Here is a 72,089-nt window from a genome sequence, read left to right as displayed (position 1 = left end):
CTTGTCTTCCCGGCCTGATCACATCCTACTTTCATTGCAATTTATGCAAAAAAAGAAAACAGAATTAGGAGTAACAGAACACCCACATTTTTCCCAACATGACGGGTGAAACACCGATTCTGTCGGGTGTGCATAAATAAGCTGACAAGATGTCCCATTTGCAAAAATTTTCTTTAGACGACGTTGTCTCATAAACCAAAAACAACTCAAGTACAAACGATCTTTTTTCTCTCTTTTATCTTTTCCTCGGGAAGGGGTTATCTCAGCTTTCTCCAGCCTGCCCCCTGGCTTTTGAACCTAAATAATTCAGAACACTAACACGATAACTGAAAATTCCAAAAATGACCCGGAAAATTTCTTTCTTTCAACTCAGCAAGGTTGTCTCCCCAGCTGCACGGGTCGTTGCAGCCGTGTTAGTGTGACGCACGCTCCAAGACTCACACCTCCGGGCAGCGGAGAAAGACGTACTCGTGCCAGGGCTGCCCGCCTGGCATAATTATAAAATTTTTTTTATTATTGCCCCCCCTCCTTTATTGCAGTTAACTTTGCATTTAGCAAAACAAAAACTTTTATACCAAACTTTAATAACAAATGCATTTAGCATTATAATTTTTAAGTAAAGCAGTTAGCAACAAAACCTTACAAAAGCATTTTTACAATAGAATACATTTTATATTAGCAATACAATTGCAAACTTGAAAAGAAGCCATAATGTGTGATATTGATGACACAGGCTAACCAAAATCAAAATATTTTAGATCACCCACAAGGAAACACTCACAATGACTACCAGACCCACACTCGAAAGCGTAGTAATCCCCAATCAACATCAACAAGTAACAACACAACAAGAACAAACACAAACCCATTTTTCCCAGCCTCCTATTTTCTCAAAGCCTCCATTTACTACAACCATTGCACCTCCATCAACTTCGAGTCAATATGATCCGCAAAACAATTGGATAGTCGATCGAAAGAGACCAGCACCAGGAAATCAACAAAGCAGTCACGCAGAGAAGATAAGAAAAATGGCAAATATAGATGACCTCATTAGTGAAAAAGAGCGAAAGGACATCCCCTATTGCTTGAAAATTCAGAAAATTAGGGAAAACGTTGGAAATCCCATGAACCCCAGATTTGTGACGAACTTGAAGTATACTTTGAAAAAGCAAGCCAATAAGTTCAGAATTTCTGACAAAGTTAAGGTTCAGAACATTTCAACCGGCGAAGAACTTCTTGCGAAAACTGAAAACCTGCCTATTTTGAAAGAGTTCTCATTACCAGAAACAACAAACGTCTGGAGAATAAAAGACAGAGATACCCAAAAGAACACTTACCTCGCCAGAAACAATCAGCTGGACTCGTATGTCAACTTCCCCTATGCCCACTTAACCGCCTTCCCGACGCCTGCGGACGCCATCGAAGAAGTCACCCAAGCTTCACTAATTTCGGAGAATTCCAAGTTCCGACAGGAGTTATTTGTTAAAGAAACCGAATTGCAGGAGCTACAAATTAGACTTGAAAGATTACAAATGCAGAACAGTGAAAAGGAGAAAGTAACAAGCGATGAATATTGGCGGAGGCAGTACGTCGTCTCCCAGCAAGTAAAAAAAACGGAGGAAAGTAATGTTAAAGAAATTAACAAAGTGTATGCAAGAAAGCATTTAGAAATCACTACAGCCAATTAGAATTTAGGAGTGGAGAACAAAAAACTGGTAGAAAAAGTACAGCAACTCAACTCTGAATTGACGAAACTCAAGAAGAAGAACCGAAAACAAAATGGATAATCAAGGAACTATCAAATACAGAAAAGCATGAAGATGGAGATGAAGTAGTGGAAGTTGTTGATATCATGGACGACGGAAACAGTCCAGTACCAAGCCCAGTCATTTTGCCCCCAGAATTTTTTGAATAATACAGCACAACAATATCGCCCTTTGCGATTAATTTTATAGCATACCATTGTCGCCTTTGCGATTAATTTCATAACTGTCTGAACTTGTAGTAACTCATTTATATGTGTCAAGCGCAATAAAATCATATACAATGCAATATATTTCTTTTTTTAATCATTTTCTTTTCTATCTTAAAAATCGGGGTGAGCTGTAGTATTACGAGAGCCGTTACAAATGAACGGATAATTAATCCCGCATTAGAGCGAACGTATTTAGGCGCTAATTAACCATTCTTTCGCCGCGCGCTAAACGAACTAACGCTTGTTAAGACTACCAGTACACAAGTATTTAAACAACTCAGTTCGACTTATTTAAATAACACAACCTTAGGCCTGGATCTCCTCGCTTATATCCAGGATAGAAAATGTACGTTGTTGAACGTAGGCGGCCTGTAAAACCACAGTTTCTTTTGATTTAAATTACTTCTGCTTTTGACGGTAGCAATGCAGATCTTTCCCCCCAAGTTCAATAAAGATGAAGCAGATTGCTTCAGGGGGAAAAGACAATAGAGTCTCATAAAAAGCCCCCAAGAAAACTATAATTGTTGCGGTTTTAGAAGAGGGGAAAAGCAGAAAACAGGCGCCTACGAAATCAATAATTGATGCTCTCAGCTTTTTAGATTTTTATTATTCTTTGGAGTTTCAATAATTTCTCCGTGAGATAAAAAAGAGTTAATTCTCTTGCCTTCTCGGCCAATAGGAAAATTAGGAAGCACCTCACTATGAACGTGAGTTTGTGATTCGCTCCCTATCGGCCCAAACGGAGCTGAGAGGAATTAATTGTTTCTCTCAGCGAAGTGGGACGGAATAAAAATAGAGAGACAGAAATCACTCCCAGAAGCAAGCAGCAGACAACTACTTTCATTTTTCTCAAAATTTAACTTCACTTTAACAATAAAATAGTCGAACAAAATTGTTTAATAACTTAAACAAATAATTCCAGATATAATTTTATAACTTTCTTTTTCGACAAATAACATAACTGAAGAAACACCCAAGTGAACGATCGCCCAGCAGCTCACCTCCAATTCACCACTACACAACTGCTAATTAGTAAGCTGTAATTTTATATTTACTCTTTTATAAATTAAATACTTTCAGCCCCCCAACTATTTTAAATTGAGACTTATAGCACAGACAGGTCTTAGGCATATATCTTTGCCTTCGATTTGTTATATCTTTTGTCAAATTTGACTGGCATACATAAAGAGATCCCGTATTGTGTGATCTGTAAGAGCCCAGCAAAATTTGATACAATATAGTTCATCCTTTTCATATAACATCTTCTAAAAAGCTACTGCAAATAGTTACTCCTGAAATTAACTTTTAAAAAAAAAATTGACGAAACGTCAAACAAGAAACCAGAAGTGTCTTTTATTCCTTCTCATTTTGATGAAAACAAAATAAAAATGCAGAACAAGACTGGTTACGAAATTAAAATGCCTTAGATCAATTTTGTAGCCCTAATCAGAAAAACCGAGCGTTTTGTCACAAGCTTGATATACTTCAGTATTGCTTGTGTTAACGAACTAATCAAGCTGATGGTTTACCTACGCCATCTTTTTCATTTAGCTCACAGAGTAGAAATTTAAAACGATTCTCAATCTAACGGGACTAGGAGGAGGAATTATTCAGAATCTGAATTGAATAAACGCGCTTTTTTACTTTTGATTTGATATCACAAGCCTAAGACTCGAACTAGCAGTGTTATGATTCGAAATAGTGGGCTTATAACTCGAACTAGCGCAACTTAATCACACGTATAGTGACTATGGTTTGATGTTTCGACGTAGCGCAGTCATTAACCAAAGCAGTGCGCAAAAGGTAGGGTTCAGATTTGTATTTAACATCTGTGAGAGCACATCTTCCCATAAAGCAATTGTCGAAAGAAGTTTAGACCCTTCATCTCGGTGAGCAAGTGAGAAAATTTGTGTTAATAATTGGTTCAGATTGATCGACATGTTCAAAGAAATAGTAAAACACTGAAATGATTTGAAAATTGAGCAAAGACTCTGTATACAACTGTTACAGTCAATTAACTAAAAATTTAAGTAGAGCTTTATTAGCAGCCAAAACAGGTTGACTTCTTATTTCCTCGAATGATGCGTAAAGTAATACATTTTAAGCACGAACAAAAAGCGTGTCCAATTATTTTGCAAAACAAATGTTTGAAAAATTAATTTAAAGTGCTTTGCAAATTTTTACAAGTAGAGAAGAGAGTTTATTTGGTCGGCAAATGGTTTCCAGCTAAAACGTAAAGTAAAGCCCTGCTAGAAGAAAGTCGGAGACTTTTTCATATTTTTTTTTGCATGTGAGAACAGTATTAGCTATATGAAATTAGCTAACGTATCCTGCCAAAATGCTAAAAACTGTTTTTAGACAAAAATTTGAAGATTGGTCAGTACGGGACTCAACTAAGTTGAATTGGAGCTCACTTTCTGAACTCAATTTGACTCGTTTTTTTGAAAAAAAATGAAAAGTTAAAGTGTGACAAACTACAAACATGGTAATTTTTAAAAAGTGAAGATTCAAAATATCGAAAATCTTTATTTTAGATTTACGGACCTTTTATTCAAGTTCCAGGACTAGCGGGATAGAAGCAAACTTTTACAAGTCAACCCAATTTTCTCCGTCTTCTGAGTCTTTAAAAAGAGGTTGTTTAGAGGTCGATTTTCCATGAAGTTCTCAAAAGTCGTTGGCTGTTTGACAAAATTCTTCATTCTCACAAAAAAGGAGGTCAGTTATTGAAACAGGAGAAATTAACAAAAAAATTAATCACTGCAAAAGAATGAGTTTTCTCCCACGCTTTGCAACAAAAGGTAGGGTTCAGATTGATATTTAACATCTGTGAGAGCACATCTTCCGGGAAAGCATTGTCGGATCATGTTTAGACCCCTTCATCCCGGGGAGCAAGTGAGAAAATTTGCGTTCATAAATGATTCTGATTGATTGACATGTTTAAAGATAAAATAAAAAATTCAATTGATTTGAAAATTGAGCAAAGACTCCGATAACAACTCTTAATGTCAATTGACAAAAAATCCAAGTAGAGCTATATTAGCAGCCAATTTTGATGTAGAATTCTTATTTCCTAGAACGAAGCGTAAAGCAATACATTTTGAGCACAAACAAAAAGCGTTCAATTATTTTTAGAAAAATGTCGGGAAACAGGAAAAATATCGGGTTTTTTTGTCATGAACATTTTTCCGATGTGAGAAGAACATTTTTAAGGCACAGGGTACGCAAAAGTTACAAAAAATTTAAAAAAAAAATGAAATTAGCTACTCTATCCTGCCAAAATCCTAAAAAGTAGTTTCGTAGACAATAATTTGAAGGTTGTTCAGTACGGGACGAAACTATTTTGAATTGAAACTCACTTTGTGAACTCAACTTGACTCATTTTTGAAAAAAATTAAAAGTTAAATTGTGAAAAACTACGAACATGGTAATTTTTAAACAATGAAGATTTACAATCTCAAAAATCTTTAATATAGATTTACGGATTTTTTAATCAAGTTCCCGGACCAGTGGGATAGAAGCAAACTATTGCATGTCAGCCTAATTCCCCCGTCTTCTCGTCTTCTGAGTTTATCACCAAAGTTTGTTTAGAGATCTATTTTCAATGAAGTTCTCAAAAGTAATCGGCTGTTTGACAATATTCTTCATTCTCAATAAAAAAAGGTTAGTAATTGAAATCGGAGAAATTAAAAAAAGCGATCCCTCCCAATGAATGAAGTTTCTTCAACGATTTGTAGCAAAATACTGCCTACGGAAACTACACCTTGTCAAAGCAATTTAATACCAAATTAAAATGTTGTCAAATTCCACCTATTTCAAAATTGTTAGAACTTATGAATTTTTAAAACCACTAAGTGTGTCTGCTTAGTAATGGCGTCTGCATAGTTCAATATCCAAAAACTGGTTGTCACCATTTTTAGGGGTACCAACCTACGAATTAGTTTTTTCCCGAAAATTTTGCCTTTTTTGATTATTTTTCTAGTTCTATATACATTTTGGCAGATATCAGAGGGAAGAGTTTTTAGCTGATCATTGTAGACAATGTGTTCCAAAATAATTCGAAAAATTCATTTTCTCTTTTTCACAAACTATTGCATTTCGATTATAATTTTGAATACATCGAGGAATAGATCGAGAAGAATGTCGGTGGTTTTTTTGTCATTAATGTGTTATAAAAAATTCGAAATTCTCATTTCCTCTTTTTCACAAATTATTCATTAAAGACGTTTTTAATCATAATTTTAAATACATCGAGGATTCAGTACACTTATTTTCAGCTTCCATATTTCAAGCTGTTCTTCGCTTTTTCCTTTACGACTGCCATAAAAAAGTTTGCTACTTCAAAAAATGGTTCAAATCGAAGTGCGATTGAAAGTTTTTTCAGCGCTCAAAGTGCGCCCGAGTCCACCTCTGAAATGACTAAGCTGCGTTTTATGATCTGACCCAAGTGCGATTTATCTGATCAGACTCGAGACCGTTTTTTGGTCGCCCAAGCAATGCATTTTTGAACGTGGAATGCTGGGGTGTGCGCGTTACTGAGTCTGAATAGAGGTGACTTCAGTCTGAGAGCTCAATCTGACTGACATTAAATGCTCAACATTTCATTTTACAGTTGTAGCTCAAAAAATTACCACTATACCTCAAAACTTTGTATACAATTAATGGGTTTCCAATCATTGTCACTTCGGTTCCTAAACGCTGAAACCAAGTACTTAACTTGCAGATATAACTTTCTGCAAATTTAATATTCTCACAAAAAAGAAAAACCAAAAAAGAGACCGCTAATAGTGTGTGTGAGAGCACGCTTCCGATACAAAATTTGCCAGATTCTTCGATTGCTCATTTTGCCTCCCTCATTTTGCCCGGCGCTTCTAAAATATACCAAATAGTTTTCTTAACTAACAATGAGGAGCGTTGAACGCAAATGAATCCATTGTTTTGAAAAGAGCTCCCTGTCTTGTCCAGATGGCTCGGTGCAGGCAAACTTCTGGCGATTACCATTGAAATAAACGGAAATTCATTAGATTATCAACCTGAAAAGAGTCCCGGTGACTATGCAGCCTTGTTGAGGGCTTTTGTGCAGCGCAATATGAAAGTCAATGGCATTGAGTTCAAATGCTGTCGGTAAGAAACTTAATTATATTAATCTTTCGTCATACCTTATGCCTCAAAATTTGTTGCTTAATCAACAACTGCGAGAAGGTTTTCATAGCCCCTAAAGCCTTCGTAATATAGTTTTGTTGTCTTTAAAATTGATGTCTAAATAAACTTCCAACCGCGTGGGAAAAAGAAAGCTTCTTATATAACTATTATTTTAGAAAAGTATATTGATAATCATGGTGTTCCAACAACGACTCCTTCAGATCAAGAAAGAAACCTGTTACTGTCAATTAACTAAAAATCCAAGTAGAGATTTATTAACAGCCAAAACAGGTTGACTTCTTATTTCCTCGAAAGATGCGTAAAGTAATACATTTTAAGCACGAACAAAAAGCGTGTCCAATTATTTTGCAAAACAAAAGTTTGAAAAATTAATTTAAAGTGCTTTGCAAATTTTTACAAGTAGAGAAGAGAGTTTATTTGGTCGGCAAATGGTTTCCAGCTAAAACGTAAAGTAAAGCCCTGCTAGAAGAAAGTCGGAGACTTTTTCATATTTTTTTTTGCATGTGAGAACAGTATTAGCTATATGAAATTAGCTAACGTATCCTGCCAAAATGCTAAAAACTGTTTTTAGACAAAAATTTGAAGATTGGTCAGTACGGGACTCAACTAAGTTGAATTGGAGCTCACTTTCTGAACTCAGTTTGACTCGTTTTTTGAAAAAAAGAAGAGTTGAAGTGTGACAAACTACAAACATGGTAATTTTTAAAAAGTGAAGATTCAAAATATCAAAAATCTTTAATTTAGATTTACGGACCTTTTATTCAAGTTCCAGGACTAGCGGGATAGAAGCAAACTTTTACAAGTCAGCCCAATTTTCTCCGTCTTCTGAGTCTTTAAAAAGAGGTTGTTTAGAGGTCGATTTTCCATGAACTTCTCAAAAGCCGTTGGTTGTTTGACAAAACTCTTCATTCTGACAAAAAAGGAGGTCAGTTATTGAAACAGGAGAAATTAACAAAAAAATTAATCACTGCAAAAGAATGAGTTTTCTCCCACGCTTTGCAACAAAAAGTAGGGTTCAGATTGATATTTAACATCTGTGAGAGCTCATCTTCCGGGAAAGCAATTGTCGAATCATGTTTAGACCCCTTCATCCCGGGGAGAAAGTGAGAAAATTTGCGTTCATAAATGATTCAGATTGATTGACATGTTTAAAGATAAAATAAAAAATTCAATTGATTTGAAAATTGAGCAAAGACTCCGATAACAACTCTTAATGTCAATTGACAAAAAATCCAAGTAGAGCTATATTAGCAGCCAATTTTGATGTAGAATTCTTATTTCCTAGAACGAAGCGTAAAGCAATACATTTTGAGCACAAATAAAAAGCGTTCAATTATTTTTAGAAAAATGTCGGGATACAAGAAAAATATCGGGTTTTTTTGTCATGAACATTTTTCTGATGTGAGAAGAATATTTTTAAGGCACAAGGTACGCAAAGTTTACAAAAAATAAAAAAAATATGAAATTAGCTACTCTATCCTGCCAAAATCCTAAAAAGTAGTTTCGTAGACAATAATTTGAAGGTTGTTCAGTACGGGACGAAACTATTTCGAATTGAAACTCACTTTGTGAACTCAACGTGACTCATTTTTGAAAAAAATTAAAAGTTAAATTGTGAAAAACTACGAACATGGTAATTTTTAAACAATGAAGATTTACAATATCAAAAATCTTTAATATAGATTTACGGATTTTTTAATCAAGTTCCCGGACCAGTGGGATAGAAGCAAACTATTGCATGTCAGCATAATTTCCCCCGTCTTCTCGTCTTCTGAATTTATCACCAAAGTTTGTTTAGAGATCTATTTTCAATGAAGTTCTCAAAAGTCATCGGCTGTTTGACAAAATTCTTCATTCTCAATAAAAATAGGTTAGTAATTGAAATCGGAGAAATTAAAAAAAGCGATCCCTTCCAATGAATGAAATTTCTCCCACGATTTGTAGCAAAATACTGCCTACGGAAACTACACCTTGTCAAAGCAATTTAATACCAGATTAAAATGTTGTCAAGTTCAACCTATTTCAGAATTGTTAGAATTTATGAATTTTTAAAACCACTAAGTGTGTCTGCTTAGTAATGGCGTCTGCATAGTTCAATATCCAAAAACTGGTTGTCACCATTTTTAGAGGTACCAACCTACGAATTAGTTTTTTCCCGAAAATTTTGCCTTTTTTGATTCTTTTTCTAGTTCTATATACATTTTGGCAGATATCAGAGGGAAGAGTTTTTAGCTGATCATTGTAGACAATGTGTTCCAAAATAATTCGAAAAATTCAATTTCTCTTTTTCACAAACTATTGCATTTCGATCATAATTTTGAATACATCGAGGAATAGATCGAGAAGAATGTCGGTGGTTTTTTTGTCATTAATGTGTTATAAAAAATTCGAAATTCTCATTTCCTCTTTTTCACAAATTATTCATTAAATACGTTTTTGATTATAATTTTAAATACATCGAGGATTCAGTGCACTTATTTTCAGCTTCCATATTTCAAGCTGTTCTTCGCTTTTTCCTTAACTACTGCCATAAAAAAGTTTGCTACTTCAAAAAAATGGTTAAAATGGAAGTGCGACTGAAAGTTTTTTCCGCGCACAAAGTGCGCCAAAGTCCACCTCTGGAATGACTTAGCTGCGTTTTATGATCTGACTTATTTATGTTTTATGATCTGACTGCAATTTATCTGATCAGACTCGAGACCGTTTTTTGGTCACCCAAGCAATGTATTTTTGAACGTGGAATGCAGGGGTGTGCGCGTTACTGAGACTGAATAGAGGTGACTTCAGTCTGAGAGCTCAATCTGGCTGACATTAAATGCTCAACATTTTATTTTACAGTTGCAGCTCAAAAAACTACCACTATACCTCAAAACCTCAAATCTTTGTAAACACTGAAACCAAGTACTTAACTGGCAGATATAACTTTCTGCAAATTCATTATTCTCACAAAAAAGAAAAACCATAAAAGAGACCGCTAATAATGTGTGGGAGAGCACGTTTCCGATACTAAACTTGCCAGATTCTTCGATTTGCCCAATTTGCCTCCTTCACTTTGCCCGACGCTTCTAAAAAATTACCAAATAGTTTTCTTAACTAACAATGCGAGCGTTGAACGCAAATGAATCCATTGTTTTAACGAGAGCTCCCTGTCTTGTCCAGATGGCTCCGTGCAGGCAAACTTTTGGCGATTACCATTGAAATAAACGGAAATTCATTAGATTATCAACATGAAAAGAGTCCCGGTGACTATGCAGCATTGTTGAGGGCTTTTGTGCAGCGCAATAAAAAAGTCAATGGTATTGAGTTCAAATGCTGTGGGTAAGAAACTTAATTATATTAATCTTTCGTCATACTTTATGCCTCAAAGTTTGTTGCCTAATCAACAACTGCGAGAAGGTTTTCATAGCCCCTAAAACCTTCGGAATATAGTTTTGTTGTCTTTAAAATTGATGTCTAAATAAACTTCCAACCGCGGGGGAAAGAAAGCTTCTTATATAACTATTATTTTAGACAAGTATATTGATAATCATGGTGTTCCAACAGCGACTCCTTCAGATCAAGAAAGAAACCTAATCGGTCTGCACGTAATATATATCTGTTATAAGTATACCATTAGTCTAATCGAAGAGCCAGTCAATGATTATAGAGTAATAGAACTTGTTGAAAGCATGATTAAAACCATTAAAAGATACATTAAGCTTACTGAGTTGTTTCAAATTTTTAAAAAATGTTCGAAATTGAAGAGAAAAATTTGATTTAGATGAAAATACGGTACACGTCGCAAAAATGCTGACTGAGTCCAGCTCGAATGGACACCTGAACCAGAACAAAATAGAGCTAGATGAATCATGTGAGCAAATGACAGACAGAACGATGACAAGCGGTTTTTCATTTTGTCATATCGTACTACTGTACCATACACCTCGTATTTTTAATTCAGTTGAATTATAATTCTTGGCCCTCAATTATGTGTAATTTGTACGTTGGTGATTCGCTTAGCAAATCACTTCTTCAATTGCATTTAATTTAACGCCACATTAAATGAAATTTCGTTGATATGAACCGTCTGATAAAAATTCATTCTCTTTGTTTTGTTTCTTGAAATCATTTCGTAATTTGCCCTTCTTATCTTGAGTTTTACATCAAAAAAATTGCCAGCCAAGCGCTCAGATCAGTTAGCTAACTATTTCGCTCTTTTTTATTTTAACATTTTATTTTACAGTTGCAGCTCAAAAAATTACCACTATACCTCAAAACCTCAAATCTTTGTATACACTGAAACCAAGTACTTAACTGGCAGATATAACTTTCTGCAAACTTATTATTCTCACAAAAAAGAAAAACCATAAAAGAGACCGCTAATAATGTGTGGGAGAGCACGCTTCCGATACTAAACTTGCCAGATTCTTCGATTTGCCCAATTTGCCTCCTTCACTTTGCCCGACGCTTCTAAAAAATTACCAAATAGTTTTCTTAACTAACAATGCGAGCGTTGAACGCAAATGAATCCATTGTTTTAACGAGAGCTCCCTGTCTTGCCCAGATGGCTCCGTGCAGGCAAACTTCTGGCGATTACCATTGAAATAAACGGAAATTCATTAGATTATCAACATGAAAAGAGTCCCGGTGACTATGCAGCCTTGTTGAGGGCTTTTGTGCAGCGCAATAAAAAAGTCAATGGTATTGAGTTCAAATGCTGTGGGTAAGAAACTTAATTATATTAATCTTTCGTCATACTTTATGCCTCAAAATTTGTTGCTTAATCAACAACTGCGAGAAGGTTTTCATAGCCCCTAAAACCTTCGGAATATAGTTTTGTTGTCTTTAAAATTGATGTCTAAATAAACTTCCAACCGCGGGGGAAAGAAAACTTCTTATATAACTATTATTTTAGACAAGTATATTGATAATCATGGTGTTCCAACAGCGACTCCTTCAGATCAAGAAAGAAACCTAATCGGTCTGCACGTAATATATATCTGTTATAAGTATACCATTAGTCTAATCGAAGAGCCAGTCAATGATTATAGAGTAATAGAACTTGTTGAAAGCATGATTAAAACCATTAAAAGATACATTAGGCTTACTGAGTTGTTTCAAATTTTTAAAAAATGTTCGAAATTGAAGAGAAAAATATGATTTAGATGAAAATACGGTACACGTCGCAAAAATGCTGACTGAGTCCAGCTCGAATGGACACCTGAACCAGAACAAAATAGAGCTAGAGGAATCATGTGAGCAAATGACAGACAGAACGATGACAAGCGGTTTTTCATTTTGTCATATCGTACTACGGTACCATACACCTCGTATTTTTAATTCAATTGAATTATAATTCTTGGCCCTCAACTATGTGTAATTTGTACGTTGGTGATTCGCTTAGCAAATCACTTCTTCAATTGCATTTAATTTATCGCCACATTAAATGAAATTTCGTTGATATGAACCGTCTGATAAAAATTCATTCTCTTTGTTTTGTTTCTTGAAATCATTTCGTAATTTGCCCTTCTTATCTTGAGTTTTACATCAAAAAAATTGCCAGCCAAGCGCTCAGATCAGTTAGCTAACTATTTCGCTCTGCGCAAAATTACATAGTGTGATTCGCTCCGCGGACGCAGGTAAAAGAATACATCTCTATTCCGATGACTCAAAATCAGTAAGCGTGTAACAATAAAACGACAAGGCGCAGTCAGCAGTGACCGTCTTTAGGGTTTGCTTGGTGCCAAAACCTTTTGGGTCAAGTCAACTCCTGGTCCTTCATTAGGATGAGAGAACTGGAAAGTCCATTTCAAACTGGCGCTTTAAGGCGACAAAAAGATTACTCTTGACGTTCTCTTACAAGCAGCCCCTGAAGCTGGTACCCTTCCTCCTGCAACTCATTGAAGAAGACAAGGATCTTCTGTCCGATCGGAACGCAACAGACGAGCTGTAAACACTCAAATTGGAACATGAAGAAAAAAGATCGATGATCAAAGTGTTCTGAGTTGTGAAAACCATGAACTCAATGCGACAAACGAACTGCTGCACTAATCAAGTAGTTGTCTCTGAAACACTATCTTAGCTTTTTTTCGAGATCGAAATCCTTATCGCAATTTTCAAAATTTTTGTCGAATTTTAGCGATGATATCTCAACCGGTCAGTTTCGTACTCAATTTTTGTCTGATCATAGTCGCACAGTTTCGAGTAGTCGCACTTTCGGATCATAGTCGCGAATTTTCGAATGGTCACGCAGAGTCGAAACATGAACGCACTTTTTCGAATTACTTCGCACTAACGAGAACTAATTCGCACAAATTCTAATCATGGGCAAATTTTTGTCTGGATCGTCTGACCATGGCCAATTGTCGTCTGGTTCACCCGGTTCATACTTCCACCACCTCAACCCGGGTACGCTGTTTGTCATTTGGAACCGAAAGACAAAAAGTCTTTAACAATAGGAAAGGATAACCTTGCATATGTTAAACCAGGGAATATCACTTTTGATCGCAATGTTTGTCTTACAAAAAGCTGTCAATCTCGTGGTGAGTCGTTTGAGAAGTTCTATGGTCAGCCAGAAGATCCCCCAAAAAATGAAGACAAGCGCATTCGGTATGAAATCATTGCTAATATTTTGGAAATTGAGACGCAAAAAAAACAAGGCGGCTCAGCAATGTGCGATGGCACATAAGGTTCCGACCCCGCCCATCTACATTTTTGGCATAATTGTCTACCAAATGAGGAACAGATAGAAAACCCAAAAATTATTTTTTGGGAATACCAAAAAAGCCCAAGTATTTTTCAAAAAAATGAGTATGAACGATAAGATAGCCTCCAAAGCAAATGATTCAGTGGAGTAAAAATTGAAGCAATAAATTGCTGTGATATGCCAATATTAAGAAAGCGAGTCAAGACGAACAGCAAAATCAAACAATATCAACAACAAACATTAATTACATCAAAAATTTTTTGTCCGTTTTAAAAAACAAAATTTAAAAACAAAATTAACGTAACGTCAGATGAACCTAAAACTAAACAAAATACCTTATAAATTACAAGAAAAGATGTGGAGCAGTCCATAAAAAGGTTTGATAACAATTAGACAAAAAAGAACAGAAAAAGTAAAGTTAAAAAATTCGTTTATTTTTTTTAAAACAATTAACTTCAAAGTAATTAAAACCATTAGAAATCAAGTAAAATATCCCAAAAAGTTTACTATTACCAATGCTTCTATAGAAGGGCATTAGGACCTGTCATTATTCATTTCTTTAAGCGGCTAACAAGAACAACAAAAATTCAATTGAAACTTGCCAGAAAACGCAGTCAAAACCGTCAAGCAATATTTCGGCCCTCAAAATACACTCGTTTGCGCCTTCTTAAAACACTGATAATGTAATAATTGGCCATTTATGAGTGAGACTAGGTAAAAATTGGACAAAAAAGAGAAAATGGCAAAAGTATGTAATAATTTTGATTTTTTTTTTCGAAACAAAATTATATCCAAAGTCATGAAAAACATTAATTGCAAAATGAGATATTTAAATAGAGTGGTTTATTCATCAAAAGGAATTCTTTGAGATCTGCAATTATCCAGAATATTTCTTGGGTCTACACAAAGAACGTCAAACAAGAAAAAAATCAAATTAATTTACTTTTTTTGTGAAAAACCGATGTCGAAGTCATTAAGGTGATAACGCATTCTAAAAAAATAGATTTTGGGATATCAATCCTGTTTGAATTCCTTTGACACCCAAAATGTCATATTTGACCTTTAATTTACGAGATTAGGTACCAAAAAGAAAAATAAAAGGACAAATTCACGAAGTTCAAAAGTTTTTTATTTTTAGTTTTGGAAAACGATTGTTTTCAAAGTCATGAAAGCCATCAGCTATCAAATGATATCAATATATCGGCTTGTCTATTCTTCCATAAAAAGTCAGTGAAACCTATCACTATACAGGAAGTTTCATACAACTGAAATGGCAAAATAAAAATGACAGTTAAAGACAAAATTAAAAAATTCAATTAATTTTTTGAAGAAAGAAGTGTCGAGGCCGTTAAGACGAAAATCTATATCTTTAAGGATTTTAATATGTTAAATTATGTTTCATTTTGAACGCTAATAATGTGATATGAGAACTGTCAGTAATATGATAATGTGACTAGAAAACGTGAAAAACTGGCAAATTTCTAAGAACAAAAAAATCTGAAATCCAATAGTATCGAAGCCAGAAAACAATAACTTCAGGCTTAAAAACGCAATCGAGACTAAATTTCCAATCAGTAGAATGAAAAAGCATTCTTTCTTTGTTGACACTAAGCTGCAAGTTGACCAAATTAAGAAAAAAAAAGGAGGAAAGTTCATTAAGTCATTTTTTATTTAAAAATCAATTATTTTTGAAAGTCGAAACGATCATAAACTTTCAAGTAAAAAACTAAATGCATTAGCTTGGAGATGCTTAGGAAGCCAATCGGACCTATCGCTCCTGAGCTTTCATTAGATATGTTCTGTTCTTTATTATTAAAAAAAGGTCTTTTTTAAAAAAAAAGATCAACTGACTGCAATCCGAATTCTTTTTGGATTGTAACAGTCCAAGAATGGCCCAAGACTAGCCCTGCTAATGCTTATTGTCAGTTAGGAACTATTGATTTTTCGAATATTGTAGATATAGATAATTTGTTAGTTGAAAACTCAAAAAAAATCTGCATTTTTGAAATTAACGAGTAAAGCTAGCAAAAAATGGCAAAGTTTTAATTACAGAGCACTCTCAGCGGAATTTGAAGTAGGAATAGCCCCCTTCGGAGTCTACAAAGATTGCATTAGCGTTGTTTGGGGTAGTAGTGCCGGCAAATTTTATCAAAGTGGACTAAGGTAGCTTATTTCGTGTGTTTGTGATGAAAAAGGCTCAATTTTGAAATATTTATCCAGAGTTTTTGACAAAAAAATTAAATCAGAATAATCAACAATGCTTTTTTGTCCTTAAAAATAAAATCAACGACACTATTCTTAAAAATTTCAAAAAATTTTAGCAAAATTGACGAAAAATGAGGCAAAAATTTCGGAAAATGTGAATAAAACAACGTGAATTCACTCTACTTTTTTCAGGAGTTTAAACCTCGTTAACTCCCTGTAGAAAACAAAAATTAAAAAAAATTGAATTCCATATTCTACGCTGAACGAGCTTTCTAATGATACCAGTCTCAACTCTCTACGATGAATATATCGATCGGCGAAAATTGACTGAACAAAAAAAACCCATTTGAGTATATAGTTCCTCCCCCCCCCCCAAGAGGGGTCGGAACAACAAATTCAATCCACATCGCCCATTGAGGAGTGTAATTGAAACAGAGATGGGTTTTCGAAACTAACAGCAGATGGTTACTTCTATCAAAACTACCTAGTATTGAACTGTTAGCGCAATTAAATTTGTTCTACAACCCATCGTCATGTTCGCCGCACAAAAGGTAAAACATGTCATAATATTGAGGATCGTTGAGCCATTTTTCAAGACTGTGTAGAAAAGCTAAACTTTAAAAAACCACTCAACGCGGTCAAGAAAACGAGATAATTTATCTAGAGGCTTACCCCTCAAATGATGATGATACCATAATTTCTAAATAATGATGACGCTCCATTTGGTTTATTCTAGCTCATAGGACATCTATGTTGCAACATTTTAAGATTTTTCAATTACTGAAATTGAATGACTCAATTTCATCGTCTGTACAGGCCACACTAATCTTTTCTTGATGGACGACTCCAGTAGTATGTCTTCAAATGTGAATTAGTCATTAGCTTCCGCAATAGCGAATGACTTTTTCAAGTTGTGTCGATGAAATCACTCCACGAAAACGTTCTAAAAACATTCTCTAACCAATCAACTGAATTAGTGGGGAAAACGCGAACACCACTTCAATTTCTTAAAAAGAACAATGACTTAACAATCTTTACAGTTATTGCTAATAGCAATCGCTCACTTCTTGGACGAGGTTTGTTTGATGCCATGAGACTTTCCTCCGTACAAGAAGCCGTTCCAATGAAAGATAAAGGTAAATAAAGGTAAATAAATCATATAACAGTTTGCCCTATCAAGGAACCAATTGCAAAGTATTTCCAAAATTTATTAGCGGCACTGATTTACCCAAAACACACGTGGTAAAGTCAAAGGTTCATAATAGTTTTACTTTGAAGCATTTTACAAAGCATTTTGAAAATTACAAGAAAAAGTGAAATCTAAAACAAAGAAATTTAATTCAAGAAGGACACATTGAAAAACTTCAAAGCGTTCTAATTAAAAGTTTTTCTAATCTGTCTTAATTACTATGAGATGTTGTCGAACAGTCAAGTCAGCATTAGGTTCCAAAGTCATGAACGCAAACCGTACTCTATATGTAGAGAACACGTTTTTAGCACTGTAAATTCAGTAGGATAATGTTAAGTTCAGTCTCTTTTATCGGAGAGTTACTGTTGTACACGTGTTATTTGGACGAAGTCAAGTTCCCACTTTTTTGGCGGGAAGAGTTTCAACTTTTCTATTATTGGCTTTTGTCATCTTGAATTGATGCATCATCAACAGGCTCTGGAGAGAGGAAACCCCTAAATTAAACCGAAAAAGGGGCGAATGATGTAACCAAGAGACCAGAGGGTAGCTCGCGTTGCCTAGATATACGTTCCGAGGAAAAAAGTGAGCAAAAAACGGCTAATCAGCCAAAACACGTGCGAGACCGGCAACCGGGCGGAAGTACGTACCGTAAGCCGTTTTTACCTTGACAACGCGTACAGATCCATCTTTTCCAGGCGACGTTTCCACAATTTGTCCCAGAGGCCATATCCCACGCGGAGTGAGGTCTTTGAGGATCCACACCAGGTCATTGACTTTCAACGAATCACCCTGTTCGGACCATTTGCTTCGCTTCGTTAAAATGGGAAGGTACTCTTTAACTAGGCGTATCCAGACGTGGTTCATAAGCTGCTGCACGTTTTTCCACGACTTGAGGGATGCTGGCATGGTTGATGAAAAGTCTCCTGGTGGCAGTGATTTGTAAGGTCTCTGCACCAGAAAGTGATTTGGGGTGATGGGTTCTTCATTGTCTGGTACGTCAGCCACATGTGTAAGTGGTCGAGAGTTCAGCATGCTTTTGGTCTCAACCATGATGGTTTGAAAGACATCTGATGTAAACCTCTTGCTCCCTAGAATGATCAAAATGATCCGTTTAGCATTTTGGATCAACCGTTCCCACGCACCACCAAAATGTGGTCCGTATGGTGGCTTAAATTTACAAACTGTGTTCTTTATAAAAAGTTCAGAGGCAATGCGTTGATTGGTGAGACTACGGACGCATCGCTTCAATTCTTCGTTTGCCCCGACAAATGTTTTGCCGTTGTCACTTAGAATAAGTTTTGGTTGACACCTTCGTGATGCAAAACGTCGGAGGGCGTTGAGAAAAGTGTCGGTGTTTAAATCAGGGCTTGACTCAAAATGTGCGGCACGTGTAACCATGCATGTGAAAATGAGGCCGCAGTACTTGGTGAGCTTGTCTTTGGTGTCTTCAATATAGAAAGGTCCGAAAAAATCAATTCCTGTATTAGCGAAAGGGAATTGCGAGAGAGTATCAGGAAACCTGCTCACTGGTAATGGAGTCATTAACGGCTGAATATTTTGGGCATCAAAACGGCGGCACAAAAAACATTGAAATCGGATGCTTAACAATGTTTTCCTGAGGCCGATAACAACGTATCGCTGTTGAACAAAAGCTTTGACGGCTTCGGTACCTTGGTGTATACAAACTCGATGCGCATGCTCAAGATACAGGCGTGTTATTGAGTCTTTGGCATGATGAATTATTGGTAATTTAGCTAATTGTAACTCTTCAGGAGCAAATTGTAGTCGGCCTTGTGATCTAAGTATTCCGTTTTTCTCTAAATACGGATTTAGGGGTCGAACCTCGCATTTAGAGTCTAGTTGACTTCTTCTTCTTATCGAGTGAATAGCGGAATGGAAAAAATTTCCTGTGAAATTCGAATTAAGTGACTGTGTGCTTGGTTGATGTCGTATGCAGTGTACTGCTCTTTGTAATTTCGTTCTTTTTTGATTCTGAAGAGAAGGTTGTAAATAGTTGCGAGTGTTAACAGCAGTTTTGTCCAAGATCAAAAACGGGTTGGGTCAATGACAGGTTCATTCGGTTTTGATGTACTGGTTGTGCGAACAGAAACTATTTTGAGTGCGGAGTTCCAGTCGGAGTAATGTTTCTTTAGGAAATCGGGAGCCTGTAACCCTTTAGAACATAATTCTTCTGGTTCTAGGCCACGTGTTCCATGGTCTGCAGGATTGGATTTTGATTTGTTGGTATATAATGCCATTGACTAGATTTTGAAGATTCGTGTATTTCTCGGATTCTGTTGGCGACAAACAGTTTCTGTTTCTTCTTAGAAACAATTCAATCAAGAAAAACTCGACTGTCTGTCCAAAAATGTGTATCGTGTATCTTGAGTGTTGTCTCTTTTTGAACTGTTTTGAATAGTCAGATGCCAATTATTGCGGCCTCGAGCTCAAGTTTTGGAACGCTCAACGATTTTAAAGGAGTTACTTTGCATTTACTGATTATGAAGCTGGTTTCTGTTTGTTTGGTGTTATTGTCATAACTCCGTAGATAAATTATTGCTGCAATAGCACAAGTAGACGCATCAACAAAGACGTGCTATTGATGTTCAATTTCCTGTACACTTGCAAAAAAGTTGAGAGCTCGGGAGTGTTCAATGGGGGGTGATCCGAAATAGCTGTTTAGTATTTTTTGCAGTGGTTTATGTAATTTCTCAGGTGGCGGTGTGTCACATTTCAAACCCAATTGCCAAATTTGTTGCATTACAACCTTGAAGCGCATAGCCACCGGTGACCAAAAACTATGTACTCTATATGTAGAGAACACGTTTCTAGTAATGTAAATTCAGTAAGATCATGTTAAGTTCAGTCTCTTTTATCGGAGAGTTACTGTTTTACACGTGTTATTTGGACGAAGTCAAGTTCCCACTTTTTTTGGCGGGAAGAGTTTCAACTTTTCTATTATTGGCTTTTGCCATCTTGAATTGATGCATCATCAACACAACCCCTTTATTAAAAACAATATATGCCCAATACAGGACTCATTATAGACGCAATCTCATAAAGTCTAAATCAATCTGCATCGCCCAGCACAGTGTGTTTCACCACTCCAGACCTTACTTATACCTATGGTCAATTAACTTACTAACCGATACAGCAAAGCACTGTTCTTTCAGCATTACTTGTGACGACACGACAGGAACCTATTGATTTAAGACTGTCTTTTATGCAAGGACTGATATGCCTGCAGTTTGCCAAAAAGCCATGATTATATTTCCATACGCATCCCAAATATGTTCTGTTTTTTTGACATCTTGATTGTCAGCAGAAGCTCAGTAGACAAAAAGTTAAAGTTTTTTAAGATTTCCTAAAGAAATTAGACGAATATAATTTAAGAATAATTGTTCTCAAAAAATTAAAAATTGATGGGCTCGGATTTACTTAACACAAGCTGAGATTTTGCTCCTTGACTCCAAAAACAGGTTTGATCTTGACAGTTCCATTGCCAAGTTTACAAAAACAACGTTCATTTCTTGAGTCTGTCCACCACTCAAGTAAATTTTTCCAAGTCTGACTCAATTGTGTCATCTATTAAGTACTTCGTTGAATAAAATGTGAAATTGGTAATGACGGAAAGTCATGAAAACAATTTCAACGCAATAAAATTAAACAGTGTACAGGCAACAGGAAATTACAATTTTAAACCGTTACTTGCTATGCAAGTTAATTATAATGACTTTCGTTGTGGTTCATGCGCAACTTTGGAACAGCAAACTCTTAACGGTTGAATAAAGATTGCATTTGCGTTTAGTTTTATGATATAGCGTTAATGTACTCAAATTACTGAGTGTCGTTTTGCCATTTGAATAATTTGTTCATGGAAAATCATTTACAGTAATATAGTAGTTATAGATAAACGACAGTGGCTTTCAATTTAAAATTTTTTATCTATTTCATAACTGGTGACTGAGATTTATTGTTTAAGGATGAGTTGTCAATTTTTTATTAGGACTACAAATTTTTATTAAGAATTAAGTGGAAAACTTAGAGGTAATCTACATGACCAGCAGATCAATTGGACAATACCAGCCAAAACACAAACAAAATCATCTCAGAAACGTGAGAAACCAAAACAATCACACGAACTAAACAAAAATATACTCAATGCTAAAACTCTTGAAGCTTTTAGCCCGAAAGCAAAATCTGATCCCTCTAGATATACCAATTTCATGAATTCGTTCAAAAACAATTTCGGTCTTTGAAATTGTTCCAGTATTATATCTGCAAGTCCTGAAAAAAATTCATTGACCCTCGAAGATCCATTAACTCAGAAAATGATAGAAAAATTCAAAATATATTCTAATCAATTAAAAATTTTTAATGAAATGTAGCTGAAAATGTGATATTAATATCTTCAGAAACGTTTTGGGGTCTCTAGAGGACATCCATTAACCCAATCCAAGCCTTGAAAATTTTCATTGGCTCATAAATATTGATAATCCAGGTAAAAGAAGAGTTTTTAGATGAAAAATTTTAATTTTATCAAAAAATAGAAATTCGTTCTATTAAAATGTTGCAAACCATTCCATTGCCCCTAGCAACTACGTAATAACATACTATCAAACCCTGCTGGAGGTTACCTGGCTGGAAAAAATTTTTATAGGAAAATAGAACTTCGTTCTATTAAATTGAAAACCAATCCATTGACCCTAGCATGTAATGACATACTATCAAACCCTGGTGGAGGTTACCTGGCTGGAAAAAATTTTATAAAATAGAACTTCGTTCTATTAAATTGAAAACCAATCCATTGACCCTAGCATATAATGGCACACTATCAAACCCTGGTGGAGGTTACCTGGCTACCGAAGCAAGAAAAACAGAATAAAAGGTTTCAAAAAAATTGAAACAATCTGCAAGTTTCATTAAAAAATTTCTCAAATTCGAAAGTGTTAAATTATTGGAAACAATTCAACTGACACTAACAACCATGTAGAAACTTCTTATCAGACCGTGGACAAGGTTTTCTTGCCTTTAAGACTGGACGAAAATCAAAAATTGACAAAAATTTTAGGAAAACAGATTTTATCAAAAATATGCTAAAATTGGAGAAATTAAAATGTCAAAAACCATTTCATTGTTACTAGAAACAATGCAGTTCTCTACTATCAAACCTCAACAAAGATTCTCTGACCCCTGAGGCAAGAAAACAAAAAAAAATTGCAAAAATTAGTATCCTTTTGCGTGTTTGTGTTTGTAGTACCAAAACATATCGCTCAATTAATGTTCATAACAATTAATTTTGTCTCGCAAAAGACCATCAACTTTTAAAAACTTCAACCTCAGACTAAGCAAACAAAAAAATCAAAAAATCACAAAAAATATCAGAAAGTGCAGCATTTTGAGCTCAAAAACTCCTAAAAATGACTTCAATTAACCTTCAATTAAAGCGATCCCAAAAGTGAACAAAGGTGAGCAAAAAAAAAAATTCACGCCGCAAAACCACTCGCTTCTTCGCTGCACTTCCTGTAAAAGCGTGACCAAAATCACTACTCCAATTTGACTTCAAAAATCATGAAAATGTGTGAACAGATCTTTACAAAAAGACAGCGCCCCAATACAATTCAAACTCTTTCAATTGTAAAATCATGAAAATATGCGAAAGATCTTTAAAAAAACACAGCACCCCCTATACAATTCAAATTCTTTGAATTGTAAAAAAAACCAAGAGAAGGCCAATAATAGCCTCAGCTTTGGGTTCGCAGGTAATAAAAAAAGAAGTGCTATCAGAGTCAGAAAAACAATCAACTATTTAGCTAAATTTTTAAACAGGTTTTTGAATGCTTCATTAGATGATTTTATAGAACTCCTGAGCGCAGGCAAGCGGAAACGAGGAAAATCATGCCCAAAAACAGCAAAATTCCAGTTCCTATTAGAAAAAATAAAGCTCGACAATATTTAGGATTAAAATGAAATCAAAGAGCCAATGAAAATCTAATGAGAGTTTTTACTGCCGGGACTAAATGACAATAAACTCAAAACAATAAATACATGCAAAAATCAATTTTCCTGAGAAAAAGAGTTTGGAGTCGATAAAAACATTGACTTTACATAAAATCATTTGGATTGCTTCAATTTACTAATGACCTGTCCATAACACGATCAACGGATAGCATTACTAAAAAATCAGGATGAGGCAAAAATACTTAGTTTTACTAAACTTTGTACTTTCAAAAACGTTATTTGAACACCATAACAGCTGACCTGTATTTAAAACCCATAAATTGTTAGATAAACAATTATTGGGCTCAACACAAAAATGTTACAATTTTCCCAATAAAAATTTTTCACAATAGTAAGAACCAAAGAAAGTATACAATGGCAATAGATACAGATACTCACTTGGATATCAAAGAGGCCTGACATTTTGGAGACTTAGTGATCAGATAACAAAGAAACATGAAATACGAGCAAACTCAAAATCACCGAATTTTTAAAATAAAAACAGCGCTAATAGCCAAAAAACAGCGAAGATATATAATCAATTGCATTTTTTGGCTGTAAAAACCCCTAACAAAACTTCAATTTTAAGCCAACATTAGTCAGCAAACCATGTTGTAAAGGGCACGGAATCCAACTTCAAAATTCCTTAATTTAGCTCAATATTCCCACCGCTCCCCATCCAACCGTATTGGCCCATTTCGAAAGAGAAATTATTCGTGGAGGGATACCAAATGCATCTGAACCACATCACATGAAACCCAACTAAGAAGCAGACCATTTCAAAATCTAATAAAAATGTGGCCCCCTCTGAAAACTTTAACACGTGAATCTAGAGGGATGTTAGAAAGCGCAAAAGAACATTAGAGAATACAGAAAACTAAAGTGGACAGCTCACAAAGTGATCGTCAGCAATTCAGCACTCTGAAACTAAATATGACAATAGTTAAATTGTTTGCCACTGACTGAATGAATCGAGAATGAATGAACTTGAGAAATGCGAATACTGGAGAAGTTGGAATATACCGCTAAAATCTGTCAAAAGCAGTCGAATGTTTCTCGAAGTTCCGTTATTGTATTCAGATGTTGTCCAAATCAATAAATGTAACGAAATAGACCCCGGAAACCGGCGAATATTTTTTGAGACTCAGAAACAGAAATAGCAAGAGAAGATCTAAATTTGCATGTTCAAGCCCAGTAGTACGTGTCTGACAAACGAGTCTGAGGAAAATGCCAAAACAAATATATTGCTTGCTTAACCAATTATTTCTCTCACTTCCTGCATTTTTACAGAATGCGGCAAAATTTTCGCATGCATTTTCGTATGCAGACCATAAACAATTTGTTCACCAATGGTACAAAATATTTTTTCTCGGAAGACAGGTATGTTGCCGTTGGTTGTACCTACTAGCGTGCCACTACCCTTCAAGCGTACGAGTTGCTTTGCAGACGCTGTGTTGCTGCTCAGGCTCCGCAGCATGCTGCTCATTACACTTGTAGATGATATCCTTTACTCGACTCCATCAAAATGTGTATAGGACCTGTTTTCATGGTAAAGCAACGTATTTTCCAGGCAGTTTCCTTTCTGTCCTACATGCAAATCCCAATTTGATCTCACTTGCTGCAACCCTAGGGAAGTGAAGAGGACTCATTCATATTTTTCGTCTTCTGTTATTTATAAGGTAAAAAAGGTAACCTTATTAATTAGCGCTTCAGCGTGGCAGTGATATCTAAGAGTTTCGCAAGTTGCTGCTTACTGATATTTGAAAAACATAGCCGGCAGATTGCCGTAATAGCTGCGAAAGAATACTAGAGATGGAAACAAAGATCTAAATTGAAAAGAAAATCGACGCCGCTCCAAACACTAGGTAAAAAAATATTCAGCGATAAATTAATAAAGCTTGTTAAAATGCATCCCGCAGAAGCCTCTTATTATGGATCTTTACTGCACATACGAGTTCCTTAAACTTAAAGTTTTAAAAGTGAAAAAGTCATTTTATTGAGTGAGGCAAGTCACTTGTGATCAAAATCTAATCGCGCAAAAACTTGCTAGAGTGAGAAATGACGTCACGCGCGCAAACGCCGTTAGTGAGAGGGAGAAGTCATTCAGAAACTTTTCAACTGTTTCAACTTTGCTTTGTGCACAAATGTAAAACGAAAAAGAGCGTCAGACGAAACAATAAACAGAACAGTACAAGTTCTGCCGTAAAGAATTTTCATTGACAAAAAATTAGACCTAGAACGGACTGAGTGAATTTGGAAAACCATCACTTAAAATGACAGAAAAAATTCTAAAAAATCAGAAAATCAATGTCAAAATTCCGCATGTGAATAAAAAACCAATAGCGAAACAAAAAAAGTAGTTCTAGAATAAACAATGAATCGATTGAGAAAACCATTTAAAAAATCAACTCAAAAATCGAAAAAACAGTTGAAATCAAAGTTGAAATTGCCGCATGTGAATAAAAAACCAATAGCGAAACAAAAAAGTAGTTCTAGAATAAACAATGAATCGATTGAGAAAACCATTTAAAAAATCAACTCAAAAATCGAAAAAACAGTTGAAATCAAAGTTGAAATTGCCGCATGTGAATAAAAAACACTAGCAAGAAAGCAAATTTGTTCAAATACCGTTTTCTCACTAACTTAAAATTTTAGCGAAAAATTTCACGCCGCAAAACCACTGGCTTTTTCGCTCCACTTCCTGTTTCGGCGTGACCAAAAGCACAACAAATTGACTTCAAAAATCATGAAAATGTGTTAACAGATCTTCAGATAGCGCCCCAATACAATTCAATTCTTTGAATTGTAAAGGAAACCAAGAGCACCACAATGTAGCTCTACTCAGCTTACAGCTTCGCAGCTATAATAAAGCTCTATGGTAGTCGAAAGCTTCTGTACGATGTCACTGACAACGTATTTGCTACTAGACAGTTCACCTTCTGGCCTACCTGCAAATCCCAATTTCATCTCACGTGCTGTAAACCGAGGGAAATGAAGATTCGCTATGGTATTGCGCTTTCGACATTTAAAACGTGTCTCCGAAAATTACAATGTCACATATTGCGCACTTCTACGTACCTCGAAAAAAAAAGATTTGAAGCTCAGTTGCTGCAATAAGTCGGTAGTTGGGCTATCTCAGCCATAATTGAATCTTCAACAATGCTTTCCTTCAAATAGTACAGTGAAAAAAAATTATTGATAAAAAGTTAACTTTTTCTAAAAACCTCGTTAACAGGTAGCACCACCTCAACTAAAACTTCTTTCATTTAATGACAAAATCTGTCTAATTTGACCGTTGAAAGAAATTTCACGAATTGAAAAGTCCAGCAGAACAAACATGACCAGTTTTCACTAAGATCATAGAATAGCACATAATAAAAGATCCATTTGAACTTCATTTAACCACCGTCGGTAATAACAGTACATAGTGTCAATATATTATCCAAAATAATAATCATTGCAAAGCAACTTGAGAAAAGCTGATTAGATTCCACTCAGCAGTAATAGAAAGTTACTCATGGGAAGCAATTACTAAATTTGTGTAGCATTATTGGGGAATTAACTAGACGGCGGCATATTAATTACTATAGACGAGCGGATTAACTGCGCTGCAACGAAACTAACGTTAATGATAAAAGCAATATCCGTAATTAAACTCAAATCTTTCCTCTTAGCCGAAATCCTTCAATTGAAGAACAGTAACGCTAAGGTTGGGGGAAAGATTCGAGTGGAAAAACATTTTCAACTATTTAATATGGACAAAATTAAGTTTTACGTTTCAAGTTTTTAAATTCACTTCAGGTTGGTGTTCTTGTAAGCACACAAAGGGACGTATAATCAAAGGACAACCGCTGCATTGGTATTGGCAGTTGTATTATAAAATGAGGATTCGGTGATTGGCGTGATCGGTCAGGGCGTACTTGCCCGATGACAGCAGGGCAATGTCTCTGAAGCCTCCAGGCATGTCTGTTGCCTCAAAATACCACGGGAGTGCAATCTCCGCAACGTACACGCCGTTCATAGTGATGATTTGGATCCTGTTATTTCCAGAGTCAACAACGTTGATGTTTCCCGCACCGTCAATTGCAATTCCACACGGTCCGTCAAACATCAAATCATGGTGACCTTTCATTCCTCCAACTGAGGTCAACACCTGAAACATAACCAGTTTAAAAAATCACAATTAGCCAGAGAAGTTGCTAAGACCCTCCCGTAGAACTCTTATACCTCCTCCCCAGCTTGTATTCACAAGTCTCAGACAGAAGCAAAAGGGAGCTCTTCCATATAGAACTCCCAGTTTTAGTAATCTAACATAGTCGGCAGATTGCCGGAACACAGCCGCGAAAGACGCTTGTGGCCTTCCACGAATTGAAACAACTAAAAAATAAGATAGACAGATTGCCCACCAGTCCTTTAATAGACCACTAGAGCTTTTTCAAAATTAATATTCGAAGCAAAAACTCAAGACTAATACTCAAGAAATAGGGCATATACGTTTGGCACTACTTAGATGCTACTTAGCACTTAGCTGCGCTACTTAGATCTTTAACTAGTAAATGTTCATAAAAATTAAAGTTCCATTAAGTGATTTCAGAAGTCATTTTTTTGAGTTAGTTAAGTCACGTAATTGACCTACAAGCACAACAAATAACGTCACGTACACAAATTTTAAACTGCGAAGCAGTAGAAGTCAAAGAAACCGAAAAAATTCAATTGCAAGAAGCCAGGTCGCAAGAACCATCGATGAAGACGACCAATAAAAAAACTCCAAAGAACTGAATGAAAAACTTAGAAGTACTCTATACCTGACCAGCAGATCAATTGAAGAAACTAAACAAAAATATACTCATTGCTAAAACTCGAGCTTTTACCCCGAAGGCAAAATTTGATCACTTTAAATCTACCTATTTCAAAAATATGTTCAAAACCAATTTGTGTCTTGAAATCGGTCCAGTATTATATCTGCAAGACCTGAAAAAAAAATTCTGGCCCTTGAAGATTAACTCAGAAAATGACAGAAATTCAAAAAATCAAGAAAATTGCAGATTTTATTTCAAAATGCAAAAATTCGAGACATTAAAATGTTGAAAACCATTCCATTGTTTAGAAAAAAACAGTTCCCTATTATGAAACCTTATAGTAGATTCCCATATTAAAGTAGTACCTCGCCAGTCTGAGCAGAAATGATGAATACTCTGTGTGAGTGTGTGTCGCTGACAATAAGCTTTTCTTCGTCACTGCTCAGGGCCAAAAAGCTCGGTCTGTTGAAGACTGTCCTGCCTCCGAAAGATTGCAACAGCTCACCAAATGAGTTGTACTTGTACACTGAGCAGTTCTAAAACCATTCTGAGTTAATAAAACCACTAAAACAAGCAAATAATTGGTAATCAATTTAAACCTAGCATAGATTAAACACTAAATGTTTTACTAGTAAAACAACGTTAGAATTATCTAACACTGGTGTCTTCTATTCATTTCACTAAAGTTTACATTCTCAATTTCGATTTAAAAAATGAGCGTTAAGACATTTGTTGAGTGACGCAAGCCATTCTAGCTTAAATTAAAAGAAGGCTGCAGTTTAAATGACGCAACGTACACAAAATCAAGTCAGGGATCTTTTCCGTTTATGCCCCCCCCCCCGTTACAGAGCACGTGCCATTACATAGTAAATCATTTTATGTAAAAACGACATGTTCGTCTAGGGGTGCAAATAATTTGTGCCCACTAAGCTGGGGGCACAAACTGAAAAGATCCAAAGTCAGATTAGAATTGCTGATTTCTTGACGCACGATCGAAAGGTAGTAAATCAACAATACTATACTTAATTCAGCTTCTAAACTGAAAGCCATTAAGCTTAACTAATGTCAGCTAGCAATTGCTCTAATGGACTTTGATAGCCTAATGCACAATGGCTGAATGACCGGGCTTTATCGGTTTCAACCGTTTTTGATTTCTCTCTTTTGACACTGACCGTATTCACTATAATGCGTAATTCAATTCGTGAAAGTGAGGTAAGTCACGAGTTAAACGAGAAACGTGATCGAACGTAAAACCGAATTTGAGCATAACCAACTAACGTAGGGCGATATACTCTCAAACAACCGGCGAGCAGTTGGCTTCGGTACCTAGCTGGGTCTCAGATGGTAACATTATAGCCGGAATGGGGGCGGGGGTAAGCGTGGTAGGGGGTTCAAGCGTTTGGGGTTGGTAGGGCTGAACAAGAGGGGGTCTAAACCGCCAGGTAAGGAGGGCGCGACAGCGGGTGTGTTAGGGGGTGAGTGACGAAAAATCGCACACAAAAGGTCACAGGACTACTAATTGCCACAACTTCGTTTGAGAGCAATTAAAAAGGAAGAGCCTCCGTAACAGGCGTTGAGCTAATAATCGATTAATTCAACTGAAACTTACTGCTAGCGAGAAATGTGACGAACGCGAGAAATTATTAAGTATGCATAATTAAGATTTACCACATGCAAAATGTCAACAAAAATTATTGAGACGAATAAAAGACAAAGACAAAGGCAATGTAGCTATGCCAGTCATACAGCTTCGCAGCTATTTAAAAAATTTAAAATACAGATGTGCTGAAATTTTGCTTTCTGCAAAAGTACGATTATGACGCCAGAAGTCAGAATTAGCACAACTGCAATCCAAAAGAAAACATAGCTGGCAGATTGCCAGAAAATAGCCGCAATAGATTCGTAGATCGGCAGTCTAAAAAAACAGTAAAAAAGACAGACCAAAAAAAACCGTCTTTTCATTGAAGGCTGATCTGTTATATTTTGATTAAAAATCTGTGTAAGTTATTGCTGCCTCTATTAGCTGATCTCAATTAACCTTCATTTAGAGTGACACACACCCATTTGACCTTATCTCTTCGAATTAAAGTAAAGAAAAGTCAATTTCAAAGTGCGGAAGTCATTTTTGAGAGTGAGGTAAGTCAAGTATGACCAATAATTTAATCACGCGCATGAACAAAAAAACTCGCTCCACTAAGAGCGAAAAATGACGTCACACATGCAATTCAGTTGAAATTGCATGAACGAATGAACAAAAAGTGGCTGTGACGTCATATGGTCGTAACAAAATTCATGACGAAATAAAAAAAAACCAAGAGAAGGCCAATAATAGCCCCAGCTATCGCTGTGCGGCTATTAAACATAAACCGACAAATGTCGGAAGAATTGCTCTTGAACGACAGGCGAGGCAATTTAATTCAGGGGCTGTAGCCTAGATCAAATTATGGGTGCAAAAAATTTTTCACCCGCCGGGATTCGAACCACTGCCCTCCCGATCCACAGCCCAACTACTAACCACTGCGCTACAGATCACATACCTTATTCTGCAACCGAATTTATATTAGCTTTACTTCAGAGCAATAGAGATCACTCAAAAATGAAGAACGAAAGCGTCAAAAAGTCACTTGAGAAGTCAAAGAATGTTCTAGAAGAAAAGCGCAAAACTGTCAAGCGAAAAATTTGCATAAAAAAAGACACGTTTACAATAATTGCTATGAACTGCGTTCAAGAGCAATCAATAAACCCTCAAATGTACAAGGCCTCTATGAATTATGACTGACCACTGAAAAAAACCAGCAAACAGTGATATGGACCCAAATGTAGACTAACACTCGATTAACTGAAAAGATCTTCCAAAACAGGAATACAGTCATCGAATTATTCGATTAACACTGCAACGACTGTAAATGAATAGGGTTGCTTAAGGTACTTGCCTCGACATCAGATACGAAGATGTTGTCTTGGCTGTCGAGACAGACCGCCCTTGGCTTCACATTACCACCCAACTCCACCGTCTGCTCCAGCTCACCTATCAAAGTTTTACATCAAACTATCATAATTGCAACTCAGAACTTCGACCTTCATCAACGTTGGCAATAATTTATTTATTGGCTAATAAATGATACTTCTCTTTGTAACAAAAGCGTAAGTAAGCCTTCCAAAATAAGCACGAAACCGATTCACCCATTACTCATCTTGGTTTTGTGAATCTTAATAATTCCATTCACCTTGAAGATACGGAGGTAAATTAGTCTTCAGAACTTCATTTCAACCCATTGACTTCTCGCTCTTTTCCTTTAACTATTTTTTACCTTCCAACATTTTGTGTATAAGTTTTGGCCCAAGAGAAATATACCAACCTCCAACAGAGTAGAAGTATAGCCGAGCAGTGTCCTCTTCCGTAATGCACAGTCTGTTCCTGTCATCCACACAGATCCCACTGATGTATCTGAACGAGGGTTCCAACACGTTATCCGCTGCAACACCTCCCTCCTCCACTGTAGTCTCTTCTCGTTCAGTCGTGTGTGCTGAAGAGGCTACTGTGGTGGTCGCGGGCGTAGGGACAACTGGAGGCTGTGGGTGGGATCCATTGGTACTTGATGTTAAAGTTCCTTCAATGCATACCAAAAATTGACAGGAATGCAACAGCAAACATAGCCGGCAGATTGACTGCTTAGGCACAAAATTGAATTCCGTACAGATAAACAGATACGGCGCCTCCTTAAAAATTTATGCTATGAATTTCATCGATGAACTCATATGGCTTGTTCAAATCATTGTAGAGCGAGGTAATAAATCAAAATCTAGCGAAGATAAGCGGCGCAAATTAATTCAGGAGCAGGGGGGGGGGTGCATTCTAGCTCATTTTGTTCGGTGCAAAAACGCAAAAAACATCCAACAATGGAGAGGTTCGAACCGGCGATCTCCCGGATAAGTCAACCACCACCCTTATTCACTGAGCGAAAAATCCTTTCCGGAATTCTTTCCGGAAAACCAGTTGTTCTCCTGGCCTCGAAACTCGAGGGCGTAAGCAGTTCATCCCATTTTTGACGAAAAGTGAAATCAAGTGAGCAAAAGATTCTAGCTTAAAATATTTCCGCTGACCCCGGAGACGATCCAAGGTTCGTACTACCGTCAACTTCTCTACTTTACTTTACTCCAAGACAGTAAAATATATTCGTTAATTCGAAAAAAGGCATGCTAAGTGCAATTTTGCCATGAGAACAGATGGGCTCTCAATTCTATTCCAGCCTGCTTTCATCCAGTGTTTGGGGTTCAAGCGGAGAAATAGGTTTCCTAATTGTCCATATATCCATAAATCCACCAATTTTAATCGAGGAATGATTGGACCAAAATTTAGCAGCAAATGAGAAAGTGACGAGGAGACGCTTACCATGTGGTTGGGGTCTTGATTCTGGTTGGGCAGCTGCCGCGTGAATTCCAGGGGATGTGTTCTGGTTATGTTGCTGTCCTCCTCCTTGCTGTGCCAGAGCCGTCAGGGTGGCACCGGTTGCAGCCGAGAACGTTCTGAGGGGGACACCATCAGCTTCAAAGAAGTGGATTCTCTGGTTACCATCGTCAACTACGATGATTTGGTCGTCCTTGGTGGTGGCTACTCCCCACGGGTACAAGAGGTCTCCATACCCTTCTGAAGATCTGTTGTTCAATCTGTAACATAAGATACAATCCTCAGCAACAATTAACAAATGATTGATTAAGTTTTGTTTCACGTGACAGAATAATGATTCAACTAGGCTTTAAAATTTGCACTGCTAATCGTAACTATGCGTCCAATCAGCATGATAAAATTTGTTTTAAATGTCAGTTATTTTGTCGCCACCCACTTCCAACTTAGTTTTCATGTCTTTCATTTATTCAACTACGTTTTTTTAGGTTAATAAAATTTTTCGTGATTTTTTGTCAGTTATAATGCACCTCAAATAATAGCGTCCAGTGTATGATGGCGCGACATTGTAACACTTTCCAGCTCTTGTTCCCTTGAAGTGCTGATTTGAATCGGCAGACATGCCTGAAGATGGCACTGCAACAATCGATGGCAGATTGGGAAGCGCATCCGACCCATTAGTGACCAACACTTTCCCCAATCCCAAGAAGTTCTTCTCGAAGGTCGTCGATGTAACGTGACGAAACTCCATCTTTCTCGCAACAACTCGTGACGCCGGATCTCCTGTTAAACCTAGAAAAACAATTCCTTCAATACTCTGGGAAAAGGAAAATACCACAGCACCCCTATTTTTCTATTACGCATTGTTATCTATCAATGTTTCAACCCTTTACATGGTCTAAGTTACGTCATGTTAAGGGCTTCTTTAACATTGATACGTCACGTCAATACGCTAACATTGTTTGTTTAGTTAAGACCTGGAAATCGCGACAAATTTTTTTTCAACGGAGTTTAACGACTCTGGATACTGACATCTCGCTCTACAGCAATTTTCCATTTTATCAATATGCGAAGCAGCCTATTGATAATAATTTTACTTGCAAATCGAAAAATTGAGGGGTTCGTTGTTTTTTTATTAGTCGTTTCAGCATACATACGATGGCCAATTCCACCGATTTTTAACTACAATTCGCTCACATGTTACAACTCTACAAAAGGTTAATAATCGTCAAACTAAAACAGTAGCGGTGCTGCGGCTGAAATACGAGACTTACTACTCGAGTTGAGAAAATCAGACATTGATAAACGGACAAATTCATTCTGGACGTCGAAAGCTTCAATTTATACATTGCACAGTGTGCTGCCACAATCACGAATTGCAACTTTAGTGCCAAATTTCAATCAATGTTTACTTGCATGCATTCAAATTCAACGTTATCAATCTGTTGGGAACTATTCACAGTTGGACAAATATGAGATGGCCATCAGCGCGTGCATTCTGTCTTCACAATAGGCGGAAATCGAACCATGTACTCTCCAACAATGCGAGGATTTTCAATTCACTAAAATAACTTATTTTAAATCGATCTAACATAACCGACTAACTTTGTGGGAATTGCTCTCAAAAGACTGGCGAGCGGTTGGCTTCGTCCGTACCTAGCTGCGGCTTAGGGAGGCCAACTTGTTTAATTCATGTGGGTTTAAGCATGGGAGGTCGGAGTCGGGTGAGCGCAGGAGCGGCGAGCGTGCGGGGCGGGGTTACCACCGGGGGGGGGGGGGTGTAAGAGGGGAAGCAGGAGAGGGGTGTCAACCTCCCTTCACAACAAAATTTTATGTCAAACAGTTTTGGTGAATCGAATACTTAGAAATTAGTGAGCCGTACATTGGGCGAATTGTAAACTTGAGAAAACTCCCATAAAAGATCACAGGACTAATTGATAATCTTCATTTTAGAGCAACTGAACTTCAACAGTAGCACAGTTGAACAGAACTACAACCAATTCCACTACCTACAATCTCGATAAACTTTTGGCATTGAAACATTTTTTCGTGCTCTCACAAAAGCTATTTTTGGAAGCTATTACTTGAGATCTACAATTTCGATAAAACCTATCATGTTAACTATAAAAAACATACCCGGCAGATTGCCGGAAAATAGCCGCCGTTGAATCCAATAAGCATCATTGGGATTGAAATAACAGATATTGAAAAAAAAAAAAGATTTTTGTACAAAAACATTTTTTTAAGTCCGATTTATTTTGATGGCATTTCGTAGTTGAACATACTTCTGTTTCTTAGAGAGAGGCTAGAGGGGCTACTATTAATAACAATAAGCATTAGAGATAGTAAATAAGACTTATAGGAACGACGTTCAAATAGCGGGTATCTAAAATTGGGCTTTATGGGTTTATCCCGTTTCTATTTCTGACTTCAATTTTTTATACTGACTCTGTTCATTTTGAATTGCTTTGCTGAGCAACTGATGTTCAAAATCACTTTTAGCAAAATGAGAGAAGAGAGAAACTAGCCTAGAGAAGTCAAAAAGATTTCACGCAAAATGTTGAAAAGGCGGCAAAATGAGGTAAAGCGAAACATTTTTTTATTCGACGAAGTAAAAAAAAATTCACGCCGCAAAACCACTCGCTTTTTCGCTCCATTTCCTGTTTCGGCGTGACCAAAATCACTGCTCCAATTTGACTTCAAAAATCATGAAAATGTGTGAACAGATCTTAAAAAAAAGAGCGCCCCAATACAATTCAAATTCTTTGAATTGTAAAAAAAATAGGAGCGCTATAATAGCCGGCTGAGAAGATGAGGGCGGCTATTAAAAACAATTAACTACAAACTGATTTGATTCTTTTTATTAAAATCTGCTATCAAACCTTTATTTTCACTTAGTAACAATAAACCTACAACTAACAATTGATCAAAAAAATTTTCTGAAAGCCAGAAAAGTAATTAGGCGAACGCTTTAGGCAAATTGAGAAAACAAACTTCAAATGCTAAAATTAAAAGGGGCATGAGATCCCGAATGGACACTCAATTCGATCGAACAAAAATACTCCGGACACATTAGGAGTTAAAAACCGCTGAAAAGCGTCCAAAACGGCGAAATCACAGATTACATATAAAACTTTAATATATGATTGAGATGGTCAACCCATCTGCAAGGCCCAAAAAATTTCTAAAGCTGGAGTCATTAAAATGTTGATAACCATCCCATTAACTCTAGAAACCATGCAACAGCTTATGCTTATTATCAAACCTTGGAGATCCCTAGGACCCTGGTGCCGATAATAAAAATTTAAAATAGCAAATATTTTAACTGCTTAAGTTCGTGATATTAACATCTTGAAAACCATTCCTTTATATCTAGACTAGAAACTAAGCAGTAACCTATTATCAAACCCTAGAGGGGGTTGTGTGGCTCTCGAGGCTGGAGAAACCTAAAAAAAAATTCAAAATATTTCAAAAACGAAAAATAGCAGTTTTATTTAAAAAAGGCTAAAATCTGTGATAATAAGTTAAAAACTAATCCACGGCCAAAAGAAATTTTCCAGTACATTACTATCAAACCCTAACGGCGGTTCTCTGACCCTTGAGGCTGAAAAAACCAAATAATGACGATAAATGTCAAAGAATTGAAAAAAATTGCCAATTTTTGTCAAAAAATGCTCAAATTCGTGATGCTAAAATCTTGAAAAACATTCCATTACATCTAAAACTATACAGTAACCTATTATAAAACCCTATAGGGACTTTATTGACTCTTGAGGCTGGAGCAACTTAAAAAACGACAAAAAATTTTTCGGTATCTTATCAAATCCTTTAGGAAGTTTTTTGGCCCCTGCGTTGTGAAAGACGTGAATAATGAAAAATGTCAAAAAATGGTGGACAGCGCGGTAGGTTCAACCACACAACTCTCCATATGCTAAAGAAAAAAATCTAAAAATTGAATCAAAAACTAACTAAAATTAGTTAACCAAAAAGTGATTCCTTTGAAAAGCCCGCATGAATAAAAAATTCGCTAGCTGAGCAAAATTTTTCCACATCTACTTTTCTCGCTCTCTCAAAACGAGATGAACAAACGCTGCTCTCACTGGTCTTCATTTTTTTCAGCCGTTTGACCTAAACAAATTGCAGCGTTTCAAATACTCCACCAAAATTCATAGACACTCCACTCCAAAGGGAAAAGTTGCTTCCAAACTTTCAACAATGCTCTACACACGAATCAGAAGCTAGGGAAAATCAAGGGACTGGCAGGCGGTACAAGCCTACTAAAATTCCGAGCTACCCTTTGGTTTAGTTTTTTCGGAGCCTATTTAATGCCATCCGGCTTAGCCAGTTTTTCGTTTGGCCAAAAATTATATAAACGAGCGAAAGGACCAGGAAAACTAGCATTTAAGACAAAAGACTACAATGATCGCTTCAAAATTCCCACCAGAGCAATTGATAATCATATCTTTTAAAGTACTATAAAAAATGTTCTTCGGTTTACAAGAATATACATGCACGGCAGTATGCGGGGAAATAGCTGCTATTGATTCCCATATCCGCGATCGGTATTACCCCGATTGGTAACAGAAAAGCTGAAAAACCCGTTGCTGTAAGATTTTTTTTTAAAATGCGAACTATTTTGATTTCATTTTATTGCTGGAAATACTTCATGTTACTTAATGAGAGGATACATATGGTAACTGTAACTAAAACTTCAAGTAGCGGTCACTTAAAATTGGGCTTTATGGATTATCCCGTTTCTATTGTTGATTGCGTTTTTACGACTCCATTCACTTCAGATTGCTTCGCTGATCAACTGCCGTTTAACAGCAACTTCAGCAGAATGAGCGAAGAATGAAACTAGCCTGAAGTCAAGATTTCACGTCGAAGAAGCGGCAAAAGAAAGCGAAATAAATTCGACGAAGTGAAAATAGCAGGACCAGGATTCAGAGAACTGGACAGATGAAAACACAATCAGCCTCCTCTGATAAGAGCAGCCTCTGATAAGGAAGAACTCATAATACAAAGGTAAACAATACAAACATAGCCGGTAGATTGCAGGCAAATAGCCGCGATAGACGCTTGTGGCCTACCATGAATTGAAACAACTAAATAAGCTTGACAGATCGACCACCAGCTTTTAATAGACCACTAGATTTTTTGGGTTAGATTCGGATGTCATTTTTATGAGACACATTTGCTCTACAAGGAAAAAGCCATGGAGCTTTTTCAAAATTAATATTCAATACTGAAATTCAAGACTTACTCGGGAATTAGGGCATATAAGTTTGGCACTACTTAGATGCGCATTATTGACCTTTCATTAGTAAATGTTCATTAGAAATGTTCATTAGTAAATTCCAAAAGTGCGTTTTAGTCATTTTTTTAAAGTTTTTTTGAGTGAAGTCACGCAATGACTTTAAAGCAGAAATGACGTCACGAACACAAATTTTAACTGCAAAGCAGTACACAAAATTTTAACTGCAAAGCAGTAGAAGTCACTGAAGTCATTGAAAAAGTCAAGGGTAAGACGAAACAAAAATCTGTTACACCAGTTTAAAAAATAAGGAGCGCAATAATAGCCGCCTGCAATTGATGACGCGGCTATTAAAAAAAACTAAAATTTATTTTACCAATTGAGGGAAATAGGGTAATCGAAGTTATGTCAAACAGAGTCAACAGGGAAAGACTGTCACAGTTTTAGCTAAGACAAACCCTTACTTTGTAAAAACCAGAGAGGAAGTAAAAGAAACATTTGCAGAAAACCTGTTACGATCGATTTCATTCCAACAAGTGGCAATAAGTCATTGAAAAATGCCAAGGAAATCGAAACTCTTAGATAAAAAGCATATATCTTAAATATATCTCATATAACTTAAATAAAAACTATGAATTAACCTCAACCGCAAGTGAGACCACTAATCACACATTTTTATGGAAACGCGTCTAGGTCTTGAAAACCAGTACTTTCCTTGTGGGGTTTAAACAACTGCAACTAAGCTTTATTAAAGCACACGTTTCACCTTTCGAAAGTATTCGTTAAGAGAATGAAGTCAGATGGCACCTAAAATTCGCTTCACAAAAACTAAAAATCTGTTAAAAATTTCTCTCAATTGAGTTTAAAGCAGTTTGAAACAATGTCACGCCTTATAACTACTCGTTTTCGCCCCCTTACTCCTCTAGCGTTATGAAAATCACTACTCTAATCTGAGTTCTCATTTTAAAAAATCGATCTTAAAAACAATACAATTCTTCGAATTGTAAAAAACAGCCGGTCAACTCTTGAAATAGAATCCAAAGCATTAAATGAATAACTTGGAACAAATGTATGACTAGATCGATTGAACAATATCAACCAAAAAGATTCCACACTAAAAATATTTTACCCTGAAATTTTACTAAACCTTATCCATTTAAAGGGTTTTAATGCCCCCTAAATATAGAAATAGAATATTTAAAAAGGTAAAATGCAAAATTTATTGTTTATAAATTTCGCAATATTAATATGTTCAAACCCACTTTTTGTCTATCGAATCTGTCGAGTAAACCATCAAGACCAAAAAAGTTTCATTGGCCCTTAAAGATCGATTAACTAACGAAAAAACATTCACCAATTGCAAATTTGACTGAAATGTTGCTATCGTGAAATTAACATCTGCAGAACCAATTCATTGTCTCCGGAAACTACCCAGTACTCCAATTTCAAGCCTTAAAAACATTCACTGGCCCATACAGCTCGATAACTCGGATAATGATTTACAGAACTCGAAATTTGAAATTTTATACAAAAAATTGCTTGAAAACTATTCGATTGCCCTATGCAGTATCCTATTATCAAAGCCAAGGAGGTTCACTGACCCCTAAGGCTTCAGAAACAAAAAAAAGGACAAAAACTTAATTTGCAATTGTCATAAAATTTGGTAAAGTCTTGATATCGATGTTAAAAACTATTCCATTTCCTCTATTAACTATGCAAAAACTTAATATCAAACACTAGAGGTTCCCAGGCCCTTGAGGTTAAAAAAGGCTAAAAATGGATTTTCAAACCTGAAAATTTCAAAAATAGCATCATTTTGCGTGTTTGTAGTACCAAAATAAATAGCTCATAAAAAGGTCACAAAAAATTCCTTGCAGAAGACCTGTATCAACTTTGACGAACTGCTCAAAAGGCAGGGCAGCTATTAAATACCAATATCACTACTGCTTTAAATGCACTCAGGTTTTAGAAAATAAAATGAAGTAGCTAAAATTCATTAATATCTTCAAAAACATTTGTCTCTAGAATCTGTCCAGTAACTGGATATTAATATCTAAAATCCAATTTTTGTCTCTAGAATCTGTACCGTAACCGTTCTCCGAGCCCAAAAAAGTTTTCCAGTCTAAAAAAGACTTAGGAAAAATTTAGAAAAAAAGACTTAGGAAAAATTTAGAAAAAAAGACTTAGGAAAAATTTAGAAACTACAAACTTTTATCAGTGCAATTAATTTGGTTGTCTTTCGAAAATAAACAGTAACCCATTTTTAACCCTAACAATTTCAATTGGCCCCTAAAAGACGAAATATGCTATAAAGACGCCGAATTCCGTGATATCAAAATCCCCAAAAAACGAGTAACCCGTCCTTAACCCTCGAAAGTTCATTGAACCCTGAATATCAACATAATAATTTTCACAAAGATACGATAACTTTGGTTGTTTGAGCTTGCATTACAAACACATACCACAAGACTGGCAAAAAGGAATTACGGCTTGCTGAAAATAAAGAAACCTTACCAGACAGCTCCGTAATTGACTCGAATATTGACCCAGCCAACTACTCACTAAACAAAATGTTCCTCTATCATTTATGGTTGTTTTAAACGACAGTAAAAAAACAAACTGGAGAAAGACCAAACACTTAAGAAATCTTAAATCTTTCGCGACCCAAAACAATTGGCAACACAAACTTGCCTTTTCTTTTTGTTAACATGTTAAATAATCTCATTAAGGATAGGTATTATCTGCTTTCTATAGAAGCTAATTTGTTCAATGTTTTGATTTGAAAAGGTTCAATTAATAAACGACCACCTATTGAAAGAACTACACAACGGTAGACACGGAGAAAACTAGAAAATCGTACAAAATTCCGTACAAAATGCAAAAGCCTGCTTTCCAACAATTAGTCTGCGGCAAATTATTACTGCTCGAAATTGCTAATAACCCCGCAAATTGCTACTGCTCGATCAGAGATCAACCCAATGACGTCAGAGACATCATAACCAACAATAAGATCTCGATTATCTAGTTAAAAGAACTACTGCAAAAAATAACAAGAGCAGGCAAAGATTCTTACTCCATTCTTTTTAGCAACCAACAAGATTTTTTATAACTCAATCCAATAGATCACCAAATGCACTGAAACAAATAACCTCAACCATACAGGACCCCAATATTTCCTTTAACAATCAAAGATTGCAAAATTGCTTGAAAAGCGTAAGGAAATATGTCAAAAGTAGCTCGATTATCATCTAAAGGGCATAAGATGGACAAAATGCATCCTAACAAACTATTACAAGCCAAAATACTTATGAACACATTTTATGGTGCAAAAACAGAATTTCGCGGCGTTCGAAAAAAGCTCCTAAGAGCCGTTGAGAGGCTGACGGCTACTTGACAACCAAAAATTACAAACATTGTCAAAAAATGTTTGAAGACCACACATATACAATCCCTTCAAACGTGGTTCGATAGCCAAAAATATTTATCTTATTTTTCGACAGATAAATTGTACGATAAAGTATTTTGATTCAAAATATGTGTAATACGCAATCCTACATAAGTCTGGAAGAAATTACTGGTTGAAAACTGCGAGGAAAGTTAATTTTACATGAAACTACAAAACATTTAAAAATTTCCATTGCTCTCACTATGTTAAATGCATGTTCACTATCGGAAGCATTTTTAAGCGTTAGATTCCTTTTCTATTGCCCATAAGAAATTTCATTTTTTAACTTCCCTTATGGTTTTATTTTTATACACAAGCATATTTAAATTGGTTCAACTGATGTCTTGTTCATCCCGTTCTGTTTGTCAAATATCATTCGGAGAACGCGGAGAGTCGATCAAAAAGCATTTATTATCTCGCCCAATCGCGCGACCGAAGCCGGATTGTAGCTTCAAATATTCAAAGCACCAAATGTTCGATACAAGGTTCAATACAGTAGTTTTTTTGTATAAAAAGGCTCTAGTTATGGAAAGGTCATTCAATTATCTCCACTTCTAGAAGATATAATCCAAAAGATGGAAGTTATAAGCTAAGTTTTCTATTTTTGCTGTTGATCAACTAATCGCGTTTGGACAGTTTTGTCTATTTATTAACTATGTAAGTAATCACATCAACACAAACAACACAAGACAAGACAAGACATTAACACTGGGCAAATCAAAGCAGAATAGAAAAGCTACAAACTTTTGGCTGAAGCCGCTGAAACAGTCAACGAGAAATGACGCTAATAGGTTTCCAAATTACTCCGTGATTTCATTCATGGCTCAAATATTCTGGCTCACATTTTGAAATTAACCTTTCTTTGATTCATTTTGTAGATAACACTTACAGGATTACATAACTATGTTAATTTCAGTTTTGTACATTCGAACACATTAGTTATTCATCTTCTCTTCTCATAACCAAAAACATAAAATGTGAACACTTTCCATCAATGAACACGACCATAATATCAACAATCAACTTACTCTTAATCTCGCCTATCTGAGCAATTCTCTTTCGGCACTCTCTGTTCAAGTCCATAATCTTGTTCACATCTAGGTACTGTGCACCTACTCCCCCTATATGTGATCCATCTGCATCTCCGGCGCCGGTGCCCGCCTCAGCCGAGGACTTCGACGCTCCCTCTAGCTGTTGCAGGATCTCTGCTATCTTCATCTCCATCTCCTCTTCAGTTGCTCCGAATGCCTCCTGCTCTCGATCGAACAGAGACTGCAGGTCATGCATCCATTTCTCTGTACAAAAAATCATGAAGTTATGTAAATTTCTGATAGTTAAATATTCGTGTCATTTGTATAGGGATGTCCTTTCTTTCACTTATGTCTTATTTACAGACACAGGCCACAGTCTGCCGGAAAATTGACTCCATTGCCTTAATTCTACGTAAGATATAGGACCAGGTACAGATACAATTGGAACAGATCTTGAAAGGAACAGATCAACTACGTACTTAAATTGCTCTAATCAGCTCAAAAAAGATCTGACTTTAGAACATTAATCTTGAATCTTCCGAGGAGATTAGTGCTTTGGCACGAAAGCGCTCGCACCCGAGTGTAGGGCAAGACACGACGGCCGCTAAGATCTACGTTCAAACGTTTATCAAAGGGTGGAAAATTAGGCCTTTGTCAACAGTGAGATTGGATTTTGGTAATACGAGAGGTCGTTTGGTAGTACGAGAAAGTAGGGCAAGAAAATTAGATTTCAGAGGGCAAGTAACTCAGAATGCGTAGTGAAACACGTTTCTATTGCTTACGTTCTAGTGCGAGTTTCAAATCTTAAAATGAAATAACCAATCACCATTTCATTTCTGGCTCAACTTATCCGCAAAACTGACAAAAAATTTATGGTAACACTGACCCAAAGTTACAGCATAAAGGGAAAACAATAGCCAGGCATCAAAACCTCCAGGCAGCTCAACGTAGTCTATTAGTTTTTAATCAGTCTTAGGAACGCAAGTGCAAAATAACGTACGCAATCGAAATGATTCAAGCTCAATATCCCTGAAACCAAGTTCATACTTTGGAGCACTTAAATCGAACTCCGCGAACTCGAATTAAACAATGTTCAACTCTCGCTTCAGCATTCTTCGGCGTAATAAAATTCCCACTCAACATATAAGCAGATGTGGAAAAGCGTTGGCAACAGTTGGGGGGGGGGGGCAACGGTGTGAGGGTTTTTTGGCTGCACGTGGCCCTTACGGCCTGAACGATGTGAAGGGGTGGGGGTGTTGTGGGGCGGGAGGGAGGGGGGGGGGGTGGAGTCAAGAGCACTTGATCCCCCGCTGGGCGCTACCTATTTATCCAGTTTTTGAGGACGAAAAGTGAAATGGGCAGAACTAAACACTTCATTATTCTTTCAAGACGAAGTCGTAACGCGTCACACTTGAATCCAAACAAAATTCATATTCTGCATTTGCATTCGAAAAAATTTGCTTGATCATTGGATCTCTGGAATTTGCATACCTGGAGATCAGTGATCTGAAAAGCTCTAAGAGCACTTGATGCCCCGCTGGGCGCTACCTGTTTATCCCGCTTTTGAGGACGAAAAGTCAAATGGGTTAGACGAGAAATCGGTCAAGCAAAAAAATAGAAAATATAATTGCAACAAACTTCGTTTGAGAGCAATAAAAAACCAAACAAAAAGGAGGATTTAATAAATTTTAGTTAGCTACTTCAGGACTATGGTAAACAAACATTAAGACACCTTCACACCTCTTGAAACTGTCCAACGTTTGTAGGGCATCCGTCAAAATTTATTGAAAAACAGACAGGAGTGGCATAACAGATACAACAGAATATAAAATTCATTGAACTGAGATGGAAATAATGGATAAATCAAAATTAAGTTTATTATGCTTTGTTTTGTTTGAAGCTAAAAGAATCATAGTCAAAAATGAATGCAGCTAGTTTGAATTTACTGCAAAATAGTGCAGCTGAATTTACTTCATCAATTTCCTAAATCTAGCACTTCCTAGATTATCAACGGATGGGTGAAACCAGCAACATTGTTTAACGAAAGCACTTAAAAAGTCGAAACAATTGTTTATTAAAGAAACTGAGCACAAACGTAAAAAGATGCCCAGCAGATTGACGGAAAATAGCCTCGATTGATTTCATTACCTCGATCGGCATAGAAACAGCAACAGAATTGTACGTATTCTGGTAACTATTTGGTTAAGTAGGCTTCACACAACGAATTTGTGTCTCCAACAGTATCGACGAATTGCATACTTATGGACTAGTAAAACGTAATGCTACAAGAAATGCTCTGAGACATAATGCTCTCCGGTCTACTCGTTTTTGAAGCAGTCGAGTGGTCAAACAAAAAACTAGACCAAGTCAGTACGAATAATTGCTAAGACCAGCAGAACTATAAGTGCTAGAATCTTAATTGAGCAACATAATTGTTGACATTACGCTCCTCCAAAATGCCCACAACTTGACTCAATGAGAGGAAGTAAAAAAAAGGAGCAAAAAGAAATTTGAGAATAGAAAATTGAATAGAGGCTTCAAACTACTTTTTATTTCACAAACTCTTTATTTCACAAACTACTTAACCAGAGCATACGAAACAACTTTAGAAATCGAGCATCTTTAAAATCCGTAAAGCGGATAGCAAAATTGAAATCCATTAATTTTTTCAAACCTTGGTGTCCATGATATACATAAAGTTCCATGAAAAATAGCTAAAAGCTGAATCCAATAAATCCATCAAATTTTGAGACATTTAATATCGTTCTGAAGAGACATTTATTTATGCAGTTAGAAAAATGGTCATTAAAACAATAAGTTTACCAAATACAGACAGACATTGCTGGGCTGCTCCCGGAGGAGAAACTTGTTTTTAGATCAAATATTTTAAATTTGAATTTATTAGCTACCCTCAAATAACCTTCTGTTATTGACACTAGTCCACAAAGAGTGAAACATCGGACGAAATCTTAAATGGCAGGCGGCCAATTTAATTGAGGGTGTCGCTCAGTAAGTTCTATGGTTGCAAAATGCCAACCCCAGAGAAGTTCGAATCCGCAACTTCAAGGTTAACATTCTAATATCTTCACAACAGTCAATCTTCACTACTAAGCTACACCCATCGTCTTTTCAAATTCATCGGTAAAAGTCACCTTTATGTTTCTTCGGAACAAAAACAATTGAGACAATCACGCAAAAAATTAGAAGTCAAGCGTGAAAAAATAACCCAGAAAAATGCTCAAGTCCAAGCAAAAAATAGTCAAGCAAAAATTTGCACCAAGACTTTACAAATATTTCCTCAAAATTTGTTCAAGATCAATTATAGGTTAAGTTGAAATTCAATGAATGAAAGCACAAACGAGATTTTGAATTGAGCGTGACGTCATGTTTGCTACAAAAACCTTTCAAATGAAAACCAGAAGGCCAATAACTTCTCGAAATTGCAGTTATTAACAACTTAACAGATTTCATTAAAAACCCAGAAGACCCTAATGCTGTCCGTTCTACTCGTTTTTGAAAAAGTGGAAAGGTCAAACAAAAAATAGACCAAGTCAGTACTACGAATAATTGCCAAGACCAGCAGAACTAAAATAAGGCTAGAATCTTTTGAGAGCAACTTATAAATAATTATTGACATTAGGCTGCTCTGAAATGTATACAACTCTATTCAATGAGAGGAAGAAAGAAAAAGGAACAGAGAAATTTGAGAATCGAGGCTTCAAACTAGTTATTACACAAACTACTAAACCAGAGCATACAACACAACTTTAGAAATCGAACATCTTTCAAAAACCGTAAGGCGAATAGCACAATTGAAAGCCATTAATTTCTTCAAATCTTACACAATAACGAATGGTGTTCATGATATACATGAAAGTCTGATGAAGTCCCATAAAAATAGCTAAAAGCTGAATCCAATAAATCGATCAAAGTTTGAGAAATTTAATATCGTTCTGAAGAGACATTTAACTATACCACCACAAAAAAAAATGCCATGAAAACCATAAGCTATCAAATACAGACATAACAATGCTGGGCTGCAACCAAGGAGAAATTTGTTGTCGGATCAAAAATTTTTGATTTTATTTGCTATCCTTATATAACCTTCAGTTAGTGCACTAGTAAGTGAGAAGTCATTTTTGAGAGGTCGGCGTGCGACCAATACTAAAAGTTCACAAAGAGTGAAACGTCGGACGATTTCTTCTCAAATGGCAGGCGGGCACTTTATTTGTGTCATTCAGTAAGTTTTATGGTTGCAAAATCCCAAACCCCGAGGGGTTCGAATCCGCAACCTCCAGGGTAACATTCTAACATCTTCACAACAGTCTTAATATCACCACTGAGCTACATCCATCGTCTTTCCAAATTCAACGCTTAAAGTCACCTTATGTTAGCGAAACATTTTCTTCGGAACAAATGCAATTGAGACGATCACGCAAAAATTTAGAAGTCCAACGTGAAAATTTTACTTCAGAGAAAAATGCTCAAGTACAAGCGCAAAAAACAGTCAAGCAAAAAATTTGCACAAAAAAGGACTTAACCATAAATTAATTGCTCTTGAGCGAATTTTGGAGATTATTGTAAAGTCCTTTTTTGTGCAAATTTTTTGCTTGACTTTTTGCGCTTGTACTTGAGCATTTTCTCTGAAGTAAAATTTTCACGTTGGAATTCTCAATTTTTGCCTTATTGTCTCAATTGCTTTCGTTTCGAAGAAAAGGTTTCGCTAACATAAGGTGACTTTTACCGTTGAATTTGAAAAGACGATGGATGCAGCTCAGTGGTGATATTAAGACTGTTGTGAAGATGTTAGAATGTTACCCCGGAGGTTGCGGATTCGAACCTCCGGGGTTGGGATTTTTGCAACCATAAAACTTACTGAATGACACAAATTGCCCGCCTAAATTTTTAAAAGAGAACAAGTTTGCTCTAGACTTTTGCTTGGGAGAACTTACCTTACACTTCTTTGAGTCCATCAACCAATCCAGATTACCGGAGCAGTTCAAACGAGATTTTTTATTTATAAAACCTATGAAAAACCAAAAAGCCAAGAGACAATAGTGCCACTTCCAATATCAATCCTGTCCTTGTTTTCAAACCAAATTTCAGTCTTTCAATTCAAGTAATAGAATATAATCAAGTTCGAGTGACCATACAGAATTTCAATCGTAAATTCCAGTTGGACGTCAATTTTTGATTGATGTGTCTTGTACGATATAACTTGAAACCACTGACACAAGAACTAAATACTAAATAGTAACAAATGACGTCCAGTATTTGAGTTCAACTGTCATGTAAAAAAACTTTCTTTGCATATGACCAAATCTCAAAGATGCATGACAAATTTATTGACAAAATCAGCCAAAAACTAGACCTTATATTGCATAGGAATAATACTTCGAAAAGTTAAAACATTCGAATTCGATAAATTGTCGAATGTAATATTGTTTGTATTGTTTTTTTTCGCTCCAATTCTCCGAGTGACGAAATCATAAATGTTAAATCAAGTACGGCATTGATTTTTGCATTGTTGTCGGATCGATGTCAAAGATCATCACAACTCCTCTTCGGGCCAAAAAAGACAGCGCACCAATACTGATTCACATCTAATAAAAAACGCTGAGACAAAAAATAGTTGCTATCATTTCACTGCTCTGATGAATATTAACCAGCCTAATTATAAGCAGGTGCCTTTGCGTAATTAAACATTCAAATTAGTGTCAAAATTCGCCCACTCGAACGCTAAAATTCTTCGCGTCAGATCACAGTAGCTCATCTTGCTCGGATACATTGGATTTGCTGGAATACTCGGGAAGAAACCATAAGTGAGGTGTCTTTGTACTTGGGATTGGGAGTCTTCAGGGGACAACGATTACCTACCTTTGACAGACTGTAGTGCCATGAGAGCCTGTTTGCAGAAGTCTTCGAGTTCGCTCTTGGCATCATCACAGCTCCTGGCCAATTGAGCCACATGGGCCTCTTTTGTCTCAAAATATCTCTGCGACACCACACTCACTTCCCGTTGGAATATCTCTGCCAGACGTCTCGTCTCTTGCAACAACTGTTTCGCGTGGAAATCCAGACAGTCCGGACACAGACTCTTTTGACAGTGCTCGCATTTCTGGAATACAAGACGTGTCAAGAACTTCTATGTTTCAGAACAGAGCCGGTCCCTTCGTGGACTATATAATTCTTGGTTTTTTAGAAATAGTTTGCCAAACAAGTTAAAATTTAAGCCGAGAAAATACCGAGAAAACAGTTAGTTTTGAACAGCAGAGCATTGACAAGCGTATAAAAGCTTTCATTTAAATGCCCGTGCTTATGGACGTGAAATGAAAGATCAGAGACTCCTTGTACCTTAGTCTTGTGGGCGAGTCCACATTCCTGGCAGTGCATTCCAGCGTGGTGCTGGTTGCCCTGCTTCTTCTGGTAGATTTCTACAAATGCAGCCGCCGTTCTGTTGTCGGGGAATCCATCGATGCCTGCCGAGGGAATCTTGTGTTCTGTTCTGCATTCTGGGCACGACAGGATGTCCCGCTTCCTTAAAAAAACACTACTTGAACTATCCAAACTATTGTTTTCAGATCACTACACGTGGAAAAACAACGTTAAACTTTGCTAAACATTTGTCCGTATTGCAACTTCCAAAACTCAAACACTTCGCGTTATTTCTATTTTTTGTTATTAGGACAGGAACTATGCTAGTCGGGCTTTTCTGTTCATCTCCACCCCTAACTGAATTCTCTCGTTCACTTCGAATGTTTTACTACCGAACTTAAACGTTCTACGAGCTTCCTAGATCCTAATTGCCGCCCAAACTCATCGGGTCTAAATAAATCATCCTTAAGAGTAAGGAAGAGTTAGAGGCACGCTTTTAAAGGTTGGTTGGAATGACTCCCGACCTATTGGCAATAATTTTGCATTTACTGTTTTAATTTAAAACGACACAGCCCATATATTGATTGGAAAGCATGCTTACCATATTGGTTTACTTGATTGAAATTTTTCATCACTGTGTTAGAAGACCGTTTATCTGATGCAATCGCAACATTAACAATTTCAATTTCACTTCATTCGGAAGATTAAATCTGATAGCGCTGAGACGAAAAAGATCGAGAAGACCTTGTTCAACACCATAAATTGAAGCACTGATTTTCAATTGCACTCTACTTAATGTAAAGAACGAAGAAAATGTCCCTCTCAACACCGAAGTTGACAGAAATTGATTTTGCCACAAAAGGCGCTAGAAAGAACATTACACGAAACATTAAATATTTTGTACTGTAGTCATTTCTGAAGTACATTTCTGCAATCAACTTAACAGTACGAATTCACAAAACTTGATGCCTGAACCATGCATAATGTCTTGAGCGAGAAAAATAAATAAGTCGGGAGAATAAGCAGGGGATGTTTCGCCCTGCTAATACCAGACGAGAAAACGGGGGAATTACTCAAAATTGCAGAAGAGCAAACAGACTTGATAGTGGGTGTAAACTTGAAAGATCGACGGCCTCAAAAATCGAATATTGAAGCTAATGTGGAAGTACGTCGACGGAAGGATAAATGAATTGAATAGCTGCACTTGGGAACTCGGCTGTGATTGTCAGAAGTGCAGAAATATCTGGACGATCTTTTAAGGCTCAAGGGTTAACGTCCCATCGGCGACAGGCGAAAATCCACAACATGTGCACATGAGAAAGTTATTGAATTTGAGTTCAAAATTTTGGAATAGGATTGCTGAAAACAAAAATCGAATGATTCGCAAATAGTAGCCTTTAACCGATAAAATTAAAATTGCCTTGTGATTAATAAATTACGAAATTAAGAAATTATTGTGGAAACATTAAACGTGCAGACCCATGCAAACCATCGTCTCGCCTGATTTTGTACCGTGTTACGCTTCCGCAAAGTCCAAAATCGACCAATGAAAACACTTACTACCACGTCACAAAAGCATCTTATAAAACCTTATCCCGAACAGATTATCTGTTAATTATTCCACACCAAAGCAGACGATGAGACCTAGGTAACAATCTAGGTAACAATTTACGAATAAGAGGAAAGGGGCAAATCAATTGAATCTTCGGAACCAAGCAACTTCCAAAAATCATAACCATCAAATTTTTACAAACACCAGATGGATTCAATTTGAGAAGCCACTGAGTAACTGACTGAGAAGCCAAAACCAGCTGTCGTTAGTAACACAGTCAACAACAATTACATGTATGGTTCAAAATATTACAAATTCCGAAAATACAAAGTTTTCAAGACACTAAAATCAAATATCATTTATAAAAACAAGACGGGAACGAGTTGAAAGCAATAAGGCTAAAAAGGTGACGAAGAATAAAAAAATTCAAAGAGGAATCAGATATCACCCGGAAACTTTCACAATTACCTACTTAGATAGCAACAAAAAGTTTCATTTGTGAGACTGAGTCATAAGACTACAAAAGGCTAACGCTGGCACAAAATGGGATCTCCCATTAATTCAACATCTGGATGAAAACAGACATGTCTGTAATTGGGATATTGGACAGCACTCCAATATAATCCGAAAAATTTTTGATTGAAAAACCACAAGAAAACTGACTTTGCTATCGCCTCACTGCTGATAAAAGTAATTGCTCCAAATAATTGCGTAAAAGACTATCTGGCTAAAAAAATCGAAAAAATTAAACATTTTTTTGAAAATATTTAAAATAGATTTACACTTTTGTAGGTGCTGGAGATAGCTGTAGCCCGCATCTGAAGAAGTGAAGATTGTCAACCGTTTTTGTGGCTATGTTACCGATAAAGTTGGACGAAGTGGGCTTACAGAAGCATAATTGTGGCATTCAAAAAAATGAAAATTAGAAAAATTTTGTATAACTGAGTCGGTTTAAACAATTCATCATCTGTCCCCATTGTGTTTAGAGATCTTGAGCAAAAATTTAGGAACATGTGAAAACAACAAAAATGCGGCTAATGTTGATTAAACTTTCGACCTCGATAACCCCTCGAAAGCAAATTCCTTTTGAATCTTTGAATTCGAAATTCTACGCTTGACGAGCCTTCTATAGTCTGTCCCATAAAGTTGAAATAAGCGAACGTTCGAAAACGTCAAAAACATGCAATTGAGCATCAAATTGGTCATTTGAATGGCAACGTTTTTTCCATTAAGCTGCCATTCATCAATTTTTTCTACATGTGTTAAATTTGAACTTTGACCTTTGAAATCAGTTCTGTGCCTTTGCAAACGTTCGCTTATTTCAACTTTATGGGACGCGCTATAATAATTCCACTTATAGCGTGTCCCATAAAGTTGAAATAAGCGAACGTTTCAAAAGCCACAGGTTAGAGTTCAAAGGTCAAAGTTGAAAATTAAAACGTGTAGAAAAAAATGATGATTGAAAACTTAATGGAGAAAACGATTGACATTCAAATGAGCACATTGATGCTCATTTGCACGTTTTTGGCGTTTCTCGAACGTTCGCTTATTTCAATTTTATGGGACAGACTATACAACTCGGCACGATGAATATACCGATCGGCGAAAATTGCCTGAGCAGAAAAACCCAGTTGAGTATATGGTTCTTTCCTCCACCAAGATGCGGTCGGAAGTACAGCCATAATTAAGCTGTATTTCAGTAAAAACAAATATCAACGATTAGAAAAATTTTATATCCAACTTTCTGCAGAAAGTCGGATCGGATCAAGTAGTTCAACAGCATTTAAATGCTCATTTAAACCGATGTTTAGGTTAAAAGAATTTTTTGCTCAAGTATTGAAGTGTTAACGTGAACAAATCAGGTGATAACCATCCAGCTAAAATACTTTATCAGAAAAACTAAAATATTCTGCACTCGGTGCGACTTCTAATGATCTCTCCACACTGCGTCCGATGTATCAATCGCCCGAAATAGAATGCAAAAACCCTGTTCAGCATATAGTCCTCACCCATATAGTGAATCGGAAAAATAACATCACCTATCGCAAGTAACATTCGCAGTTTTCAGTTGTTCTACAGCGTTCCGGCTGCACACGACCTCAGACAAGCTCCCCCATCCATAACTGATTCACATTTAGGATGCACATTGAAGAGTTCACACCTTTTGTTCACAGGGCAATAAAAAATTTCACGCGTGGAACTAGAGTCAATCAATACAATTTCACAATGCATTAGAATACAGATAGTCAGGGTAGTACTCACATTCAATTGCCTTAAAGCTGCTCAATATTCCATAGGTCTTATATTTTGGTTTGTGGTCATTCTCGAGTATGCAGGGCTAGAAATGGGAAGTTCACCAAATACTTCAATACTAACTTGTTTTTGGCGACGATGCTGGTGAGACATAGTTTGCAGAATGTGTGTCCACAGTAAAGCATCTTTGGACTCTTCAGGTGCTCTAGACACACCGCACACATGATCAAGTGTTCCAGCTGCTCATCCGGAACATTAGACGCCATTCTGCACCCTCTATCGATATAATTCACAACCGCCGAATACAAATTGGATCTTCTCTGCTGCGCTACTTTAGACTACACCTTCTAACGTATATCGTTCCGATGTTTAAAAAATATGACTGATTTCCAAACCACAAATTCAATTGTTTGCTATCCGATGCTTGTTGTCGGTCGTGTTCACTTTCGCCGAAGTGGTCCAATCAAGCTTATCTAAAAATGTTTTGCATTAATTCTATAAATTACAAAACTATATGAATTATTATTGGCCAATTTTAAAAAAGGGGAAAGGGATTTCCCAGTTTATCTAAAATTTTAGGGTCAAATAAAGTTCCAACGACCTCGAAGATGTGAACACTCCAGACCTTCAAAGGAACATCCTAATAGTGCTATCGACATGTTCCAATTTGAACTTTGACCTTTCAAACGTTCGTTAGCGTTGCAACTTTATGGGACAGACAATATCAATGAGTAATATTATATTCAGCAAGACGTCTGACCTTAAACACGTCTGAAATGTTCGTCAAACGACAGGTTAAACGTTAAATTGATTTCAGCACATTGCTACGCCATCAGAATTTCTGCATTCATAGCGTTTTCCATAAAGTTGAACTATAGTCTGTCCCATAAAGTTGAAATAAGCGAACGTTCGAAAAACGCCAAAAACTTGCAGTTGAGCATCAATGTGCTCATTTGAATGTCAACGTTTTCTCCATGCAGATTTCATTCATCAATTTTTTCGACATGTTTTAAATTTGACCTTTGAGCTCGAATCCGCCGCTTTTGAAACGTTTGCTTATTTCATCTTTATTGGACACGCTATAACAGAACGTTCAAAAACATGCAATTGAGCATCAATGTGTTCATTTGAATGCATGGCAACATTTTTCCATTAAGCTTCTATAGTTGGTCGCATAAAGATGAATCGCTATCGAACTTTTCAAAGGTGAAAGTTCAAATTTTAAAAACAGCAGCCATTCGTTGTCCATTCCAAGTTTGAACAAGTCAGAAGTTTTTCGAACGTTCGCTAGCTTTGCAACGTTCAAAGTCATTGGATAGAGTTCAAAGGTCAAATATAAAAAACCATTGTGATAAAAACAGACGATTTGAAGCTTCGGGAGAAAAATTGGCATTCAGATGAGAAGTCCGATGCTCAATTACACAATTTGGAATTTGTAACTAATTTTAAATTTGTACATCAAATTTTCAAAACAATCGGAAGCGTTGGAACAAAAGGGTCTAACTATAGCCCCATTTTATCTGATCAAGTTAGAAAATCGAAAACTGATTTTCGATTTCAACTTTACGGGTCCCGTGTCCCGTAAAGTGTAAACACAATTCGGGGTTCAAAAACTGTCGAAAACAAACATCTAATTTAGCCGCTAGTTTCTACGATAATGGTACTTTGATCTTCAATTTTGAGCTCGGTGTCTCAATGAACATGGGGTTTTAAAACAATGCTAACAAGGAGGCTCGCTAATGTGTGATCACATATAAGGTTCCGACCCCGCTCATCCACAATTTTGGCATAATTGTCTACCAAATGAGGAACAGATAGAAAACCCCAACAATTCAAGTGTTTTAAAAATTTCCGAATCAAAAAGATAGCCTCCAACGCAAAAAACTCAGTGGAGTAAAAAATGAAGCATTAGATTGATGAGATCTGCCAATATTAAGAAAGCGAGTTAAGAGCAACAGCAAAATCAAACAACAACAACAAACATTAATTACATCCAAAACTTTATCTCCATTATAAAAAAGAAAACTTAATAACTAAGCCAAAATAGCGTCAAATAAAACTGAAACTAAACAAAATAACATTTACTTCACTAGAAAAGATATGGGACCAGTCCATATAAAGGCTCGGTAACAATTAGACAAAAAAGAACAAAAACAGTAAATTCGCTGATATTTTTAATAATAAAAATAATAAAGATAATATTTATTATTATACTTTAGTAATGAAAATCTTGAGAAATAAACTGAAAATATCCAACAGGTTAAAAATTAGACATGATTATATAGAAGGGCAATAAAACCTGTCGTTATTCAATTTTGTATGTGGTTAAAGAAAAAAAGAACAAATAGACAACAAACAAAATTTCAATTAAAACTTGCCAGAAAACCCTGTTGCAGCCGTAAATTCATAATTTGCCCCCCACCACATATGTTCGATTACGCCTTCTTCGAATGCGGATAATGTAGTATGTGACCTCTCATTAATGAGGCTAGGTAACAAGTAGACAAAAAAGAAAGGCAAAATTAAGTAATATTTTTGTATTTTTCGAAAAAAAATTCTTTCCAAAGTCTACCCTTAATTATAAAATGAAATAATTAAATAGCTTCATTTATTCGTCCAAAGGAAGCCCCTGAGCTCTGCAATTATCCAGAATATGTCTTACGTCTACAAAAAACGTCAAATATGACAAAATAAAAAAAAATACTTTTTTAGTGAGAAACCCGTGTCAAAGCCAGTAAAGTCATAACGAACTCTTTAAAAACATTACACTATGTGACACCAATCCCTTGTGACACCTTGCCTTGACAAAAACAATGTCATATATGAACCGTAGTTAACGAGACTAGGTAACAAATAGATAATAAAAACATCAAAATGGCAAAGTTGAAGTGTTTTTTTATTTTTGAAAACAATTATTTTCGAAGTCATGAATGCCATCATCAACTAAAATCAGAATTTCGGCTCATCTACTTTTCCATAAAAACCAATGGAGCATGTCAGTATACAGGAAATTTCATACAACTAAAAGACAAAGTAAAAATGACAGAGACAAAATTAAAAATTTTAATTTAATTCTGCGAGAAAGAGGTGTCGAAGCCGTAATTACTAAATTCTATATCTTTCAAGATTTTGATATGTTCAATTTTGCGTTAATTTGAACGCCAGTAAAGTGATATTTGAACTGTCAATTATGTGACTAAACGACAAAACGTGAAAAATGGTCAATTGACTAAAAAAAAATTACAAATCTAGAAGTATCAAAGCCAGAAACACGAAAACTTAAGGCATAAAACCGCAATAAAGATTAAATTTCAGTCCAGTGGAAAGACGAAGCATTCTTTCTTTGCTGACACTAAGAAACAAGTTGGCCAAATTATGAAAAAAATGGAGGCAAAGTTCAATAAGCCATAATTTATTTAAAGATCAAATATTTTTAAAAGTCAAAACGCCCATGAGCTTTCAAGTGAAAAACTAGATACATTAATTTACAGCTGCTTAAGAAGCCAATTTGAACCATCACTCGTCAGCTTTGATTTGAAATGTTTGGTTCTTTAAAAAAAACATTTTTCAGAAAAAAAACGACTGATTACAGTCTGAATTATTTTTGGATTCTACCAGTCCAAGATTGGATGATTGCTCCAAAACTAGGCCTGCTGATGCAGTCTGTCCATTAGGAACACAAATGTTTTAGATATAGACAAGTTAATAGTTAAAAAATCAAAAAAAATGCTGCGTCTTTGATAATTGAGTAAATTTCGCAAAACGGCAAAATTTTAATTACAGAGCATTTTCAATGGAAGTTGAAGTAGGAATAGCTCCCCTTTGAGTCTAAAAAATTGTGCTAGTGATTTTGGGTGTATACCTCCGTCAAATTTAAAGTGCAATAAAGAAGCTTATTTCGTGCTATTTTTGATGAAAAAGGCTGAATTTTAAAATATTTAGACAAATTTTTGCCAAAAAATTAAAAATAGTCAACAAAAATTTTTTGTCTTCAAAAAATCAACAACACTATTCTTGAAAATCTTGACATTTCCTAACAGTCAGAAAACACAAAGATTCTGAATCTTGCGAAAGCTAAATTAGTTCCACTTTCCCTCCGGCCTCCAAAAAACACATATTTGTACTTCTACCATACGATGTCGTGCATTTAACTATAATAGGAATACGCTAACATTTAACTTTTTGTTCCGACCCACATAATGGGGGAGGAACTATATACTCACAAAATGGGTTTTTTGTTCAGACAATTTAGGCCGATCGATATAATCATCGAAGAGAGTTGTGAGTGGTATCATTAAAAAGCCCGTCCAGCGTAGAATATGGAATTAAAAAGACTTTTTGCATTTCCGCTTTTTATAGGGAGTTATCGAGGTTCAAACTTTTGACCAAGTTTTCGTCAATTCTGCTAAAATTTGTTCAAATTGTTAAATGTAGTGTTATTCATTTTATCTCTAAAGATAGAGGAGGGTTGCTGAATTGTTCGATCCGAGTCTTTTAGCCAGAATTTATCCTAAATTTTTGAAAAATTAGCCCACTTGCTTTACCTTTGCTGGAAGTAGATACCTTAAAACTCCGGCCAAATTCGGCAAGCTGAAAACGAGCTAGTTGTACTCCCGCTGGCTTTGAGAGTCTTCTGGAATTACAATTTTGCCAGTTTTTTGAACTCGACATTTATACAATGTGCATTTTTATTTTTGACTAACTGAAAAATTTTGTTAAAAAATTGATCTATTTAGCAACCATTTGAACAAATGAGTATTTTGTCAGACGCGGAGCAGTATCTGGGCTGATCTTGATCGCGCCATGGATCATTCCGATAATAAAAGTTTAGATTTTAATGGAGCGCGACCTTTTTTTTCAAAATATTTCCGCTAGGTAAATGATTATGTAAACTACTGACAAGAATTTCAAAGCAGGGCTCAATTTTAGACAGATACAATTTACAATGAATGAGGCCCGAGGAGTTTATATTTTGGTTTCAGAGTTAAGCTCATTGTTTTTATGGCTCTGACCAATTGTTTTCGTAAAAATTTCATGGATTTCTTGAGTTTTGCTTCCATTTGTTATCTGTTTTGTAGCCCAATGGCTTAATGTCCCCAATACAAGATCCAGTTATGTTTGAGGAGGTATAAAGGAACCTAGACAAATCTTTCAGTTAGTATCTTACGTCTGTTATGACTTTGAATATATTTGTTTTAAGAAATTAAATTAAAAATCGGTTAATTTTTTCATCTTATTTCTCTCAACTTCAGGCACAGTCTCAGTAAAAACAGGCAGAAACTGATTTCCCGCGGATTAAAAATTAATATCCGTAACGGATTTATGGTCAACTAATGGTCTCTTTGTTTTGATACTACGCGTTTTCAATTCTTTTTTTATTTTTGAGCTAAATTGCATATTTCACAGATATTTTGTTTCCTTGTCAAATTATCAAATTATTGACAAGTTCAATTGAAGAAAATCACAGTAGGGAATATTCACAGCGCTGGAAAAAGGCACATCTGGGTATGCCATTGTTTTTGTTATATAGTTTATGCTTTTTGGGCCGAGACAGTTATCTCGCAAAATTTTATGGATTTTTTAGTTTTTGTCTATGTTTTTCTTTTTTTTTTGTTGTTGTACGCAATATGACTGATAACGATAGGCCTCAATTGTTTCCCCAGGACGTATAACTCAACCTAGTTATAGATTTTAGTTTATAGCTCTTTTCTCAATTTTATACTTTTTGTATTCATTTTCGTATCCATGTAACTCACTAATTTCTCACAAATTTGATTTGGGATCCCAGTTATTTTTGTTGATTTATTTTTTTTCGAGCTCGGTCATACGTTGCGACTGATTGCTTAGACCACTAATTTTATAAAATGGCTTTCGAAATTTCTATACTGTTCAACTTTTGGGTTTAATTTTAATTTCATGTCTACGTAGTCCTTTTCAAAGGAAGATTCTTTGATGTTAAGATGAGGAGAAGGTGACATTTTACAGTTCTTGCAGGTAATATTATAGTGCCTTGGACAGTGTGATCTCGTAAAATTGTTTGAAGTTTAGGCTTCTTTATAAATTTGTTATTTTGTTGGATCGTGACTTAGTCTCATTATCAGCATGCCCAATTGGCTTCCTGAAGTATTTCAACTCAATCCATCACTGTTTGTTGATATCTTAAAATTGTTAGGTTTTAAGAAAAATTTGTTTTCAAAAACATTTGGGTTTCTGAGCTTCGTCATTTTTTTAGATAGTTTTTTGGTCGATTTATTGCTCAGTCGATGTAAACACAGGTCACAACCCGCTTCCACTGAGCTATAATTTAATCTTTACAACGGTGTTAGGTTCATACATTTATTTCTCGGCTTTGTTACAATTGTTACGAGTTTTTACAAAGAATTTGATATTTTTTTCATATTTGCACATTTTATAGGATTTTTGTTTTCTTTTTAATTTATAGCAATAATTGCATGTCGCATTGGCTTTTAAATTTTGCGCAATTGAAAGTTGGATAACTACATGTCTCAATTGCTCCCTATGGAGACATAAATGAACATTTTAGGGATTTCAGTTGATATGTAATGACATTAATAACGGTGAAATTAATTGTTTTCAAAAAGAGAAATGTATTTTTGAACTTCGCTCCTCTTTGCTTTTTTGTCGACCTGTTGAGCAGTCGCATTGAGAACAGGTCCCATATCTGTTCTAATGAAGTATAGGTTCAATTGTTCCGTTAAGTTTTTATCTGATGTGAGTTTAAATTTGTTATGATTTTTTTATTATAGACATCGAGTTTTGATCGTAAAAAATGCTTGTTGTTTGATATTTATTATTGTCCTTTCGAGTAGTCCTATTATCAACAACGTTTTTCGGCCCTCCAGCGTAGCATTATTGTATTACATTGGTAGTTTATTTAACGATATGTATGTTTTTGAAAGTTTTCTATCTCTTAATCATTTGGTGGCCAATTAAGTCAAAAATGTGGATTAGCGGGGTCGGAACCTTATGTGTTCGCACATTACCGAGCCTCCTTGTTAAGTTTAGTTTCAAATATATCAAATCTCTCCTCGAAACCATTATCAAAAACACTTGCATCAGTGTTCAGGGTATTATAAACGCCCATGATGAATGATAGTCGTAGAAATTTTTTTCACTTTTTTATTCAGAGTTATTGTTTTAGCTTGCCATTATGCATCTTTTAAACAACCAGCATTATTTTGAGGGCACTTCTTCAAATAATTTACAAAATCAGATTCATGATAAATTTAACGTAATTTTAAGAGCATAAAGCGTTTACGTACCGTGAAACTATCAGAAAGTTGAAAAATTTGAAAACTTCAATTTCCTTCAACAAATGGGAAAGTCTATTCCACTATCAACTCAGTTTTGAAATGCTTATCAATGATATCGCTTTCGTATCTCTAATACCTATCGATTGAAAAATATTGACTTCAAAGAAAGCTAGGTTCAAATAAAGTTCCTAACCAAAATAAATCTGGAGATATAAACTGTAATTAATTAAGTTTTACTTGAAAATGTTTCGAAAATCATGTAGAGTTTACGGTAGCATAAAATCCAAACATAGTCATCAAACAGAAAGCATGGATAATATATATACCTCACAAGAGTTCATATTACAGTGAACGCCTTTAAAGCTTCAAGTTATAAACATTATGTGTAGAAAGATAGTTTATGTGTTAATGTATTTACGAAATGCAGCACCTAAATTCAGTTTGACAAATTTTAAGAACAATTATTAAGAAAAGAGCCCCTTTCACCAACAATAGTCAAATTGATAACTTCAAAATTACTTCAAATCAATTATTTCTGTTGCCGCTCATGTTATTCTACTGATTTTGTATTAAGTAATAAAGAACAGACTGTAAACGTATTTACTGGCAATTCAACGTCTCGACAAGGTTAAGAAAAATTCCAAATTTTTCCACAGTTGCCGAAAAAAAACAAGCATATTTTTATTCTTACCGGCTCAACGAAATCTTTCACGGTTCGAAGGCAACAATACTTATGATGCAATAACGAGCAGATTTAAAGATCAGATTTAATGAGCGAGCGAAATTGAGCAAGTATGAAGCAATAGGGCACATGATGTAAAATTGTCATTCTTGGCGGATCGATTATAATAGAACATAGGTTAAAATACTTTTTGAAGGAGTGAAGCAGAATGATCCAAAATTGAATATCATTAACACCTATATTGCGCCGATTGGAAAGTACTAATAATAATAATAATAATAAATTATATTATATTATAATAATATACTCAAAATTCGGTTACCTTCAGAGAAAAAAATCGCAGAGATCCTTACGAACAATTAGACTTGCAGCATAAAAGAAGCTGTTTACTATTTACTATAAAATTGATGACAAGAAATTCTTGCGTTGCAATTCAGAATTCCGACCGTTCATCGGCATTTCGAACTAAACCTCAATTTTGAAATGGTTCAATTTGAACTCTCAGTTATCAACATTTGAAGTCAATATTTCGAGTAATTCTAATTTCAATGACTTAAGTTCGTTTACATCATCAAATTACGCAATTTTGGTTTGATCGTCAATAAATCAACAAATTCTTTAGTTAAACAAACTCGGTTGTAAAATGCTGAAGTTGTACAACTTTTCGTTCCAATACGCACATTGAGAAACATTGAAAACTGTTTTGAAACACAAACATGTCTGTAAATTCAGTTTGATTTCCCACAAAACTACTGCCGAGGGATATACCATTAAAATTGAGAAATCTAGTTGGGTAAAAGCGTTTAATTTCAATAAAATTCTATGGCTGGCTTTGAAACCGTTTGACGTAATAGAAAATTGCCAAGCCATAAATAGCGAATGACAAAATATGACAATTCAGTTGTAAACAGAACATATATATTGTAGGGCAAGCTTATGGTTTTTCGTGACATATTTTTGTCCTTTTCACACATGCACACAAAGCAAGAGTTAACTAATTGCCATATTCACATCTTAAGCAGGCTTTTCAGGTTTGATATCAAAATTTGCTAATTTTTTTCACATATAAGCTCTTGACAAATTGAGTACAAAAGCTATTTACAATTTTTAACGCTATCTGCTAGTCAGAGAGGGAGAGGGTGGTTGTGTTTGCTTACTAATTGTCCAAAATTTTGCGGAAAAATACCCCGACTTTTAGTTTAGCTAAGGGTTGACGAGGAACTATTGGCTCTAAGAGATATTGTGCGGGCAGAGGTTTTGGGTTGAGTGTGAAAAATCTGCCTCTTTTCATGAAGTAAACTGGGCTAAAATTAGCACATCAAACAGACCGCTTATTTCTAATTCAGCTGATTAACACAACAATGGATGCATGTTTAAGAGCTAGTTCAGAACTTCAGTATACACATGATAGAAAGTTGATTACAACTGCGAAATACCCGCACGTCAAGTTGAGGTAATTGACCAAAATCCTAACATCGAGTGTCTGTTATAACTTATTGCTCTTAACTAATACCAATATTAACCAGTCACGATTTTAACAAGTGATAGATATAACCTAAACTAGCTAAGATGCACTTAGCTCTGCAAATTTCTTTCTCGAATGCAGTTTGATTTGGCCTATGTTCACAAAACTGCGATGCAAAGATTACACGTGAATTTGACTCAAAAACTGATCATTCAATCTTTCACTGTCATTTCAAGTCGCGAATCATGTAAGACGATCTCCGATACATGTAAAATGATATCAGCATCTACTATTTTGAATATCAAACGCTGAAAAAAGAGAAAAGGAAATGGGTGGGCTTATTTCCGGCAACCATTACGTTACTACCCTTTTCAGTAGACTCAAAAATAGTTTGAAAAGATAGTTCACACAGTTCAAATACTACCAAAGCAGAGAGGGACAAATCATGATCTCACTTAACTTGAAAGCGTATTGAAATAATACTGGAAAAGCAAATTTATCCAAACTGAATTCAAGCTAGGGAAGAATTTGGATTTCTGTACTGTGAACGTAAAACATATTACAGCAACTTAGGGCAAAAGTGAGAATTTAATCAAAAGTAATTTCCTCAAGTTAAGCAACATCAAATAAAATACAAGTCATACAAAAAGACGTTAGTTAAACATGTATACATACAAATAGAACACAAATTATTGCTCTGGGTATGTTAAGGGTAAGTTATGTGCACGTTTTATGAATAAGAAGGTGTGTTATAATTGCTAATACAAATCCTAGTCAATCGGAAACAAATCAATAGCTTTAAAAAAACAAAACGGACGGAATTGCATTTTGAACTATTATACAAACTGAAGATGAAAAGGATTACAAATGACAGTTGTCAAAGAGATGAAATGACTTGAATGCTCCTTCCACTTCCGTTGTCGAAACTGAACATGCCATCTTCAAGTTTGGCGTAATCAGGCAAGCTGCTGTTTGAGTATTTGCTCAGCGATTTCTGGCTATGGTAGGCAGACGAAACGTCATATTTGGAACCCTTCGCGCTTTTAGGTGAACTGGCGTTACTGTTGCCAGGCGAACCATTAGTCTCGGATTTTACCCATTTAGGAAGTGTCAATTTATCTTTGGTCGCCAACAGGTAAAACTCCAGAAAGATGAGCAAAAACAGGCAAATGAGGGATAATATGATGATAACTATTTTGAAGGAAATTGATTCGATGTATACAAAATCCATCGGTTTCCGTATCCAAGACCAGTTCTCCGGGTAAAACATCATAAAGCCTTGAACCACGAGTAACAATAGGATGCAGATAACGTATGGTATGTTTGTGAACAGATGCTTGCGGTGAGGGGGTCCAGGCGAAAACCCAACAGCGCAAACTATGTACAGCAACATTGATATATAGTTGATGGCCGTGTTTTCCTGACTTACAATGCTCTCCTCCATAACTGCAGCCTCGGTGTCCAAAGGAATATACCAGCTGTAACTTTTCAGTATGGCAAGCGAAAGGCACTGGGCTGCAAACTGCGCTACAATAGCTGCAATCAGTGATAAAAAGATAACGCCGTTGAACAGTCGAACTGGTGGTCGATATTTGGAGAGCTTGTCGCTCGCTTCTGTAGCTCCCATAGTCAGCATTAGTCCAGTAATGATTCCCATATCCATCCACAAAAACTGCAGGTCACCAAGTGTGGTGTCGAACCAATACAAAAGAACTATAGATGTGAACTGTATCATACTATACAGACCCATGAACTTGAAAGTGGCGAAAGAGTTCACCAATGAGGCACGGCCCTCCCGAATTAGCCGGTCAACACATGAAACATCAGGCACGGCACTCGTAAATGGCGACGCGGCTGATGCTTCCAATTCCGACAACGAGATCCCAACGTGAGCAATCTTCAGAGCACCGCAATCGTTTGCTCCATCACCCACCATTCCAACATAGTAGCCCAAATCTTGCAACTTTTCTACTAACTCAGATTTCTGTTCAGGAGACATGCGTGCGAATACGGCAGAGCGCTTCAAAAACATGGCCGCCACCGCCTCTTCTTTGATATCCTTGAGGGCTGAGAACGCATCACCTGTCATCGCAAAAACGCTTTCAGATGTTTGGTAATTTTTGGCGGAGAAGTTTAGAACATCATCCCTGTAGTAAAAAGTTTGCAGTTTAGTATGCTTTCTAACTAAGATACAGTCACGAGCTACTGCAGTAGCGGTTGCAATGTTATCGCCAGTAACCATGATTGATCTGATATTTGCAGCATGAAGTTTGTGAATAACTGGCGAAGAGGCTTCCTTCAATTTGTTGTAGAACACCAGGAAACCCAAAAACTCAAGATTTTGCTCCAAATCATTCAGAGTTGCTTTGTGGATTTTGTGCCAGGCCATCTTAGCATCCAAAGGTTTGTATGCCAAAGCCAACACTCTGAATCCATTTCGGGCGTAGAAATCTAGAGATTGAGAAAAGTTACTAGGCAGTTTGGCGCATAGAGAGGCTACTTTCTCTGGCGCACCTTTGAGAAAGAACTCGTAGTGATCTTCTCGGCTATCACGTACAACAACAGCCATGCGTTGCATTTCGGAGGAAAATGGGAATTGGCGGACCAACCCGATATCAATAGTTTGCCCATTGGGTAAATTAGGGGAGGTGACTATAGACGGCGCAAGAGAATCAAAATCGAACCCAGTTCCCGTGCTTTGCTCCGAATAGGACCATCCCGAAGCATTGAAAAGCTTCAGATCCATGGGATCGCCGACCAACTCGCCTTCAATTTTAGTCAAAGAGTGGCACGTACTGATTCCAACCACAAGTTTCGAATCCGGTTTCAGAGCCCGGACATCGAATTCCTCGTTGTTCATTACGTTGCTGGATTTATCGACCGTTACCACATGTTTGAACGTCATATCATCTTCAGTAAGGGTTCCTGTTTTGTCAAAGCACACGACGTCAACGGATCCTGCAACATCGATTCTTTGGGGACTGACGCAGAAAATCTTCCTGTTTCTAAGACGACGTTGCGCGAATACCATACCAATGTTCAAGGCAGCTGGCAAAGCTGGTGGTACTGCAATAGTGATGATATCCAAGGGTTTCAAAATTATTTCTTTTATCGGCTCCTGTCTGTTTATCATCAACACCAACGTATAAACGAACCCAATCATAGCGACGCCCATGAGGAAAACCGTAAACAAAATAGCGTCAAAAAACAGTCTAAAGGACATTGGCTTCGGGTACAAAATCGAACGAATCAATTCGCCTTTCATTGTATAAAAGCCAGTGTTGGCAACAACCGCGTAGCACTTGTCGTTGGAATACGCTCGGGATTGAAGTACAGCAGTTCCCGAGTATAATGTATGTTTAGCATGATATTTCTCAGAGTAGAGCAGCGAATTTCCACCAGCAAATGGCGTTTTTGTGACAGGAACACTTTCACCCGTCAACATGCTTTCGTTCACAATACAAGTACCGGTCAATAAAACTGCATCAAACGTCATTGAACATCCATTTTGAGGAATCACAACAAGGTCCCCTGGAACCAGCTCTTGCTGCCAAATGTTTTCCTCACGTCCGTTTCTCAAGACAGAAATGACAAAATCCCCTTTCGTCATTTTAATTACCTTCCTTTGCTGTGAGTACGTCATATACAAAGACCAAAATATTGACATCACACTTAGAAAGATAATACACAACGAATAATACAGATAATCGTCAATAATCCACACAGTCACGCTAAACAGCTGGAAAAAGTAGAAAGGATGCAATATTTCCTGAACCAATAACTTGGGAATCGATTTGGGATTGATATCGATCTGATTGGATCCGTAGACACCTCTGCGACTCTCCACCTCGAAATCAGGAAGGCCTCGTTTGATATTCTGCGTGGCATCACCCAAAGTCAGACCAGCTGAGAACGATGGGAACTTTGCAGCCATGCTTCCGTCATCTGATATGATATAATTTGATTTCTGGTAGGAAAAGCATAAAAGCTCGCGTCCCGTTTCGTCCAACTTAAAATCAACTTTGTCAACATCAATATTATGCGAATCATTCTCAGTTGAGACTTGACGTTCCGTTTCATGTTTAAGCCTTTGTCGCAAAAGGTTCCACGTTTGGTCCGAAGATATTTGAAGTTTGAACAGTCTTCGTCTAAAGTACCGTTGATGGAAATCTTTAACAAGGACATCAGATGCGCAGTTTACGGACTCGACTTTGGTAAAAAGTAGATAGATAAGCCAGTTCGGTTTCCAGTACAGTGGCAGAATCGCAAAGCCAAGGGTAAATACGCAAAGTATTGAGTACAGGGTTGTTTTCAGGTAGTTGAGTCGATATCCAAGGACTGAAAATTCATTTTCAGTACCGGGGTGCAAGTACAACCTGTTTGCCACCATCTATTACATTTAGTTTCTGAAAGATTCAGCTTGCAAATTGTTACACTGAAAGATTCAGCCTTCAAAATGTTACAAATTGTAACAGTACTTGGCCCGCTTCATAACAGTACTTGGCCCGCTTTTACAACAGTACTTGGCCCGCTTTTATTTAATCTGTATACTAAGGATATGGCAACACGAGTTGACTGACTTTCAAACAGTCGCTCTTTTGCTTTGCTTTGACCTCCAATGACAAAAACAAGGCCAGTTTAGATCAAAAAGCCAACCAACTAATTCAATATTTTCAAGAACACCAACTCACAGTAAATTCCTCAAAAATTGAATTCATGATATTTAGTAAGAAAAGGAAAGAATTTAAAGAACAGATAATTATAAATTCAATTGCAATAGATGAGAAACCTGAGGCACTGGTATTAAGTCGTTTGCACTACTCGGCGGCTGCCATTCATGCAATTGAGCAGAATCTAATAGTATCCTTAGAAAAAGAAGTAAACTGGGCATTAAGGGCAACAAATTTTAGACAGAAACAAGAAAAAAATTTAAGATAAACGCAGTCGGAACTTTCTCTCCGTTAAACTCTTTTTGCGAGCAAAAAGATTACATTTTTCGGTAAAAAAACATTTACGACCTGCTTTTACTCCACCAACTAGATGTCCATTAGTCACTTGGAGTCTTCAAGAGTCTAACAGGACAAAAAAAATGTTCTGGAAACTGAGATTTGTTTCCAGCAAAATGCAGAATTCATCTGTGAGATTGGCAATACTAGATTGGAATGAACTACCCAGTGAAATTCAAAACAAACAAGACAAAAATATCCCCCAAACGGCTTAGAATTTTCTTGCTCAGTATTTAACTTGATCCCTTGTTTGTGGATTGTTACTTGTTCAACATGGCGTGACTTTAAATTTGGAAATATAAGCTAGACTTATTGTTGTTGGGTTGACGCATAAAGATGTATAAACTTAATGCACTTTTTTAATTAATATGCCAAGAAAAATGAATTATCTAAGATTTTCTGTTGTAATGTTAAAAAATGAGTAATTTGTAAATATTTACACTGTCGGACTAATATCAGTTGTATACTTCTTGGCATGATTCCTAATTCAGTGTTCTTTTTTACACAAATCGCAGCAGAGATCTCCAATCATCTACATGATATTTCTCAGAGTAGAGCAGCGAATTTCCACCAGCAAATGGCGTTTTTGTGACAGGAACACTTTCACCCGTCAACATGCTTTCGTTCACAATACAAGTACCGGTCAATAAAACTGCATCAAACGTCATTGAACATCCATTTTGAGGAATCACAACAAGGTCCCCTGGAACCAGCTCTTGCTGCCAAATGTTTTCCTCACGTCCGTTTCTCAAGACAGAAATGACAAAATCCCCTTTCGTCATTTTAATTACCTTCCTTTGCTGTGAGTACGTCATATACAAAGACCAAAATATTGACATCACACTTAGAAAGATAATACACAACGAATAATACAGATAATCGTCAATAATCCACACAGTCACGCTAAACAGCTGGAAAAAGTAGAAAGGATGCAATATTTCCTGAACCAATAACTTGGGAATCGATTTGGGATTGATATCGATCTGATTGGATCCGTAGACACCTCTGCGACTCTCCACCTCGAAATCAGGAAGGCCTCGTTTGATATTCTGCGTGGCATCACCCAAAGTCAGACCAGCTGAGAACGATGGGAACTTTGCAGCCATGCTTCCGTCATCTGATATGATATAATTTGATTTCTGGTAGGAAAAGCATAAAAGCTCGCGTCCCGTTTCGTCCAACTTAAAATCAACTTTGTCAACATCAATATTATGCGAATCATTCTCAGTTGAGACTTGACGTTCCGTTTCATGTTTAAGCCTTTGTCGCAAAAGGTTCCACGTTTGGTCCGAAGATATTTGAAGTTTGAACAGTCTTCGTCTAAAGTACCGTTGATGGAAATCTTTAACAAGGACATCAGATGCGCAGTTTACGGACTCGACTTTGGTAAAAAGTAGATAGATAAGCCAGTTCGGTTTCCAGTACAGTGGCAGAATCGCAAAGCCAAGGGTAAATACGCAAAGTATTGAGTACAGGGTTGTTTTCAGGTAGTTGAGTCGATATCCACGGACTGAAAATTCATTTTAAGTACCGGGGTGCAAGTACAACCTGTTTGCCACCATCTATTACATTTAGTTTCTGAAAGATTCAGCTTGCAAATTGTTACACTGAAAGATTCAGCCTTCAAAATGTTACAAATTGTAACAGTACTTGGCCCGCTTCATAACAGTACTTGGCCCGCTTTTACAACAGTACTTGGCCCGCTTTTATTTAATCTGTATACTAAGGATATGGCAACACGAGTTGACTGACTTTCAAACAGTCGCTCTTTTGCTTTGCTTTGACCTCCAATGACAAAAACAAGGCCAGTTTAGATCAAAAAGCCAACCAACTAATTCAATATTTTCAAGAACACCAACTCACAGTAAATTCCTCAAAAATTGAATTCATGATATTTAGTAAGAAAAGGAAAGAATTTAAAGAACAGATAATTATAAATTCAATTGCAATAGATGAGAAACCTGAGGCACTGGTATTAAGTCGTTTGCACTACTCGGCGGTTGCCATTCATGCAATTGAGCAGAATCTAATAGTATCCTTAGAAAAAGAAGTAAACTGGGCATTAAGGGCAACAAATTTTAGACAGAAACAAGAAAAAAATTTAAGATAAACGCAGTCGGAACTTTCTCTCCGTTAAACTCTTTTTGCGAGCAAAAAGATTACATTTTTCGGTAAAAAAACATTTACGACCTGCTTTTACTGCACCAACTAGATGTCCATTAGTCACTTGGAGTCTTCAAGAGTCTAACAGGACAAAAAAAATGTTCTGGAAACTGAGATTTGTTTCCAGCAAAATGCAGAATTCATCTGTGAGATTGGCAATACTAGATTGGAATGAACTACCCAGTGAAATTCAAAACAAACAAGACAAAAATATCCCCCAAACGGCTTAGAATTTTCTTGCTCAGTATTTAACTTGATCCCTTGTTTGTGGATTGTTACTTGTTCAACATGGCGTGACTTTAAATTTGGAAATATAAGCTAGACTTATTGTTGTTGGGTTGACGCATAAAGATGTATAAACTTAATGCACTTTTTTAATTAATATGCCAAGAAAAATGAATTATCTAAGATTTTCTGTTGTAATGTTAAAAAAATGAGTAATTTGTAAATATTTACACTGTCGGACTAATATCAGTTGTATACTTCTTGGCATGATTCCTAATTCAGTGTTCTTTTTTACACAAATCGCAGCAGAGATCTCCAATCATCTAGTACTAACCATGATCTGTGGCATGATATAGTACCATGATATAGTACTAACCAAGACTAAACAAAAACACAACCTCGCTCTCTAGGTTAATCTCAGTTAAGTTAAAAAATCGAATCTTACGTTATGGGATTGCTCACGAGTAGCCAAAAAATTGTAACCTCTGATGGTTTCTCGAATGATTGAAGACGGATGTTTTCAAACAAAAGTGACCAAATAACTCTCTTCACTAAATGAGACACAAAATATAGTTAAAAATTTAGGAAATAAAAAGACGCTTAGAAAAAGCCAGGAAACCAAAACCATTGACAAATTGAGATTCAATTTCCCCGAAAATAAATTATGCAATTGTTTATCAACCATTTCCTCAATTTGTTGAGATCACCCTTTAGCTGTTTTTGTCAAACAAAGTTCAAGTTGTCACCAAAGCTATTTTAAAAAAACTTATTTCAAAGGAACACAAAACTCAAATTTAAAAAATTTGTTTTGTGCGGTTTTCACCCAAAAACTCTCGTACTTTGAAAGTTTCCTAAATTTTTCAACCATAAAGTTTTAAAGATAGCGTTTCAGTGGCACAAACATGATTATAGATGCAATTACCGGAATAAAAGTGAAAGTTTTGTTTCTTTACACATGCACTTTTGTGTAATTGAAATGCGTTCACTTAAGTCTGTGAATAAAAAAACTACATAATGTGCTCGCTTTGAGGATGGGGTTATAAAACTGAATCTATTGCTATGATGTTAATTTCATAACCTAAATATAGCTGGCACAATGCCAGGTGGTCTGCGCAAAAATGAAACCAACTGCTACATGAAGCCAAGCAAACCTAACATCAAATAAAACTGCCCGAAAGCGAGCAAAACTGAAAACTGATATCTTCAGAAAAAAAGTAGTTTCAAAGTAAAAAAAGTTTGAACACAAATTGAAAAACTAAAAAGCTTTCATCAGGCCTCATTAGAGAGCCAAATAGAACAGTCATTTGACTGAACAAAAAAAAGAAGGTTGGGCGAAAACTTAAAATTAACGAACAATTTATTTAAATAAGTACCTAAATAAAGTCATAAGAAAATCTATTTCAAACAGTAAACAAGATTATCATCAAGGAAATCAAGTGCATATTAGAAAACATGGTTCACCTTTTCTGTAAAAACCATTTATTAAGAAATAAGATGAAAACAAATTAAATTCGCACACAAATATCTCGAAATCAAAAAATTCTTTAAGAATAGCTAATCACCCCTCTATGAGGAAACTTCACTAGAACTTGAAAATACTTGCCTTTTGTCCCTTTTACAACATCAGCGTAGCTAAAATCACCACTACTGATTAAAAAGACGTAAAAAAAAGGAACAATAAAAGCCTCGATCAGATAGCGCTATCAGACCTTAAATCTCATAATGATGATGAAGGAAGCTTAGCCACTCTTTCCAGACCCAGGAGTGATTGTCGAACATCAAAAGGCTTGACAAATAAAGTGTGTTTACAGCAGCTTCTTGAAATCTTTCATTTTTTGCTGTTCTTATGTTAATCAGGTAAACCATTCCATCTCTTAGCACCTTGAAAACTGAAACATTTTCTCATCGCATTTGACGAGCATTTGCGGATTTGAAACAGTTTCTGACGTGAAGGTCGGGTTGATAATGTGTTCTGTCGAAATAAATTATTTATATAGATAGGAGCCATCGATTTAACAACTTTAAACAAAAGCTAACAATTTGAAACGACTACTTTGTTCAATAGGCAACCAGTGTAATTGTTTGAGCAAACGTTTTGATGATACAATCTGTAAAAAACAATACAAACTTTACAGTAAAATTTTGTAATTTTTGCAGTTTTCCGATAAGTTTTTTTTACTCAATTGAAAGTATATAACATTACAATAATCCATGATTGAACGAACGAAACAGGAAGCATGTTTTCCATTGCATTTTGCCCGAAAACGTTGGAATCGAATAACGTCCGTAATTGTACATAACAGTAAAAACGAGGTTCAACTGACTCAAAAGTCAGCTTACTGTTAGTTCATCGAGTTTCTCATTGGTAACTCAATTCCCAGTTTTTTAAAAAAAGACAGAACATTAGAAATGAGATAGCAAAAAACAATCATCAGTTTTGTTAATGTTATTTACTTACTTCAACTTGCACATATCAATTATTGTTTCAAAATAAAATTTATGGACGTAATGTTTTAATCTAATTCAAAGATAAATTGACTGTCATCAGCATAAAAATTATAAATGACGCCAGGTCATTCAAAACCTCAAAGTGGTGTCAAATAGAATGAGAACAACACTCGACCCAAAACCTACCCATGTGGAACTCCGGCTTCATTGTAAAAGTATTTTAAGAGCTTATTCTGAACACTGAGTGGCGAATTGCGACTTCTCAGGTAAAAATCAAAAAACAGTAAGACTGATCTATCAAATCCAAGTTTATTTCGCAATATTTTCAGTAAAACAGTAAAAATGACCGTATCAAATTCTGATGTCAAATCAAGAGATCCGAATTGCACGCTTCGGTGTCAAAATCTCATTTACTCTCTCAAGGCAATAAGCTATTTCTGGTCTGACAGCCAGCGCTATTACACACATTAAATCTGATGATGATGGAAGATTAGCCAC

At 36.1% G+C, this 72,089-nt stretch overlaps 2 protein-coding genes and 1 pseudogene across 3 annotated transcripts; all 3 read right to left on the bottom strand.

Annotated features, from left to right (window-relative positions):
* Window positions 1-17,811: 17,811 nt before the first annotated feature.
* Window positions 17,812-18,756, bottom strand: LOC142349118 (uncharacterized). Its single transcript, XM_075400530.1, has one exon. It carries the CDS (start codon window positions 18,754-18,756, stop codon window positions 17,812-17,814), a length of 945 nt encoding a protein of 314 aa, XP_075256645.1.
* A 7,650-nt stretch (window positions 18,757-26,406) lies between these two features.
* LOC142349776 (uncharacterized) lies at window positions 26,407-52,840 on the bottom strand. 2 transcript variants are annotated; one of them, XM_075401541.1, is made up of 11 exons: window positions 52,452-52,839; window positions 48,503-48,686; window positions 48,026-48,266; window positions 42,146-42,412; window positions 41,862-41,876; window positions 32,949-33,210; window positions 32,407-32,681; window positions 31,373-31,624; window positions 30,947-31,041; window positions 28,379-28,549; window positions 26,407-27,367 (listed from the first exon to the last, which is right to left on the bottom strand). In XM_075401541.1, the coding sequence occupies exons 1-11, from the start codon at window positions 52,592-52,594 to the stop codon at window positions 27,089-27,091; spliced, it is 2,184 nt and encodes a 727-aa protein (XP_075257656.1). In that variant the 5' UTR covers window positions 52,595-52,839; the 3' UTR covers window positions 26,407-27,088. The 2 variants fall into 2 exon arrangements, with proteins under 2 accessions (XP_075257656.1, XP_075257658.1); XM_075401543.1 differs by lacking the exon at window positions 41,862-41,876 and having other exon boundaries at window positions 52,452-52,840.
* Window positions 52,841-62,240: 9,400 nt separating this feature from the next.
* On the bottom strand, window positions 62,241-66,177 carry LOC142349750 (polyamine-transporting ATPase 13A3 pseudogene; annotated as a pseudogene).
* Between the last annotated feature and the right edge of the window lie 5,912 nt (window positions 66,178-72,089).

This window comes from Convolutriloba macropyga, chromosome 11, assembly GCF_964194025.1.
Source record: "Convolutriloba macropyga chromosome 11, txConMacr16.3, whole genome shotgun sequence".
NCBI classification, from domain to species: domain Eukaryota; kingdom Metazoa; phylum Xenacoelomorpha; order Acoela; family Convolutidae; genus Convolutriloba; species Convolutriloba macropyga.
Note: the sequence above shows the minus strand (reverse complement) of the source record. Positions and strands in the feature narration are given on the sequence as shown.

What these genes read in the sequence shown, in the direction of transcription:
- LOC142349118 (XM_075400530.1), bottom strand. Translation starts at nt 18,756, where the DNA reads ATGACTCCATTACCAGTGAGCAGGTTTCCTGATACTCTCTCGCAATTC.
- LOC142349776 (XM_075401541.1), bottom strand. Translation starts at nt 52,594, where the DNA reads ATGGCGTCTAATGTTCCGGATGAGCAGCTGGAACACTTGATCATGTGT. An exon ending in GGCACTACAGTCTGTCAAAG is followed by an intron (nt 42,413 to 48,025) that starts GTAGGTAATCGT and finishes TTTTTTGTACAG; the next exon opens with AGAAATGGATGCATGACCTG. An exon ending in ATCAAGACCCCAACCACATG is followed by an intron (nt 31,625 to 32,406) that starts GTAAGCGTCTCC and finishes TATGCATTGAAG; the next exon opens with GAACTTTAACATCAAGTACC.